Source organism: Solanum lycopersicum, chromosome 6 (assembly GCF_036512215.1).
Source record: "Solanum lycopersicum chromosome 6, SLM_r2.1".
Taxonomy (NCBI): Eukaryota; Viridiplantae; Streptophyta; class Magnoliopsida; order Solanales; family Solanaceae; genus Solanum; species Solanum lycopersicum.
In genome coordinates this window covers 40,002,024-40,063,914 of record NC_090805.1, presented here as the reverse complement: position 1 = coordinate 40,063,914, position 61,891 = coordinate 40,002,024, and the positions used below count along the sequence as shown (strand labels likewise).

General features: G+C 30.3%; 4 protein-coding genes and 1 pseudogene across 4 annotated transcripts; 2 read left to right on the top strand and 3 right to left on the bottom strand.

Moving 5' to 3' along the window:
• Nucleotides 1-5,366: 5,366 nt before the first annotated feature.
• LOC101245664 (stearoyl-[acyl-carrier-protein] 9-desaturase 6, chloroplastic-like) lies at nucleotides 5,367-8,433 on the bottom strand. Its single transcript, XM_004242013.5, has 2 exons — nucleotides 7,784-8,433; nucleotides 5,367-5,987 (listed from the first exon to the last, which is right to left on the bottom strand). Exons 1-2 carry the CDS (start codon nucleotides 8,387-8,389, stop codon nucleotides 5,430-5,432), a joined length of 1,164 nt encoding a protein of 387 aa, XP_004242061.1. The 5' UTR covers nucleotides 8,390-8,433; the 3' UTR covers nucleotides 5,367-5,429.
• Nucleotides 8,434-17,832: 9,399 nt separating this feature from the next.
• On the bottom strand, nucleotides 17,833-19,331 carry LOC101245958 (stearoyl-[acyl-carrier-protein] 9-desaturase 6, chloroplastic-like; annotated as a pseudogene).
• Nucleotides 19,332-23,821: 4,490 nt separating this feature from the next.
• LOC101257672 (agamous-like MADS-box protein AGL29) lies at nucleotides 23,822-24,298 on the top strand. Its single transcript, XM_004241112.4, has one exon. The coding sequence runs from the start codon at nucleotides 23,822-23,824 to the stop codon at nucleotides 24,296-24,298; it is 477 nt and encodes a 158-aa protein (XP_004241160.3).
• A 2,900-nt stretch (nucleotides 24,299-27,198) lies between these two features.
• On the bottom strand, nucleotides 27,199-28,713 carry LOC101257379 (stearoyl-[acyl-carrier-protein] 9-desaturase 6, chloroplastic-like). Its single transcript, XM_004241111.5, has 2 exons — nucleotides 28,009-28,713; nucleotides 27,199-27,864 (listed from the first exon to the last, which is right to left on the bottom strand). The coding sequence occupies exons 1-2, from the start codon at nucleotides 28,591-28,593 to the stop codon at nucleotides 27,310-27,312; spliced, it is 1,140 nt and encodes a 379-aa protein (XP_004241159.1). The 5' UTR covers nucleotides 28,594-28,713; the 3' UTR covers nucleotides 27,199-27,309.
• Nucleotides 28,714-41,751: 13,038 nt separating this feature from the next.
• Nucleotides 41,752-56,370, top strand: LOC101244294 (endoplasmic reticulum junction formation protein lunapark-like). The gene is made up of 6 exons (NM_001318150.1): nucleotides 41,752-42,033; nucleotides 43,356-43,631; nucleotides 50,366-50,510; nucleotides 54,733-54,842; nucleotides 55,147-55,564; nucleotides 55,708-56,370. The coding sequence occupies exons 2-6, from the start codon at nucleotides 43,359-43,361 to the stop codon at nucleotides 56,076-56,078; spliced, it is 1,317 nt and encodes a 438-aa protein (NP_001305079.1). The 5' UTR covers nucleotides 41,752-42,033; nucleotides 43,356-43,358; the 3' UTR covers nucleotides 56,079-56,370.
• The last annotated feature ends 5,521 nt before the right edge of the window (nucleotides 56,371-61,891 follow it).

Below are 61,891 nucleotides of genomic sequence, written 5' to 3'. Positions count from 1 at the left end.
TAAAAGAGCACATGGACATAACACTTCATAAAATCTTGAAAAAGGTTCAGGTACCTGAAATAATGAAAAATGAAGAGATCTCGATAAGTTATGTCTTGTTGGAGTCGATATCAAATAACCGTCGATGATATCTTTGATATGAGGTAGCGCTCAATGATTAAATTGTGACGAGGATCTTAAATCCAAATCTGTCATATAGTGTGAACAGATAAATGGTTGGCCACATAAAATGCACAATTCAAGTATATTTTGTTTCACTTAGAAAAGTGACATTTTGGACTGGTAGTCCATAAATCAAGGTATAATGTCAGTGGAATACAAATAAATTATTATGCAATAGTATAACCGTAAGATACCAAATAAGATTTGTGCCTTGGGGCATAAAGGTTTATCGCAAAAATTCTGACATTATTGGAGATGTTTTCTCCTTTGGTGGATGCAATGAGGTTTGTTTTGATCTGGCAACATATGAAAAATTTGAATGCATGTAATGAATAATTGTAATGTCTAGCTAGACAATGAAGGTTATATGAAAATCCTTGAAACAATCGAGGTGTCTGAAGCATATAAGAGTTTGAAAGAAAATTTTTCAATAAAACTTCAAGAATCCTTATATGGATTGAAATAGTCAAGAAAGAAAGGTATAAAAGAATGACCCTAATTGTCCTTGTATTTTTATGAAAAGGTTTTGGTAAGACAAAATTTTGTCTTGACCTACAGATTGATAATTTGATAAATGAAATATTTGTCTAACAGTGCACATACACTGAAAAGTTTTGATGCAATTTTTTTACATGGATAAATCGCATTCATTGAGTACCCCAATGATTATGAGATCACTTGACATAAATGATGATTCAGTTTGATCTCAAAAGAAGGATGATGAGTTTCTTGGTGATGAAACTCTATCTTGGTGCAATCAGGGCACTAGTGCATTTTACTAACAATATTTGACTAGATATTTATTTTGCAGTAAATTTACTGACAAGATTCAGTTTCTCCCCGATAAAAGAACATTGAAATGGTGTTGAGCACATGATTGAATATCCTCGAAGGACCATAGTTTTGGGTTTATTCTATTCCGAGGAATTCAAGACAAATTAATTGGTTACGCAGATGCAGAATATTTATCTGATCCGCATAAAGCTCTATCTCAAGCACGCTATGTGTTTGCATGTGGAGGCACAATAATATCCTAGCGATCAATGAAGCAAATGTTGCTATGCAGAAATAAAAGTCCTCCATGAAACAAGTCGAAAGTGCGTCTGGTTGAGATAAATGACACACCATATTCAAGAAACGTGTGGTTTTTCTTTAAAAAAGAATATACTAACCATAATGTACGAAGATTGGAGACATTATCACAAGAAATTAAGTGATGTTTTAATCAGGGGAGTATAATACGCGTTGCACTCTTTTTCCCTTGACCGAGGTTTTTTCCCACTGGGTTTTCCTGGCAAGGTTTTTAATGAGGCAACAAATAGTACGTATCAAAAGATATGTGCATTCTTTTTCTTTCACTAGAATTTTTTCACATAGGGTTTTTTCTAGTAAGGTTTTAACGAGGCATATTATTTATGGACATCCAAGGAGGAGTGTTATAAATCCATTGAATGAGTGGATAATCCATAAGGTAGGTACATGAACAACCATCCATATTCACTAAGTTCATGAACTTTTTTGAATAAGAATGTATCTAGTTATTATGATACTTAATATGGTGACTTTTGAGTGATTTCTCACTCTATAAATAGGATTGTTCATTCACCATTGTAGGATATACAGATGAGACTTACATACACTTGCATAAGAAGAATATTCCACTTCTTCTATCCACTTCTCTTGTCTTCTTCTCTTTATGATTATATTCTTATAAGCTTAGTTTTATAACAAAAATTATAAGAAAAAAAACTAGATATAGATGCAAAGTTGCAAACAAAAACAAATTAATAATGACCCCACTTTCTTGAAACACGACATTTTGAAATTTATTAAAAATTAAAATAATAAATCACTATTAAAATTTTAAAATAGATTTTACAATTCGTAAATATTTTGAAAATAGTACTAAAAAAATAGGCTGATGCAATTTGTATGACACAACTTTCTTACTTTCTTGAAATAAATAAAATAAAAAATGCGGACCCCACTTTCTTGAAAACACTACATTTTAAAATATTGAAATTTATTAAAATTTAAAATAATAAATAATTTTACAGTTTTATCTCAAAACTGTGAACTGATATGAATTTTCTTCTTTTTTTAAAAAAAAAAATTCATAATTCAAATTATTTAATTTATAAATTTAAATTTAAACAAAAAAGTTCACGTGTTAGCACCATAAAAAATCTATCCATATATCTAAAAATATTGCAATCAATAAGAAAAACATAAAAAAAACTTAAATCATCAAAAGTTGAAAATAAAAAATAATACGTGTTGGACTCTTTTTTTAAAAAAATAGAAATTTTTGTTTTTCACTCTTCAGTTGCTTTTTAAAATGAAAAGTGTAAAAAGAAAATACGAAAGGTGAGATTTTAACATTTTTTTGGACTATTTTAAAAATAGAAAGGATCATATATGTCCTTATATTCACAAAATATAGTTATATTTTTCTTTTATCGTACTTTTTGATATATTTGTATTGTCATTCAATTTAAGGTACATATTTATAGGGGCGGATCTATATGTATGTGTTGGGGTGTCACGATACCCAACGATCTCGATTAAAATTTCATATATATATCTATATATACGCTTACACTCTGTGAATGAAGTGTCGATGGGTGTTGTTGGCAGAAGTAACAAATTTCTAGATCCGCAATATGGGTTTGATTCTCATTGTCAACATCAAATTTTTTGGATGGCTCTCGTATGAACAGGCTTCTCGGCTTTTTTTCTGTAATTAACTTTTAATTTTTTTTAATTTTCTCTTTCACTAATTATTGATCTCAAAGTATTATATTTCTATTCTTTATTAATTAATGACTATAGTCTTATGAGAGTCACATAAATATTACTATGAGTATATTTAAATTGTTTTTATGAAAAAAAAAACACAAATTTTTAAAAAAATGATGAATATTATTATGTTAGAGGTCATTGAATTTTATGGTTCTTCCGATCTTCACAGTCATGGTAAGTAAGAAAGTTGGATTGAAACAAATTTTGATTCTTTCTCTAGTATACATATATGTATGCAACAATACATAAATACAATGAAATATGAATATACTAAGTTTAACACTATTAGATGATTTATCCAAATTTGATTTGTCAATATGGAAAATTTATTTTTCCGAAAAGTTTTACAGAATAAGGCCTCTAAATTCAAAAATAAAAATTGAATTGTTTAGTTATTTCTAGATAAAATAAAATAAAAAATGCGGACCCACTTTCTTGAAAACATTACATTTTAAAATATTGAAATTTATTAAACTTTAAAATAATAAATAATTTTACAGTTTTATTTCAAAATTGTGAACTGATATGAATTTTATTCTGCTTTTTTAAAAAATTCGTAATTCAAATTATTTACTTATAAATTTAAATTTAAATAAAAAAGTACACGTGTTAGCACCATAAAAAATCTATCCATATATCTAAAAATATTGCAATCAATAAGAAAAACGTAAAAAAAAAACTTAAATCATCAAAAGTTGAAAATAAAAAATAATACGTGTTGGACTCTTTTCTTTAAAAAAAATAGAAATTTTTGTTTTTCACTCTTTAGTTACTTTTTAAAATGAAAAGTGTAAAAAGAAAATACGAAAGGTGAGATTTTAACGTTTTTTGGGCTATTTTTATAATAGCAAACTAATAACCTAAATTAAATGGAATAGTTAGGGTTTGATTTAATTGTGCTCCATAGCAAACATTAGCTAAAATTTGCCAGCGTCTCTCTCCCAAAAATCTCGCTCGCCACTCTCCATTCTCGCTCGCCTCTCTCGCTTTATACACAGAAGTGTATAATTTTGTTTTTGTTTTGTATAAAGCGAGAGAAAATTGTATATACACATGCAAAAATGTATATCTTCGTGTTATACACTTAATTATACAAATTACAAACATTTTTCTTCAAATATTGCGAGAAAAAGGCTAACGAATTATACAATTGTGAATTATACAATTGCAGTGAAATACAATTTTCTCTAGCTTTATACAACAGAAGTGTATATATTGTGTTTCTGTTTTTGGATAAAGCGAGAAAAACATATATCTTCTTGCTATACACTTATAATTATGCAATATACATACATTTTAATTCGATTCAACTGTATGCAAAACAAATTATACAATTGCAGCGAAATAGGCCAGCGATTTATACAATTTAGGCCAGCGAATTATACAATTGTATATGTATAGCAAATTATACAGTTTTATGTTTGCTATGGAGCGCAATTATGCAAAGTTTGCTATAACATACAAATATGAATTTTTTGTTTGCTATATGTGAAAGTTGCCCTAAAAAGTATAGCTACTCTGTAGTTTCCATGATTGTTATGCAATTTAATTTGGGCAGAAAACTTTAAAATCGGGTGCAATGAATTCTACTTAAAGAAAGGAGAATTGTTCAAATCTTATAATGAGATCGGATGCAATAAATCTTACTCAAAAAAAAGAAAGAATTATTCAAATCTTATAGTGAGACCGCTTTGTTCTTAATAAATTTATTAAAAATTAAATTTAACTGCAAGCAAAAATAAAAAAATATATAATTTTTATCGATAAATCTGGTGAGTACAATTTTGTTATTCTCTTTAATTCTTCTTTCAGAATGGATAACTTATATATGAGTATTAATTTTGATAAAAAAAATTAAGGTTTTCTTTGGGATTGGGTGTCCGTGTGTGTGTGTGGGGTTAAAAAAGACTTATTTATTTATTTTTTATTCTTTGGGGGTGGGGGGGAGGAGGTGGGTGGTAAAAAAAATTATTTAATATTTTTACATTTTGATTGGAATTGGATTGGGGTAGGGAGGGTGCTGGGGGGTAGGGGAAGGGGAATGAGTGAAATAATTTTTAAAAAATAAACTTTTTTAATGAAAAAACAAACTAATTTTTTTGAACGGGGCTAGGGAGGGTGGACTGATTAAAAAAAATAAATTTAAAAGATTTTATTTTCAAGTTTTTAATAAAATCTCTATTATAACATGGATATCTATATTTATCTATATTATTCATTGGATAACTAATTTTTACCTCTTTAAAATGTGAGTCGAGTTGAGTATTTTATCTTTTTTATTTTAATTCCTTTTCGATCGATTCATATTTGACTTGATTCGCTTGTTTGCCACTATGATTAAAAAGTAGTCTCTTTGCCTCTTCCGTCGCAAGCATATTCGCTTTATGTTCGGCTGGTGGTAGTTAAATTAACTACGAACAAGTTTTAATTTTACATAAGTATTTATTACAAATTAATATATACATTTAAACACAAACCTGCTTATTAAAAATCCAACTAAGCTTCACCGGATGTGAGTCTAATATATTATTTCGATTTTCAAACCTCTTAATCTTACTTGGAAGTTTGCACACAAAATCCTGTGCACGTCTGGCCTCCCCCGTTGTCAAGCCTTCAAGTTTTTCCAATTTCCATCTTGTTATGAAAAATTCTAATATTTCAACATAATCACGAGATGTGTAAACCCCTTGCTTTTGGATAATTGCTGAAAAGTGCTTAAATATATTTGGATCTTGTCCATCATACATGAGGTGCAGTGGCATTGTGATTCTCTTCTTCATCATATAGGCAATGGCTATCATAGTTGTGTTTGGGTCTATTTCAAGTAATTTTTCAATAATTTTTGTGTAGGCATTCTCATGACGCTTCTCATCTGCTGCAATGGTTCCACATATACGCGCTAGCATGGGGTCTCCGCCCTCTATAGCTAGCTTAGCCATATTACCATGCGATAAAAATGTGGCTCGCTCTTGAAATGACGTGTACACAAAACCCATGTATGGATTATTCTCTACTCCGACGTCCTAAGATGCAAACGTGATTGACAACTTATATTTAGGGCTAAGATAATAAAAACACTTTTTATTTATAGAAAAATAAGTATAGGTAATTTACTAACTCTATCAAATGATTTGAGTAGATTGACATATCACATATCCATTAAGAAGATAATCAATGGTATAGGTATTTTACTAACTCTATCAAATGATGTGATGAAAAATTATTTGAAAAATAAGTATATAACGTTGAGGGTAAAATATTCAAAAAAAAAGAATTATTGTGTTTTTCTTTTATATATCAAAAGTGACAAAGTAAAAATAAAAATCTATTTTGAAAATAAATTACAAATAAAAGTGATCGAATTGAATATTGTTTTGGAACAAAAGGCTAGTAAATTGAACATTTAATTAATGTTATTTACTTCTTTTAGGAGTAGTGCAATATAAGGGTGTACAAACTCAATAGAAAATCAAATCAAATTGAAAAAAAAATTGACTAACGGTTTGGTTTGGTTTGACTTGATCTGGTATTAAAAAAAATTCAATTAGACTTGGGTTGATTTGGTTTCAACTAAAAAAAGTCAACTCAAAATCAAATCAATCCGACATTATACATATTATTTTTAAAATTTATTTTATACATAAAAGTATTTAGGCATAATACATATATTGGATCCTAACTTGACTTAAAATTTTATCTTTGACCTCTAACTTTCATAATGCACAAACAGACACTTTAACTATCCAACTTTTAAGTAAATAAACACATGAGTCCCACATGACACAATACACGTAGGACACCACGTAGGATAAAAAATGACATGTAGGACATTAGTGTCTATTTGTTCAACTTTATACAAGTTTAAGTGTCTATTTGTGCACATTCAAAGTTAAAGGACATAAATTAATTTGAAGCCAAGTTAAATGACATATTTATGTATTATGCCAAATATTTACTTTGATGTAATTTCTAAATATTACTTGTACATTTTCATAATTTTTATTTTTTAACATATTTTTTAAAGCTTTTAAAGAGACTTAAAATTTTGAATGGTCCAATAAATATTATGGTCCATAGATATTATAACTATGATAAGGCTCAATTCGAAATCAAATCAATGTTATGCTAACAAAATAAATTAATTCAATAGTAAAAATGACAATAATGTTGAATATTTGTTCTTAATTAGTTTTACATTGATTTAGACATTTAAATACATAATCTAATTTTATTTTTTCTTTTATGTTTAATCATCATGAAACTAATCATTATTAACTTATTTTAGCATAATTTAGTACTTTTAAATTATGATCATATTAATTATGACTTTACATTATTTGTTTTATTTGATGATTTCATTATTATTTTTATTGAAATATTTTAGTGTCATAACGCATTTTATATTTTGTGTTATTTTCTTAAAAAAACACCTTAGATAGTTATATTTTGGTTGGACCAAAGAAATATATGGAGCATAAGTTAATTACTACTTTACCGAAAAATTCAAAAACCTAAAAAATCGAGGTATATTTGTATGGTTTGATTTAAAAATACGACACAATGGTTTTGATTGGTATTGAAAAACTCGAACCAACCCGAGGTTGAAAAGTCCAAAAAAAATCTCAATTTTATTAGTTTGATTTGGTTTATAAATTTAAAATTTTACATGAATAATTTGATTTGATTTTGAAAAACTCAAACCAACCAGATCATGTGCGTCCCAGTGAAATATATTTATTGAATTGTTTAGGTTATATTATGTTATATATAGGTCATCTTAACAAAATAATTTTGTACAAATGTTGAGGGCAAAACTTACAATTCCAGCTCCAATTGAGTATTGTAGTGTTTTCTCGACCATCAACATATCCACTCTCCCTGAAAGATAAAGATAAGTTCGTAGCAGATCACCATGTCGATTTTCCTCAGCGGACCATGCCCGAGTCCAAATTGCCCATGGACATGGGCTCGATCCAGTCTCGTCGCGTACTCCATCAAATGTATTAATTGCGGTCTGATAAGTAGGCAAAGCATCCTCAGTTAGCATATTACCCACAAGCATAACAAAGTACTCATCCGAAAGCCCTAAAACTCGTTGCCTTAGGGCCCGAACTTCTTCCTCGAAATGTTCGGGCCCTTGAGATGGGTCAGGGAGAAACTCAATGGGCTGCCAACATTTCTCTATGGGCTTGCGGAAGGGGAGGATGTTTTCGAAAACCCAAGGTTCTAATGACTTAAAGATTTCCAATTTTTCTGGTGGCATTGAGTGAGTAACCTGGTGACGAGATGTGGTTGAAGCCACCGCGTTGGGCGGAGATAACCTCTGCGTTGAGGTAGTTTTGCCACGGAGCATGGTGGTTGTAGGGGGAGGTGAGTTCCATACAATCGATGGAATATTGAATTGGGAGAAATTTGTAGTCTGCATGACTAATACAAAGTTTATTAGATGAGTGGCCTAAATTTTTTACGAAGAAATCTTATTTATATAGTTTATTTAGCCACTAGCTAACCTAAGTCCTAATTCATAAATGACACAGAAAAAAAAGCTTAGCTACTTTATAGTTTCTATGATTTTTTTTTTATATTTTGAGGATGTGATTTTCTAGTGCTTTTGTATTAAGCTTCCTTAAAATTCAAGATAGGAAGGGAATCTACTCTAGATTTTATCTTTTAGGGATGTGTAAAATGTGACTAAAAAATGGCCCAATAAGAAACTGTCAGATCGATAAAAAAAATTCACAAACAGCTAGTAGGCCTCCTTAATTATACTTTGACTATTTACATATTTTTTTAGCTATAATATAAATGATTTGTATGTTTCAACCTATTTATAATTAACTATTTAAAAAATATATTTAATTATGCCTAACTAATTGTGCATTAATTGGGGAATGTCTTAAATAAAGGTAATTTAGTATAATTACTTACTACGAGAAAATTGTGAGTTATATGTGAATCTTTTTTGAGAATTTATATGAAAATTTACAGAAAAATACGTTTCATGCATAATTTCATACTAATCCCTATATAATTTATAATTTCTGTATAGTGAATTAATTAAGATACAGTACCACAATAAGACTTCTTCCTTATGAGGACTATTCACGGTTTTTCTTTAATCAAAGCTTATTTTATATCAGAACAGAAACAATCAATTTATTTAGAGTTTGTAGCTTGAACAACGATAAGTAAATATAAGAATCTATTCATTACGTGTATGAAATTGAGTGTTTTTCTATTATTGTATCATTTTGTATATGTTACTATTTGTGTTGTTTATTAAATAGTTTTGTTTATTAAATAGTTCTTATACAATCCGATATAAATTTTAATCAACTAAGTGTATGAAATTGAGTAATTTGACTTGTATCAATTTGTATATATTACTATGTGATTTGTATATTAGATAGATTTTATAAAAGTCTTTATATTTAAGTCAAAAAGTTAGAATAATTTAATAATTTTCCATTACTTCTAACAATTTTTATATATTCAGTTTGTTTTGTATATTAGATAGTTTTTATACAAGTCGTTATATATATTGAGTCAACAAGTGGTATATTCTCTACAATCATTAATTTATGCTTATGTTATTAATTTCTATTTTTGAATACATGTTTTAATCTTTGTTGTTTGTATTTATACTTTTTTCCATTATGTTGAAATATGTTAGTCAAGAGTTTTATGTAATCATTAAACTATTGGTGTCATGTAGATTATAATTCTTTAACTTTTAAAATAAATGATTTTAATGTTTTCAATGGCTAAAAGACAATGGGGTGTCCAAGAATAGACTTTTGAGTGTTCAAAGTTATGGTGATTCCACACTACCTTAGAGTTTTAGTTATTCAACTTTCTATCTTATCAAGACATTCAATCGATTAGTGACACTTAATAAATAAAGGAATGTAGTGGGATGGTAAGTATTGACTCAACCTTAATCAAAAGTTTGCTTTCAAATGGTTGATTAGAGTCAATGAATTACTCCTTAAAGAAGGATGAATCCATAATAATGAATATTAAGTAAATAATTATATCCTTATAGATATTAGATTAAAGTCGCAAAGATTAAAGTTTTAACCAAATTGATTGAAACATAAACAACAAAATATGTCTTTTGGATATCAAAGTTGTGTTATCGACTGCGAATGATTTTGAATAAGGGACTTGCCTAGACATCATTTAATCCAAATTATGAGTGAAATACATTGTTTCCTTGAACTCCAAGAGATGTTCTTAAAAATATTAATTAACTTATCAAGTACATAACTAATTATACAAGATTTATGATATTTATATTTTATATGTAGAGGTCTATAATAGGAGAAAAACTATCACAATTGATGAATAAAATGTTTGTACCAATTTTTTTAAAATACAAATATAGTATAGACGATGAAAAAATTATATATTTTTTCTAAAGACTTTGGTGATGAGTAACTACAATAAAATGATAAATTAATAACAAAATACATAAAAATTTAGAATCAAATCTTTTTGGTTTTAAGATTAAAAAAATTCATTTCATCTTTGGATAAAACATTCTTGACAATTTATTGTAGGGCTGTACTCACTCAAAAACACTTAAATTATCAAAAGTTCATAAATACATTATTGACATAGTTCACCACTGCGCGAAGCGCAATCAATTTTCTTAGTAATATATAATTAAGTAGTAAAAGTTAGCTTAGTTACATAATTTTTTCAAATTAAAATTTCACTCTTTCTAGTTTCTAATTAATGCAACAATTTTGGAAAGTCACTTAACTATGAAATATTTTCCTCAAATGTCATTCAACTAAGGGTTTTTCTCACAGAAAATCACTCAACTTTCATTTCAACTTTAATTCACTCAATTATGAATATTTTCACATACAAAGTCATTCAAGTATTGATTCTTAGAAATTCACACAACCAATTTAAATTATATTTTAATTAAATTTTGTTAAAATAAAATATATTTTATAAAACTATTTTTTTAAAAAAAAAATAACGTGGTGGCACAGTTGTTTACTTGCGTCGTTCTTGTATGAATTGGTGGCACCGATGCCGGAACGAGACTTTTATGTATGAAAATGGAAGCATTTCGTAGTTTATTTCTTAAGTTGGATTTATTTCCTTATACTCAATCGGTCAAACCTACAAGTACATGTGGAATTAACTCACCCCCAACTTATGTTATCCTCTTGATGAAAATCCTAGTTAGGGTGTCCCTCGTGATGGTTGATCGGATATAGCCGATGATTCCATTCAGAGTTGTGGTAAGATCATGTTTTCAGATCGTCATTGGTCTCAATCTTCCATTTATAGTCTCTGATTTTTCTTTGAAGACTTAACATATACTTCAATAACTAGAAGTGCATAATTAGATGTGAGAACATCTTTGTTGTATTTCTTTTCTCTTCAGTTCTGTTCTGACATTCCTTTGGGAGTCTCGTATGTGTTATATCGTTCGGCTTACACACAAATTGAATTTCCAAGATGTGTACTATCATGACCTCAAATTTTAGATCGTGACAATAGTAGAGGAATCTTAAAAAATGGATGAAGTATTTAAGATGTTTTATCAACTTATGACCATTTTTATCAATGTGAGTTGTGGTACACTGGTGAGAATGCTTCACCCTTAACCAGAGGCCTTGAGTTCGAGCCCTGGGCATGAAGAATATTCTGTTGGGAGTGTCACCCCCGAATGAGCCCTGCAGTGCGCGATTCGAATTTAGTTAGAGCTCCAGTATGGGATCCAGACACCGGGTGAGAAACCAAAAAAAACGGAGACCATTTTAAGCTGATTTGAAAATAAAACATTTGTTTGCGATGTGAGGCCGAAAAGGATCAACATTTTGTTCTTTGATTTTACATTTGGATATGTTGAAATTGGTTTAGGGTTCTGCTTTTAATTATTAATGTTTGGATAGCTTGTATGAATTATGCGGTCATTTTATAATATCATATCATGCACCAACAATTTAAAATATAAGCTTACAATTTTATAAAGAAAAAATCAATACGAAGTAGAATTACTATTAAAACGATAATGAAGTGTAAAATAATATTATTAGCTAATAAATATAAATAAGGTAACATAAGAAACAAATAAATCAACAACAAAGCGATCAAATTAAATCATTTGTTATATAAAAATAAGAAAAAGATACAAAACGAACATATAGTAAGAATAATTCAAACAAGTTGTAAGGGGGAATCACATAAAAGAATGCAACCAAGGCATGGGTTTAAGGAAATTAAATTTGAAGTAAGAGTTAAAAGGGTCAAAAATATACCTAAATTATTTTAATTTTTTGAGTTTTACGTATGAATTATTGAGAGTATTAGTTTCCTACTTGATCTATCAGTCAATATAGCGAAACACATTTGAGACCTCACTAACTTCACCAACGTATGTAAAATAATCTCTATTTTGTTAAAAATCCATCCACATGACACTTAACGTGAAGAAATAATTTCATCATATCAAATCTAAATAAATTAATATTAGGTTAAAGGTTAAAATTATCACCATATTCTTCACCTATTTAGACGTAGTCGATCTTGTCTTTGTCGTGAACTCGTGGTATTGATACCTCGGCTTGAAAAGGGAAAAATTTAGAATTTAAAATAAATCAATTAAAAATATATTTTTAAAAATAATTTATCAAAAAATAAAGAGATTATATATATGACTGGTGGACGAAGATTTTATGGTCAAATGTGCCTAGAAGCATTTCTAGACAAACATTTGGTCTAGTCAATGTCTAGGTGTGTTTCGCTAATTTGATAAGTTTAGGTGTTTACCTATCAAAACCACTCGTTAACTCTCCTTAAATAAATATCTCAACCTACTAACTATGATTGATTTAGAGCCTGTTTGGCTCAACTTAAAAGCTGATCAAACTGACTTAAAAGCTGATTTTTGACTTAGAGCCTGTTTGGCTCAGCTTAAAAGCTGGTCAAACTGACTTAAAAACTGGTTTTTGACTTATTTAGCTGTTTGGCAGTCCTCAAAATAACTTATTTTAAGTTAAAAAAAAACTTATTTTAAGCCAAAAGTTAAAAGCTGGGGTAGGGGTGCTTTTTTTCCCTAGCTTATAAGCTGTTTTAAGTTGACCACATTTTTACCTTTTTATCCTTAATATTTTTATACAATCTCCAAATTACCCACATAACCCTAACCCTAATATTTTCACGTGTGGATTATAGACAATTACTATTACTATTACTGATGAATGAAAATAACATAAATCTTAAATTTTTCAAGTGATCTATTCAAATTATATATTATTAAAATGTAAAATAAGTTGCACATATAATTTAAATAAAAATTTATATTTCTCTTATAAATAATTTGTGATAGTAAAGAAATATATGAATGATAGACTATTATTATTACTTATGGATGAAACTAAAATAAAATCTTAAATCGTTCTTTGATCTATTCAAATTATATATCTTTAAAATTTATAATAAGTTTATATTTCTCTTATAAATAATTTGTGATGAGAAAGAAATATGTGAATGATAGCAAAATATAATTATTTATGGCTGTAAAATATAAATTTATTAACTTTTATTACGTTAACAACTTTTAAGGGTATTTCAGACATTTGATTTAAAAAGCTATTTATCAGCACTTATTTGACAAACACATCAACAACTTTTTTTTAACTTCAGCACTTTTATCCAAACGCATAACAGAAGCATTTCTAGACAAACATTTGGTCTAGTGAACGTCTAGGTGTGTTTCGCTAATCTGATAAGTTTGGGTGTTTGCCTATCAACACCTCTCGATTTGGCAACATTTTTTATAAAAAGAAAATGCTTCTTTCAAGATTAAAAGGCATCCAATCCATGGACTCTATTCGCAAACACAACTTCCATTATAATCTAGAAAACCAACTTCTTACAGATCTTAACCTCATCCTCAAACAAGAGGAAGAATATTGGAAACTTAAATCTCGTGTCCAGTGGTTGGTTGATGGTGATGCCAATACTCGCTTTTTCCATTTATCTACTGTTAAATGCCACCGCCGCAATCGTATCCTAGGCATACAAAATTCAGTTGGGCAATGGACTTTCGACCATCACCAAATCAATCACACTATTGTTAACCACTTTACCCACATCTATACCATCCAACTCACTCACTCTACCCGTCCATCGCCCCCTCTTCTCTTTTGGGCCTCACTTGCAAACAACAGTCACATCTAATGAGACCCCTCTCTAACGTTGAGATAATTCGAGCAATTCAATCCTTTAAACCCCTCAAAGCTCCGAGACGTTTCCACCCCGTTTTATTATTAAAATATTGGCATTCCACACAAGACATTGTTATTCGTCTATGTAAAGACGTCTTCTCTACATCCACACTTCCAGCATACCTCAACGAGACTAATATTACAGTAATCCCTAAGGTTAAATCACCCAAACACATTACTCAATATCGCCCTATTGGACTTTGTAATACTGTTTATAAAACCATTACCAAAAATCATTGCCCACCGTATTCGCCCTATCTCCCTTCCCTGATTAACCCTTCACAAAGCAGTTTCCTTCCTGGACGGAAAGCAGCTGACAATGTCATCATTGTCCAAGAAGCTCTTCATTCCTTTTCGGAAGAAAAGGGCAGCATAGAGGTTATGATGCTAACACTCGACTTGGATAAAACTTTTGATTGGCTTGAGTGGTCATTTATACACTCTTCCCTTCTCCATTTGAATTTTCCCCAGCCTCTTATCAAACTAATTATGGCCTACATTACTACTTCTTTTATTTCTATTCTTATTAATGGTACCTCCACCACTTTCTTCAAGCCTTCGTGCGGTATCTGTCAAGGAGATCCCTTGTCCCTGTATCTATTGATTATCTGTATGGAATCACTTTCATGTTCCATTAAGCATGCTGGCTGCATCAAATCTTGACAACCGGTTAAGTTAAGCCGTACCTCTCCCACTTACTCTTTGCCTATGACCTTGTATTATTTTCCCGAGCTACAACTGTGAATGCCACCACTATAGTTAACATTTTTAATCATCTCAAACACGTATCTGGCCAACATATTAATTTCTCTAAATCTAAAATTATTTTTTTTCGCAACATTGACCCTACCCAACGACATGCCCTTTCTTCATAATTAAATATCAAATCTTTGGATTATTTTGGGAAGTATTTGGGTTTTATCATGCCTAGCTTACATCCACGCTCATCCAATTACCAATCATCCTTGATCGCATGAACGCTCGCCTCCAAGGTTGGAATAGTACTACTCTTACACGAGCAGGACACACCACTCTTATTAAATCCACGCTCTCTGCTATCCCTGCATACGGTATGCAGCTTAATATCCTACCTACCCCAAAGCACTCGGTTGATCTTTGGATTCCTCAACTGCTTGCAAAAAGTTATGCCATCCTTAGTCAATTTCACTGGCAGCTGTTTCGTACACCCCACTCACTTTGATCCCCAATTTTGCACGGTAAATACGCCTCCTCTACCTGTCTTACTTCCACCCTCTCCCTCCCATTCCCTCAAAACCGCATCACTCTTACTTTTGGAGAAGTCTTACCAAAACCAACTTTTTAATTCGCTCGGGTACAACCTGGAACATTGCTAATGGTCATCACATACTCCTTTGGGGTGACAAATGGATACAACCTCACCTTTCCTTGCGCGAATTAATATTGGGACCTCTTTTACGCTATGAATTTGACCTACCCCTCTCTTCTATCCTCCCTAATAAGGTATGGTGCTTTGATTGCTGTTCTTTTGAGTTTCCCCCCCTCTATTACTTCTCTTATACTTGGCACTATATCCCACCCCACAGCCACTACCGACCATACTTACTTGCTCCTCTCTACCTCCGAAAATTTGACTGCAGCTACCGCTTACCAGCTCTATCTCAAACATTATACTCTTGTTTCTACCTTTCCGAATATCAATTGGATTTGGTCCCTTCCGATACTCCCTAGACTCAAAACCTTCCTCAGGCTCCTCCTTCATTCTCGACTTCCTACCCGATCCCTCCTTATTACCCGTCGACTACTCCCTAGCGCCTTATGCCCTTCTCTGTCGCACTACTGATGAAGACATTCTTCATATCTTCCTTCATTTCCCTCCGACAAAACATCTTTGGACTTACTTTAGAATACACCCGCCTACTGCAGATCACCTTTCCTGGTTCAAACAAGCATGCACTACGACAAATTCCTCCCTGATCACCCCTTCATTTGGCGTCCCGTTTGCTACCCTCATCCAGTATATTTTTTGGCATTTATGGCTCAATCGCAACCATAATGTCTTCCACAACCACCTTGACTTTGTATCCCCATCCAAACTCCTCTTCCAAGTCACTGAATTTACCGTCTTGGCCACTCCCGTCGCCCATACAGCCACCCATCCCTCCAGGTTGCCTACTAGCTGGTCACCTCCGCCGTTGCACTCATTTAAATTAAATATTGATGGCGCCGTGGACCTCGAAACTGCTGTTGGAGGCGCTGCAGGTGTCTTCCGCAATATTTCTGCTGATTGGATGCTTGGATACACCCAACTGTGAAATGAGGTCTTAGTCCTAAATCACACCCCAAAAGCTAGTTCAAAAGGAGGAGGATTGCCCAACCCTTATAAGGAGTCCGCCCATTTCATTAACCATCGATGTAGGACTTTTGTCATTCTTTACCACCTCACCTTACGCCCAGTGCTTAACATCTGGTGCGTGGTCAATTTTGATTTTGGGGGTCCTAACATAGGGTGAGACGGACCCTGCTCTGATACCATGTGAAATGGGGTCTTAAGCCTAACTCACACCCAAAAGCTAGCTCAAAGGGAGAAGGATTGGCCAACCCTTATAAGGAGTCCACCCATCTCATTAACCACCGATGTAGTTTTTTTGTCATTCTTCAACACCAACCACTTCATCTGACTGAGGTGGTACATGCGGAACTGCTTGGCCTATACCATGGACTACTCATTGCAAAATATCAGTGTAAGAACACAAGTAAAAAGACTACGAAACAACAAGTAAGACACATAATAATATTTACGTTTGAAACTTTCTTGTTCAAGGAAGAAAATATAACGTGTTGTCACATAGGATTTCTTCAACAATTTCACTAAATCACAGAATAAAATTTCCAGATAATAACCTCTTGCAACCTAAAAATTAAATTTTTAATCCCTTACCTAATAATATATCGGATTGATGCGTATCTGGTTCTTAATCACGATTGTAAAATTCAGAATAAACACACGAGTTAAAAGAAGTCTTAAAACAAAATGAACCAAGCCTTTCTCATTTTAGTGTTCTTGCGAAATTTTCTTGCACTTTGTAGCTAGTTTCAATTTTTTTGTAGTGATTATAGGTGAAAATGAGTGATTTCAGTGGTTGCAAAAATTGTTTTAAATTTCCATCTTTTAAGCAAAAACTGACAAAAGTATGTAGTTTCTAACAAATATATAGGTGCTTTTGATTTTTTAATGATAAGATTATTCAAATAGAAAATTCATATTTACTAAAATGATTTATTTTAATCAGTTACATATTATTGTTCTCCTCACTAAACTCTATTTAGTAAGAAGTATATATGTCTCAAAATAAGTTTATTTTACCGGCTTAGCCAAAAAGATTATAGTGAAAGGATAATTAAACTTTTTTTTTTTTTTTTACATTTTTATGACCAGAGGCAGACCCATTTGTATGGATAGAGATGCATGTGCGGTCGTTAATTTTGAGGAAAAAAATTTATTTTTAAGTGACAGTGCCCTATGGAAAGCATAGGATAACACTTGGTACTGCTAGTAAGGCCAGTGCATCCGCTCCCGGGACCTAGGTTACATTAATTAAATTGCTAGATAAGAGATTCAAACACATGATAATTCAGTAAAACAAACACACCTTGACCTTTGAATGTTCCGCTAATGCTTAAATTAAGATAATATTCATGCGTCTAGAATCTTCATATCTTGGGTTTACCGAAAGCAATTCATCTAATTAAGCGTTCACTTGTTTGTTAAAGATCCAACTAAACTTGACTTGACGTGGCTCTATTTTCTTGACTCTATTTTCCAACTTCCTAACCTTGAGTGGAAGTCGACACACATAATCCTGTGCACGCCTTGCCTCGCCACTCAACCCTTGAAGTTTTTCCAATTCTCATCGTGTTATAAAAAATTCTAATATTTCAACATAATGACGAGATGCGTAGATTCCTTGCCTTTCAACAATGGAAGAGAAGTGCTCAAATATATTTGGATCTTGCCCATCATACATGAGATGCATCGGCATTACGATCTTCTTCTTCATCATGTTTGCAATAGCCAGCATAGTCGCATTTGGATCCACTTCTAACAACTTGTCAACAATTCTTGTGTAGGCATGTTCGTGACGCTTCTCATCCGCGGCAATGGCTCCACACATACGTGCTAGCATGGGGTCTCCTCCTTGTGTAGCTAGCCTAGCCATATTTCCATGTGACGAATACGTGGCTCGCTCTTGAAATGATGTGTACACAAATCCCAAATACGGATTGTTCTCTAGTCTGATGTCCTAAACAAAAGAATACGTTGCATGCAACCGTTGATTACATAATTGAATATTTTGGAAAAATAAAAAAGGGAGATGAATATATCATGACTAAAAAAAACATATAATTCACAATTCCAGAATAAGCCTTACCATTCCAGCTCCAATTAAGTATTGTAGTGTCTTGTCAACCATCAACATGTCTACTCTCCCTGAAAGATAAAGATAGGTCCGCAGCAAATCGCCATGTCGATTCTCCTCAGCTGTCCACGCCCGTGTCCATATTGCCCATGGACATGGACTGCATCCAGTCTCATCACCTACCCCATCTAATGTATTAATCGCGTCTCATAAGTAGGCAAAGCATCCTCAGTTAACATATTACCCACAAGCATAACAAAGTACTCATCCGAAAGCCCTGAAGCTCTATGCCTTATGGCCCGAACCTCTTCCTCGAATTGTTCGGGCCCTTGAGATGGGTCAGGGAGAAACTCAATGGGCTGCCTACATTTCTCTACGGGCTTGAGGAAGGGGAGGACGTTTTCAGAAACCCAAGGTTCTAATGACTTAAAGATCTCCAATTTTTCTGGTGGCATTGAGTGAGTAACCTGGTGACGAGATGTGGATGAAGCCACCGCGTAGGGCGGAGATAACCTCTGCAACGAGGTGGTTTTGCCACGGAGCATGGTGGTTGTAGGGAGAGGTGAGGCCCATACAATCGATGGGATGTTGAATTGGGAGAAACTTGTAGTCTGCATGACTAATACAAAGTTTAATGATAGAGTGGGCAAAATTGTTTACAAGGAAATCTTATTTATATAGTTTATTTAGCCACTAGCTAACCTAAGTCCTAATTCATAAATGACACACAAAAAAAAAAGTTAAGCTACTTTATAGTTTCTATAATTTTTTTATTTTTATTTTGAGGATGTGATTCTCTAGTGCTTTTTTATTAAGCTTCAATTATCCTTTTTTTCATTTCTTTAGTTTTTCATGTACATGGTTTTCTCTCTTTTTTCTTTTGTTTCTTATCTTATAAATATTTGACATCATCATCTCTTCTTAAAATTCAAGATAGGAAGGGATCTTCTCTAGATTTTATCTTTTTTGTGTAATGTGACTAGAAATGGCCCAATAAGCAATTGTCAGATAGATCAAAATTTTACAAACAGCTAAGATAGAAAATATAATAGGCCTCCTTAACTATTGTTTTACTATTTATGAATTACAGCTATAATTTAAATATTTATTATGTTTATGATTCGTGTAATTCGGCCTATTTATAGTTAATTATACAAAAAAATCTGTTTAATTATATCTAAGAGCATTAATTGAGGGCTATTCATGGTTTGAGCAACTTTCACGTATATTAAACACAAAAATCATATCTCTATATTATATTTATAGTTTGTATAATTGCGCTACGTAGCAAACTTTAAATTTGTTATGACTCTTTCTATATATATATATATATATATACAAAAGAAACAATTGTATAATATGTTTTGATATACATATACAAAAAAATCAATTGTATAATTTGTGTTTGTGTAAAGCGAGAAAGAGAGAAAGATAAAAGAAATTAAACTGGATAGGGAAAGATCGTATTTGTATAATCATAAGGTATAAAACAAAAATATTTGTGTTTGTATTTGTATATACAAATTTCTTTCGCTTTATACAAACACAAACGCAATGTATATATTTGTGTTTGTATAAAGTGAGAGAGACGAGTGAGAGTAGCGAGCGAGATCAGGAAGAGTGGCAAGCGAAATCTGGAAGAGGAGAAAGAGGAAAATGAAATATATGTATATCTACAATTTTCTCCCGCTTTATACAAATACAATATGTGTAAAGCCACAACAAGGACGGGAGATAACCTCCGTGATGAGGTGGTTTTGCGACAGTGTACGGTGGTTGCAGGGGGAGGTGACGCCCGTACAATCGATGGAATGTTGAATTGGGAAAAACTTGTATTTGCATTAAAAAATGATGTAACTTTACTCTTCTATCTTTATTTAATTTTCTTGAAATTCAAGTTTTTAATCAATGAATGTGAATTAATTTATTTTGATTAATTAATTTAACCAAGAAACATGAATCATTTACTTAATTTTTTAAGTTTCAAATGAATGTTTTCAATGTTAATAACTACAAGGGTAAAAAAGAAATAATATTTTAATTTATGCATTGATTTTATGAAATGACAGCTATTATGGATCATTTATTGAATAGAATGACATATAAAGTGTAAGGGAGGGAGTATATAATTTGATGATTTTTTAAATGATTGCCCTAATTCATAATTAACGCAGAGAAAAAAAGGTGTAGCTACTCTATAGTTCCATGATTATCTGTAATTTAATTTGGGCCAGAAACTTTAAGATAGATACGATGGATCATACTTTAAGAAAAAAGAATTAATGTCAAAATTTTATAATAAGTCCACTAATCTCATAATAATTTAACGTGAAACTTTTTCAATATTTTAACAGATAAGCTTTAATCATGAGTCCGAAGTTTAAAGGGTAAAAAATGTTAACATAAATTCTAAAACGGTATATATGAAATTTCTTTTTAACCAAAAGGGCAAAATCGCTCGCGAAGTAGCGATTTTGTCCATTGAAAAAAGCAAAATCGCTGCTATAGCAGCGATTTTATTAAATTTGATTTTTTTTAAAAAATAAAATTAAAACAAAATCGCTCCCGAGGGAGCGATTTTCAATTTTCAAAATTTTTTTTTATACCTTTTTAAGTAAGTCGCTGCATAAGCAGCGACATTACCTTAATTTTTTTTTTTTGCTATTTTTATTTAAAAAAGTTTAAATGAAAAAAATACTTTTTATAAATTACATTGCTGCAATTTTTAATTATTTCTTTTTTAATTTTTAAAAATTAAATCACTAAAAAAAATTTGATTTAAAATAAAGCAGCGATTTATTTATTTTTTTTAAAAATAATAATTAAAAATCATTGCCTTGGCAGCTATTTGATTTAAAAAATTGATTTAAATTTTTTTTATTAAAAAAAACAAAAAATATTAATTAAAAAAAATTATACACAAGTCGCTGCCTAAGCAGCGACATATCAAAAAAATATTAAAAAAAGATTTTTATTTTGAAAATCGCTCCCGAGGGAGCGATTTTGTTATAATTTTTTTTTTTTAAAAAAAAAAAGCAAATTTAACAAATCGCTGCTATAGCAGCGATTTTGCTTTTTTCAGTGGACAAAATCGCTATTTCGCGAGCGATTTTGCCCTTTTGATTAAAAAGAAATTTCATATACCGTTTTGAAATTTTTGTTAACATTTTTTACCCTTTAGGCTCCGCCGTATCATTTCTTTAGTTTCTCATGTACACGGTTTTCTCTCTTTTTCTTTAGTTTTTTTATGTTTCCTATGGTTCTCTCTCTTTTTCTCTTATGTTACAAATGTTGACACTCCCCTTTTAAAATTAAGGACGAAATATAACAACTTTTTTCTAAATATTAATTTTGTCCACATCTTTCATGTGTAAAATAAAAAGGGGAAAATTATTATAATCATATTTTTAAAAAATTATATCATTTGAAAAAAAATTATAAAAATATCTATTTATATTCTCAAATATTTCACTTTATGTGATGTATCGAGAGTTTTTGGAATGATATCCAAAATCCATCAAATATTAAAAGAATTGTAATTTCAAAAAAAGATAAAGTAAAATATAGTTCATTCATAATATTACTAGATTTGTGTAAAATTTCTTACAAGCCCAATAAGCAACTCGGAGAGACAATTAAAAAGGAAATTTTTTTAAATAATAATATTTTAATATTTAATGGATCCTCATAGCAGAATTTTTAATATTTATTAAAGATGACAATATTTTAATTTGTTATATTGTTAATTTATGTATTCTTGTTATTTGTTTAATTTGAAAAAAATACAATTAGTGAATAACATAAGGAAGAAAATCAAGGAAAATAATATTTCAAATAAGGTAATTTTTAAATTTAAACCAACAAAGTTATCATAATTAATAATCATAATTTTGTATAACTTTAAGTCGATCTAGATTTTTTTTCACTACACTCATGCTCTTTTCATCTTTTATTTTTGAGATTAAAATTTACAAAATTCATTTCCTATTATATGTGTTTGGTTCCACAATTGATATGATTTCTGTCTCCCTTAAACCTAAAATTTTAGATATTAATTTTTAACTCTCCATTGAAAATAATCAATCTATGTCGAGTTGAAGTCTATTGATTTAAGATTTTTGCTGGCAGATTTTAGAATGAATATAGAATAAAAAATACAAATTTATTGGCATACAAATTGAGATTGAAATACAAAGTGATCACAAAAAATTGAAAACTTGTTAGCATATTTTAGAATTGGCTTAAGACATCAACATACACTTAAAGTTATTCGTATTATTCATTTACATAACTCAACTGAGACTTGTATTTATTAAACACCCTCCCAAATTAGATTGATACCACTTGAATACTTTTTTGCCTAGCTGGCACTTTGAATGTGAGTCACGGCTATTGAGCGCGTGAAAGCATTATTTTCTTACAATTTTTTAAAATAAAAAAAGTGTTTTGTAGTCTTCACTATGCCCGTTGCTCCTCAACGGCTATGTGATTTATTTTACAGCTAATTGTATTCATATTTGTTAACTTCAACATGATATTTCATTATATAATTTCCTTTTATATCATTGCATCATTAATTTATTTCCCATTTAAGTTAATCTTTGAATCTTATTCAAGTCAACGTCTATTTAATGTTGATGCATATAAATAAATTCAAGTTTACTTTAGATTTGAAATTACTTTAATTTGTAATTTATGTCATTTCTAATTAAAATTAAATATTTTTATTGTCTATTTGATAATTAATTTATGCAAAATATTAAGATATTTCCTATTATAGATCACTTTCTGATTTATTTTTGTTAATATATTGTTTGTTTATTATACAAAAACTTTTTTTAAAAAAACAAAATGGAGTCATTTTGTCTTTTTAAAATCATTTTCATATTTTCTAACTTTAACTTATTCAGTAATGTATTAAAATATTTGATTAAAAATTATATTTTAATGTGGTGAATATACAAAATATATTTACAGAATTTCCTTATTTTCTCTATGATGAAAATATTATTTTTATTTATGTTATTTCACTAAAAAAATCAATTAATATATCATTTAATAAGAAATTGTGTATATAAATAGGTGCAATGTCATCTTTTTATAAGCATCATTTGTTGAAAAACGTTTCATTTAGGCATGGAGAGAAAAAAAACTAAAGGACGTCAAAAGATACCAATGAAAAAAATTGAAAATAAGGATTCGATGTTTGCTTCATTTACAAAGCGTCGTGAGGGTTTGTATAAAAAATCTAGCAAACTCGCTACAGAATACAATGTTGACATTGGAATAATGATGATTTCTGCTACTGGTAAGCCTCATTCCTTTTTTCACCCAACATTTGATGCAGTTATTTCTCGTTTTCAGAATCATGATATGCAGTTTGGTGAAAGGACAAATCTAGAGGCAAATGATGCTAGAAATGAAGTGAATCAACTCAAAACTAGGCTTGAAGAACTTGATGTCAGAGAAGACATTGCGATTGCTAAGAAAAATTCTTATGAACAAATGGAAGAAACAAGACAAAAAGGTTGGTGGGAGTCGACTGAGCAGCTCAATGCAGATGAAGTGTTCATATTTGAAACTTGGTTGAATGAAACTAGTTCTAACTTACACCATCGTTTAAATCAATTAGAAATTGAAGCTTCATCCTCAATGAGACATGAATCTTTTGGAGTGTGAAATTTGAAATGTTCAAATTGCAAATGATTCACCCTAAATTATCACTTATGGATATATTTGGGAAGACTCTAGTAACTCTAAATCTATATTAATAATGTTGTGTTTTTTAAAATTTATTTCAATAATGCTACAAACATGTATCTGATATGTTTTTCATTAATAATATATTGATATGGTTAGTGTGGATTATTATTTATGAGAAAAAAATTTCATGTGTTGTTTAGAAATAATATATATATCGATAGAATTTATCTAACTGCATAAAATTGACATTAAATTTCAATTAAACATCTCAACTAAAATTTATTTATTTTAAGCACAACAAATAAGACTTGACAATGTCATTTCAACATGTTTTATTAAGTCGGCACATTTCAACATGTTTTACTAAATCGGCACATTTCAACACGTTTTACTAGGAATGACAATGGGGCAAGGCGAATGTAGAGCAGAGTGGGTGGGATGCGGTGCAAATTGATGTGGGCAATATATAAACTAATGCAGAATGGGGAAGATTGTGGAGACATATGATTTTATGATGGCTCAAATTTAAGTTTAATTGTTTACCTATTATAAGAGTGATACAACATTATTTATTAAGATAATTTTTATAAAGCTACTAAAATATTCAAGATAGTAAATCAAAATGGTTCAATAAAGAATATACAATTTCTTATATATTTTCTAGTGATCTCTAAAAATAAATTTATTTTCATTAATTTTATTTTAGAATCAAACTTATCTAGAAAAATAAAATATTTAAAAATTTATGCGGTACGGTTAGGAGTAGGGTGGGACGGATTGAAAATGAAAAAAATTGTTATGTGGGACATGGATATTAAAAAATATGTGGGTTAAGTTCAAAGAATATTTTTCCGATTAATAATAGAAATAAAATAAGGAGGGCCATAAAAGAATATTTATTTTTCTTCTTTACTTCAAAACAATTCTGTCTTTTCTTGAGTCCAGAACCTAAATAAGTCACAAAGAAATAAAAGTGACTAAAATAAGTCACTATTTTAAGAAGTAAATAAAATAGGCTTAGTGGAAGAAAAAATTCCACTTTATTCCATATTCTAAATGTTTTCCGTTAGTCCCATAATGTATATAGTTTAATATATAACGAAATTATTTATTACACTTTATAAAGTATAAGTTTTTCTTACACTTTAAAGTGGAAGAAAATTTTACACTTTATAAATTGGAAGAAAAAAATATGTTTTACAAAGAGAAATATATATTTAACAAAGCTTTTGACAGATAAAAGAGAATATTGTTGACAAGTTTTAGGCTCCTTTCCAACATAAATTTCAAGTGTTATTAACTTGATTTGATTTATGTAGTCATTTGAAACCCTCAAAAAGTATGTCAACAATTCATCATTCTAAATAATCTACTCTCCATAATGTACTTGTCCTTGTGATAAAAATGTAATAGAAAATTTTTCGACTATAATCAAATTATAGTCAATACTATTTATACGCACTCTTTTATAAATTGATGAAAGAAATTTATGATATCGAACATTAATTGAATATTTAGCAATGTGTTTGAGATGACAGTTATAATAAATAGTATTTTCACCATCCCATTAAATCAAAAACTCTAACTTTGGGGGTAAAAGTTACTTTTTTGTGATTGAAATGAAGAAAATAGAAAACTAAAGATGTTGAAGGTGCTATGTTTGAATGTCCTTAAATAGAGTTTAGAGGAGTTTTTTGAATAAAACATAAAAACACATAATGTAATATTTTTTTTCTTTTTTTATGATATGTCAAATCAATATAATTGTATGACAAACACGGCAGAAGGTTCATGAAGCTTCAAAACGTGAAACATAATTTTTTCTTACACTTTGCAAAATATAATAAATAGTTTCGTAATATATTAAAATATACACGTTATGAGACTAACGAAAAACGTCTAGAATATTATATAAAGTGGAGTTTTATCTTTCATTAAGTCTAATTTAGTTACTTCCCAAAATAATGACTTATTTTGATCACTTTTATCTTTTTGTGATTCCGAACTCTCTTTTCTCTCGACTGTTGTTCTCTTTATTTTTTTTTAACTCGTATTCTCTTTTTTCTCCCTCATCTCAGTAGTGATTACTATACAAAAGTTCTCCTTCTAATTTTATACCAACAAAACCGTAAAAAATTATATGGAACCAAAAAAAAAGGGCACAATTTTTTAATTTTATGCGAAAAGAACTGCATAACATTCTATTAGCAGTGGAGAGATGTTCTTATACTGAAAATATGTATGTTATATCTTCTATGATTTATTTATTTATTTATGAAAATAATTAATTTTTTTGAGTCGAAATTTAAATTGTTGTTATTAAAAACTTTCTTTTAATATTTTTACTAATTTTTTTACTCTATATTTTTTTTGTGTGTCTTGTATGATCCAAATCAAATGAACAACAACACTATTTATACTAGAAGAAATAGCAACGAATAGGAAGATAAATATTGTAGTAAATCAAAAAATTAATTGCCTTAAGAATTTACATAGGTTACGAGGTATAACGGATGATAATGGAAATTGAATAAAAAGAAATTAGTGGTCATGCATAGTTGACCACCTTCTGCCACTAACAGTAACTTCCAATGGATCAACATTTTGTAACCATAAATTAAAGGTAAGGGCATTGATTCACAAGTGAGTAATTAGGCAGTAATGCCATAGATTGCAGCAATCAAAATGGATACTAGTCCTCCAGTGGCAACAATTGTAATGTCATAACTCCCATTTACTCTAACGAATATTTACTATGACAATTTTAATAATAAACAAATATTAAAATGCTCAAAAAATCAACAAAAATATATAAGATAGGAGTCTGGCCAAATCCCCATACTATATAAAAAATGGCTTCCTTTGACAAATGGTTCACAACTAAAGATGCAAATATATAAAGGTTCTAATTAAGCTATCACAAATTAATATTAAAAATCTGTGTAAATTAAGGTTTTTATATATTTATTTCAAGTCAATTCATCTAACTAAGCGTTCACTTGTTTGTTAAAGATCCAACTAAACTTGACTTGACGTGGCTCTATTTTCTTGACTCTATTTTCCAACTTCCTAACCCTGAGTGGAAGTCGACACACATAATCCTGTGCACGCCTTGCCTCGCCACTCAACCCTTGAAGTTTTTCCAATTCCCATCGTGTTATAAAAAATTCTAATATTTCAGCATAATGACGAGATGTGTAGATTCCTTGCCTTTCAATAATGGAAGAGAAGTGCTCAAATATATTTGGATCTTGCCCATCATACATGAGATGCATCGGCATTACGATCTTCATCTTCATCATGTGTGCAATAGCTAGCATAGTCGCATTTGGATCCACTTCTAACAACTTGTCAACGATTCTTGTGTAGGCATGTTCGTGACGCTTCTCATCCGCGGCAATGGCTCCACACATACGTGCTAGCATGGGGTCTCCTCCTTGTGTAGCTAGCCTAGCCATATTTCCATGTGACGAACACGTGGCTCGCTCTTGAAATGACGTGTACACAAATCCCAAATACGGATTGTTCTCTAGTCTGATGTCCTAAACAAAAGAATACGTTGCATGCAACCGTTGATTACATAATTGAATATTTTGGAAAAACAAAAAAGGGAGATGAATATATCATGACTAAAAAAACCACATAATTCACAATTATATATATAAAGAGAAATTCAGAAGCCTTACTACTCCAGCTCCAATCAAGTATTGTAGTGTCTTGTCAACCATCAACATGTCCACTCTCCCTGAAAGATAAAGATAGGTCCTTAGCAAATCGCCATGTCGATTCTCCTCTGCTGTCCATGCCCGTGTCCATATTGCCCATGGACACGGGCTTGATCCAGTCTCATCGCGTACTCCATCTAACGTATTAATCATGGTTTGATAAGTAGGCAAAGCATCCTCAGTTAGCATATTACCCACAAGCATGACAAAGTACTCATCTGAAAGCCCTAAAACTCGTTGCCTTAGGGCCCGAACCTCTTCCTCGAATTGTTCGGGCCCTTGAGATGGGTCAGGGAGAAACTCAATGGGCTGCCAACATTTCTCTACGGGCTTGAGGAAGGGGAGGATGTTTTCGGAAACCCAAGGTTCTAATGACCTGAAGATTTCCAATTTCTCTGGTGGCATTGAGTGAGTAACCTGGTGGCGTGATGGAGAAGTTATGGTGGGTGAAGCCACCGCGAGGACCGGAGATAACCTCCGTGATGAGGTGGTTTTGCGACAGAGTATCGATGGAAGGTTGAATTGGGAGAAATTTGTAGTCTGCATGACTAAAAGAAAATTAAATAAAAAGGGTTATTAGATGAGTGACAAATATTGCTTTCAAGGATATCCTATTTATATGGATGGATATATAGTTTGTTGATTATTTTAATCGAAAGTTTAGTTTATAAGGTTTTTCAATTTTTTGTTTTTTTGCTTTGTTATTCTTTTATTTTTTTATGTTTTAAAAGTGAAGTATCAAAAGCACACTTAAATTATTTCCTATTTTTAATTTGAGAAAATTAAAAAAATCTCTTGAACTTGGCAGCACAATTTATTTTAGCATTTAAACGCGTTTTAATACCCTCTTTAACATTTTTAAAATGATCTTTTTTAAGCCTAATATCATAATACCGCAAGTGTATTACACACGCGTCATATTATTGCCACATCAATGTCATGTCAGCGTCACATTGAAAATTATTTAAATTTTGAGTATTTTAATTCTGTTTGTTTATTTTTGTTTATACAATTTTAGAAAGGAATAGAAAAAATGAGAACTAATCCAAGATTATAAAAATAAAATCAAACTCTAACGAATTCAAGACTAGGAAACATTCAATTTAAAACACATAGTCAAAATAAATAAACAGTGCAAATTAAATAACTAATTTGAGATAAAGAAATTGTAAATTTTTTATCAAAAAATGCTTCAAGTTCATCATAATCAACAAACTCTTCCATAAGTAAGATCTTGAAGCAACAATAAGTTGTAAGTTTTTTCATTTTTTCAGATTCATCACTTCTAAGGATAAGCAAGAATAATTTGAAATGAAGGAATAGGTGAAGGTGTTTCGAAGAAAAAGAAGAAAGAAGGTGGCAGAGAGGGAAACTTGAAGAAAGGGGTGAGCCAAGTTTGGTGGTGGCGGGGTTCGAAATAGGAGAAAGAGGGGTGCGGGTGGGGGTTCGAAGAATGAAAGGCTGGGGTTGTTGGTGGATAAAGGTGGTGGGTGGTGGGTGGTGGGTGGTGGGGTGTGAGTAACATAAAACCTTATTGGTTGGGGAAAACAGGGCCTATTTTTATTTTGTTTTATTTTCTTACATTTTCACTCGCTTTTTATTTTTCATTTATCACACTAGCTTTTGTGGTGGATTTTACTTCACTTGGAATGAAATTAGGAGGATAAATTATTATTTATAAAGAAAGTTAAAGTACTAACAGTAAATTTAGCGGCCAAATTCAGGGATTTTTTTATTTTCTCTTTTAAATATCATAATTAAACTATGAGTGTGTGTTATATTGCATTTCATTGATAAAAATTAAATTAACTATTAATATTTATTAAAATTTAAAAATATTAAAAATATTTTTTTTTACTCTACTCCACCACTTCTTCCCCCTCTAGTACCTCCGACACTCCCTCCCCCCTCCAATTTTCAGAAAATCTTACTTCAACCCTTCAATAATTTAAATGTAACTTTTTACGCTTCACTTTTTTTCTTTTTTATCAATATGTAAAACCATTTCTTTTTTTGGTTAAAAGGGATGGTTAATATATGTGTAAACAATACGGCACAAGTTAAGTTTGATTCGTGAGCCCCTTGTCGTAGGGTCCACCAATATTAAGTTTTGGGCCACATTTCGACGCTTTTTCGTCCGGAATTGTTTGTCATATTCCGTTTATCAAAAGTTAATACTATATTAATTAATATTATAAACAAAAAAAATATTCTAAAATTATATGAAAAACACTATAAATTACAATTTTTTGCATGTTAGTTAAAGTTTTTATAATTTGACTCTAAAAATAGAAATCATGACAAACAATACCGACGGAGGGAGTAGTAATGTTAACAAAAGAAACCTTCCTAAAATATACAGTCCCTTGGTTGTCAGACACCCATTCCTAATAGGTATACTCCACTGGGATTGTGAAAAAGCATAATATATAATTATGCCTTTTAATTTGGTTTCGAATTATATTTATGTCCTTTAATTTAGGATGTGCACAAGTAGACACTTAAATTTATATAAAGTTAAATAAATAAACACACGTGTCTTACATGTCATTTTTTGTCCTACGTGGTAACCTACGTTTATTGTGCCGTGTAGGACTCATGTGTTTATTTATTTAAAAGTTGGATAATTAAAGTGTCTGGTTGTGCATTATGAAAGTTGGAGGTCAAAGTTAAAATTTAAAGCCAAGTTTAGGGTTCAAAACTTCCCTTCGCAGTCCCTTTCACAGTTCATATAATACATAAACATGATCCGTGATTTGAAATTAACGAATAATTATGACCTTCAACTTTAAATGTGCACGAGTAGGCACTTGAATTATTATAAAATTGAATAAGTAGATACAAGTGTATTACATGACCTAATAGACCTAGGATGTCATGTAGGATACAAAATATTCATGCAGCATGTCATGTAGGGTTGTTTATGGTTATGATTAAAAAATCAAACCGATTAAAAAAAACTGATATTTGGTTTGATTTGATTAGGTTTGATTTTAATTTTGAAAATCGATAGTAGTTGGTTTTGATTTTACTAAAAAAATAACTGCAAAAATAACCAAATCGAATCGATAAATTATATATATAAATCTTACAATTATTTACATAATATTCATAAATAAAATATAAATAATTTTTAAAATTTTAACTTAAGTTTTTAACTTTACTATTTTCTCAAGTTTAAAACTTAAATTTTAGTCTATATATAACAATCATAAGTCCAAGTCCATCAAAATTAATTATTTCCATATCTTTCCTAATATAGTTACATCTTCTCTTAATTGAATAACTTTTTTCGTATAATGATAACTTTAATATTGTTTAATGCTTAATTGAACTAACAAAGTTATTCAATGGATTGCGCATGTACTAGGTGTTTGTGTCTATCAAGATACATATGTCCTCAAAAATTGTTACTTTAAAACTGAAATAACCAAAAAAACTGAATCAAAATGAACTTAACTGTCAACAACTAAATTGACGGTTATTTTTTTCGTTTGGTTTGGTTCGATTTAAGATATTTTAAAAATCGACTAGATTGGTTTGGTTTTGATTTTAATTAATAATTGATTCAAATCGAATCACGAACACCCCTATTGTCATGCCGGACGAATGTATTCATTTGCTTAATTTTATATAAATTTAAGTGTTTATTTATGCATATCCAAAATTAAAAATTATAATTGTCATTTGTCAGTTGATATCAAATTAAAGATCGTATTTATGTATTATACCTTACCGGTCTAACTGACACTCTCTATTCTCCTGAGTCGGTTGGTGTTCTGTTAGAAAAACTGTCAGCAAATATTTATTTTACAATAACATGCCCACCTATATTACATTACAATTTACAATATAGAATAAATGCCAATTAATCACCCAAACTACCATACTCAATCCTCCGCCCCAACCAAGCCCAAATATTTATTTTACAATAAGATGCCCACCTACCAATTGAAAGAACTAAAAATTACATTAGGAGGCCTATACGTGTGTCATACCAATTATAAAGAGCTATAAGTTACATAATAATTAGTAGACATGTATTTATGTCATATTTATTGATTCTTATACGAATTTTTATTTTAGATTTCAATATAGGTATTTCTAAGTACATAATTAGTAGACATGTATTTATGTCATATTTATTGATTCTTATACGAATTTTTATTTTAGATTTCAATATAAGTATATCTAAGTACATGTACTTTTTATACAAGATACTTTGAAATAGGGATAGAGACGAGCAAGAAACGATATAGTTTATGTATTCCAAACACATATGAATTACTAGATTCTCCAGAGACACTTTGAAATAGGGATACATAAGGAGATAGGAGAAAGACGAGATAGAGAGTCATATATAAATATATATGAATCAACTTTGATATTGTATATTTGAAATAAATTACACCTAATTTGATCCTATGTATATGAGATACATGTCGTAGACAGTGAAGTTTTATTGATGAATTCATATTAAATTTGGAATTAAATCTTAAATTTATGATACGTTGATTAAGTTAAATTGTTGGTTAATAAAATCGAAATATTTAAGTTAAAATTATATGACTTAATCAAAGTCCAAATTACATTAGGGACAATCCGTTAAGTTGACAAGACGAGTCATTGCTCTTCAATGATAATCAACAAATTAAGTCTTCCGCATAAGTATTCATCTCCAAATGTTGAGTTGCAAGTCATGTTTCATTAATTCAAAAACAAAGTAAGCTCTTGAGTTGACAATCATAAATCGAAAAATCATGAAATTACATCTTTTTTAATAAATTTCATAAAGATTATAACATTCACATAAATTATTGAAATATATATAGATATTATGGTTTGTTATTGTTTTCTTTTCTTGATTATAATATTTAAAGAACGAAACTTAGTCGCTTGCATACCAAAAGCTTAAACTATGATAAGTTTTTAAATATTAAAAACTTATAAAAAGAAAAATAATTTGCTTCTAGATTAATGAAATTTGTATTGTTTATCTATTTTTTTAATTATTATTTTTTACAATATACCTTTAATGCCAATTAATAACCCAAACTTTAATAGACCATCCTCCAACCCAAACCACCTTAAAGTCCAACAAGAAAATTTCTCAACGGTCAAACAAAAACCACCAACAAAGTCATAAAAGGCATAAGCTGAACCTAATAGTTGGTCTAAAAATATATGTATCTAATACAATCCAAAAGGTGTTTGCCACCTTATCTAAATCTTCACTTCTAGAAGGCTCAACCACAAGACATCAGACAGGGCGATAATGTGTAGGTCAAAGGCTGAGAGATAGGGTCATATGAGTGGATTTGATTTAAATTCGAGATATTAAATTGTGTTGAAATAGAAATTATATTGGGTCATGACGAATTATATTAATTTTTGATTCAAATGGACTAAAATAGGGTCGGATCATGATCCATTCAATTTGACTCACTTGATCTCAATAATTATAACATATTATTTATTTTTATAACTTTAATTTGAATTTCAACTCAAGACAATAAGAAAAAAGTTATAAATAGGGGATAAATTCTAATAGATATAAAATAGATTGTAATTCATACCGTTAATATGGGAACATACATTATACCTATATAAATAAAAAATATTAAAATCGAGTGAAATTGAAGATCAAATTGACTCAACTGAGAATTTTTCTAAAATAGGTTAAAACTTAAATATATTAAAATGATCCAATTCAAATTATCTCAACTCCAATCCATAAAACTTTAAACTGATTAAAAAAATAACAAATCGAAAATGTCTCTCAAGCAAGTAACGAATCTATTGAGCCTTAAGGCCCTTCATACTGAAATTTGCTAGTAACCTTATTTAGATCAGTATTTACTCTCTTCCTTCCGTATAATTAGTTGATCATCTTATTAAAATTAGTTATCTCATATTATATGTTAAGTTTACTTAAATTAAGAAAATATTAATTATTATTTTTTATATTATTCTTGTAATTAATTTTTTTTTTGAAAGTGTTCACATTAATTTGCATGATTCTCAAAAAAAATTTACTAAGGGTAAATTGATGAAATTATTTTTTTATTTATAATTTTATAAGCATTATAAAATATAAAAAATAAAAAATAATCAACAAATAAAAGAAATATTTAATATTCTACGAATTTCTTAAATGCCAGGAAAGAGAAAAATAATATTATTGCTATACGTTATGCTAAAATTGCAATATCCTATAAAGTTACTATATATAGACATCAACTACTACCTCCATCCACATTCAATTCGCATAATTTCCCTTCTTACACATTCAATTCGCATAATTTCCTTTGTTAGAGTTAAATAATTAATAATAATTTTGATTAATAATTTTAAATATTATATTAATATATAAAATTATTTTTTAATTTTTAATACATTTTGTATAGTTTTAAATATTTACATTTTAAAAAAAAATATCGAATAAATTAATCAAGTTTAACTTAAAAAATTAATTAAATTAACTTTCGAAAAGCGTAACATGACAATTAAAAGTGTACAGAGAAATTACTTTTACAAGATCTCGCAAAATTATAATTCATCTATTAAGGCAATTTTGTATCCTATGTAATAGTAATATTATTTTTCTCGCATAATGCGTCCCTAATTATACTTTACTAAAAAGGAATCACATTTTTATAATTAGGAGCGATTTAATTTCAATTTGAATTTTTTTTATTTTTAATAAAATAATTTGTGGTCATATAACATTTAAAAATAATTTTAAATCATAATTTTAATTTTCTTTTAAAAGAATAAAAAAAACTTTCTTTTATATAACCAAATGATTCTTTTTATATATTCAAATGATATTAATTAAAATGAAACAAAAGTAATTGATAGCTCGGAGGGTAAAGGCCATAAAGCATCGGAAGTTTTAGGCCCCTAGCTTTTCAGGGTCAACATTACTTATCTTACATTCATTACTAATAAGTAATACCCATACTTATTTCATTTTTATTTTAAATAATTATATATATTATCATTTTTTAATATTTTATGTTATACATTATCATTTTTAATATTTTATGTCACATATTATAAAAGATATAATCAATATACATATTTCTTACAATAAGAATCGATTAATTATTTTTATATTAAAATTCTAAAATTAGTACTTTAATTAAAAACAAATATATTTCCCTCATAAACTATGAGGTAGGATAAAACTCAAACACTAACTTTTCCTCTTCCTCTTCCTCTTCCTTTCCTTTGAAGAGTCAAATTTATTGAGAAGAAACACTAGTTAAATATGGATGCTCTATGGCTTGTCAATACACATATCAAATTCTTAGTCCTTGATTTTCTTACTCTTAAATCAATTTCTCACAAATTCACCTTTTTTTTTTTTGTCACAAGGAGAGATACCTCTCGCGCACATAGATTCTGTATATTGTTGTAAGCAGAGATTTTGAATTCGATATATTTATCAAATTCGACATCGGTAATAATATTAGTTGCATAACTTGTATACCGTAGATCCACCAAGAAACTTTGCATTACTTCTCCTGTCGGATTTAGGCACAGTGAACAAAAACATCGCTGCGATGAGATGTCTTGACCAACCATGAATGTAATCAGAAAGTTTCAATAAGCGGAGATTTACACATGTTATTATTGATGCATATGATACATTATTGAGATATGATTATATATATCTAGTTTTTATCAGTGTATCTTATTATATGTGTATGTATTATTAAAAATTCTACACGTGTATTTAACATAATATTTTTTGTCATGTATACAAGTTCTTATCATATGTATATGCTCTTCTATTGTGTATCTTAATATTATCATATATATATATATATATATATATATATATTTATCATATATATATATATATATATATATATATATGTTGTAATTACAATCATATTTATATGAGATATATATTTTAGATATAACGTATGAAGTTGATTCTTGATACATCAAATATACATATAAAAGATACATCAAATAAAATTAGACCATATAAATTGATACTTCTATGATACATATGAATGTACTGATATCCAAGTGTTTAAATGGTTGGATACATTATATATTGACAATAAATACATCAAACTATTGAATTTATTATTTTAAGAGTAACAAAGTGAAACTAATCAAACTACATGACCACGATATACACTTTTTTATTAATAACATAATAAAATGAAATTAATCAAACATAAATATAATCCTTGATTTTCGCTCATGCTAAGAGATACAATTAAGGGAAAATTGTATATGATAACAAACTATTAGTTCCAATTAAATTACATAATCACAGTTTGATTTAATTATAACCCCTAGCAAACTGTTGTCACTCGCCTCTCTCCCTAGGTTTCTCGTTTACCAGTCTCTCCCTCGCCTCTCTTGCGTTTATACAAACACAAATGTATAAAATGCGTTTGTGTTTGTATAAAGCGAGAGAAAACTGTATATACAAGTACGACTACATACACTATAGTCCTATAAACTTATAGGTATACAAATACAGATCTTATCCTACCCAGTTCTCTTTCGTCTTTGTCTTTTTCTCGCTTTATACAAACACATATAATACAAATTACAATGCATAATTTATTTTGTATAAAGCGCGATCGAGAGATTTGATATACAAATGTTTTATTTGGATTCAATTCATACAAATTCAAATTTTATGCAGATATGCAAACACATAAAATTAAATTGAGAGGCTGTCAACTATTTATACAAACGACAAGCTATTATCAATTTATACAAGTAGCCTACTGGCGAAATTATACAAATCTGAAGCATTGCCAGCGAGTTATACAATCTGATGCTCCATAGCAAAAATAAAGTTTGTTATGGAACACAATTATACAAACTATAACTATAACATACAAATATGATTTTTATGTTGTTATATGTAAAAATTGCTCAGATCTCAATAACTCCTCTAATTGAGGAATTCTGTTAAAAAAATCAATTTAAATAAATAAAATTTGTATCTTAATTTTAAAATTTGACAGATACATACATCTCGCGACTATATGTGTTTTTAATAAATATAAAGGAAAATAAAAAAATAAGACATTTTTTATATTAGACGGAAAGATAACCGTTTGATGAAAAAAAAGAGAAGAAGAATGACATTGGCTGAAAAAAGATAAATGCGATTACATGATTGTGTGCGTATGTAATATATGATATCGTATAAATAGTGTATAATAGTGAATAAAAGATGTATATTGAGTTAGATTTTTTTTTCTCAATTTCAACAGCTCAACCTTTTTTCTTTTTTTTTTTTGTTTTTTTTTTTTGGTTTTTTGAAATGTTCAATGTAAGTGAGTTACTCTCAACCTTTTGGGTTTTTTTGTTTTTTGAAATCTTCGTGTTTGTGGTATGTGAAGTTTTAAAATTTAAGCCCTCTATGATAAATTTCAATAGACATTGGTCAAATCTCCCTCTAAACAATTCAAATTTTAAAAATTATTTCCTAAAATTAGTTTAACAAAAGAGAAAGACGTGTTTCTCAAACTAATGAATGATCGTTCAGGTTGAAACTCACACTCCGAATAATCTAAGTATTAAACTTGTTTAAAAATTATATATATATATATATGTGTATGTAATGCTACTTAGTGTTCCCTCCGTCCACTATTGTTTTCAGGTATACTAAAAATACTTGTCCAAAATTAATTATCAATTAAACAATCAAAAAACAATATATCACCTTTTTCCAATTCTGTCCTTAATAATTACATAACTACTTATCTCAAAAAGAAGTTATTTTAAAGTTACAAGACTACTTTAATATGAAAAAAATTATTTTTACCGTTTCTAAATAGTACAAACTATTTTAATAATGATTAGTAGTAGAGTTATATTAATTAATTTGCGCCTTATATTAATTTTTTTTTAAAGGCTGTGCCATGATAAATCATCATTGATGTAGATGTTATTCATATACAAGGAACAAATTGAATAGGAAAGCAAAGAAAATCAAACATTTGAAGGTTATAAATTTATCACATTCTTTTTCTTTATTTTAAACAGAATCATGATTTGATGATCTTCAACATGGCTAGTTGTGACCATAAACTAGAAAAAGTTAATAAGAATGTCCAGCTTCAAGATCAGAAGGAGTTGTTTCTGCTGAAATTTTAGCTTTTAACTCTTTCCTTTTCGTGACAATGTCATCATCTACATGACAATCTCCCTCCACTGATACCTCCGCTTCTCCATGAGACCCTTTAACTATATTTTCCTTAACTCTCATATTTTTATCAACATGTTTGACTTCTATTTCTTCAACCATTGTCGTCTTCTTCTTTAAGTAGCAGCGTAGCGCTAGCAAAGCCATGCATAACAAAATAAAACAGAATATTGGGAACACAATAATCATGATGATGTAATGTGTGAAATTGGAAGCCATTGATTGATTAGTTATGAAATTTAATGTGTTGGAGTTGATATTTTGTGAGAATTTGGATGAAGGTATTGAAATGAGGAGGATAGAGATTTTAGCTAGTTACTTATAGGTATATGTGGGATTAATTAATTAACACAAAGTGTACTCTTCTTGTGTGTAATATATAATTGCTTCCAAGATACCAAAGACTTGACCCTCATGTCAAGGGTTGGTGACTTAATATTGAGATTTTGATTGCAGTGGAAAACACTACTGCTTTGCTTTGTTATGTATAAGAAACTAGATATTAAAAAAGTGTACCATAGATAATATACCTTTAATTTTCATCTTCAACAACAACAACGATGAATGGGATAATTATTTTTTTCTTTATTTTGTTGAATTTGTACCAAATAATGTGATGAATTTTTCAAGAATACACCGATGATCTTCATCAAAGTGAAAATCATATCGTGGTATCATATTTTCTGTGTCTTCTTTTATGATTACTTAACGCATGATTGATGAAGAAAAAGATGAAGAAAATAAAATTAAAAGATTATACTACTAAAAAGAAAGACTGAAAAAATGGAAATGAACATGCAACATCTCGATAGATGATTGATATTTATAGATAAATAAGTCATAAAAATAGTTAAAAGAGAATTGAAAAGACATGTTATTTAAGTAGAAAATGTCAAGAGATGGGTATTTTGTAACTCATTTCATACGATTACAATATTAAATATGATTGAATTTTATAGTGAAAAGAACAAAAAAAAAGACAAAAAAAACAAAACAAATGAAGACCATATAGAGATGCCACATCAACGGTTTTGGACTCAAATTTATATATATATATATATATATATTGATTTGAGAAAATGACTGAAATAATAATATATGAGTAATGTTTTATTTCGATTCTTAGAATATTTCACTTGATTAAAATGATTCTTAATGTATAAAAAAAAGTGTTATCTTTTATTCTAAACCACAAATTTATTAAAAAAATTGTTAAATTTAACAATGAACCCCACGCTATTAACAAAATCCACAATTGTTATCTTTTTAAGGTATCCTCAAAGAAAAAACTTCATAAAATATAACATCTATTTTCTCTAATTTCTCCAACAAAATTTTTCTAGTTTCTCTTTTCTAAAATATTATTTCACTTATCTAATATCCATTTATGTTTTAAGCAATAAAAAAAAGTACAATTTGTTAAGTAGCGAAAGTGGAGTTAATAATGTTATATTTTATGGAGTTTTTTATCTGGAGTTTACAAGGAAGATAATAATAGTAAGTTTTGTTTGTTAGGTAGAGTCCACAGTTAAATAATTTTAACACTTTTTTTTTTTTAATTTTGATAAATCTATTTAGTTTAGGGTAAAAGAACCAAAATGAACACCTTGTCTTTTTGTTATTCATTAAGGACCATTTCAGTATAGTTAAATATATTAAGGAAAAAAATAAATACCTTAGACATTAGAAACTATTTCAATTAAGTAAATAAAAAAATTAAAGACCAAAATAAGAATACTAAAATAGTAACCATACATTAAGGACTACTTTGGTACTTTTCTCTAAGAAGTTTTGTCTAAACCAAGTTTGTTAATCGATGGTCAATATCACATGATAATGAGATTAAATAATCATAAACTCTTCTTTAAACCATTGATCAATGTTAATGCATTTTTCCTAGGTAGCCAATGTATTTTAATACGAGCAAGTGAGGTTAGGTCTAGATATTCTTCACTACAAAAGGAACAAAACTAGAACAATCATAAGAAAAATAAAAGGTTATTAATTTTGACCAAAAAATAGCTAGAAACAGGTTAACACATGACATTATTTCTATAGACTTGACCTTGTTTAATTTGAAATAATAGATTTTGAAAAAATTATAATACATAATGAAAGTTTGAATTTTATCTATTTCGCTTTATATTAATTTACTATGACACTTTAATTTACTTGAACAAACGTACAAATAAATTTGATCATCTAAACATTTGTATTTATTCAATTGCAATTAATATCAATTTAAACTGTATCACTTTGAGACACTTTAAATAATTGAAAACGTTAATTTCATATAATGAGTCTAGACAAACTAGTGAGTGAAGCATGTATTTTTTTTAGAAAAAAAAAATTTAAAAACATTTTTTAACAATTTGATTTTCTTAAAATGGGATTGAGGAAGTAAATAACTTGATTTTGTAAATATCTACCCACGATATTTAAACCATCTTTTCACAGTAAATTTTCTGCTGGTATTCTTTTGCAAGGGAAAAATGTCAAATCTACCTTCCATTGAATTCAAACAACAACTTTTTTTAAATTTAAATAAATACTCTTCTTTTGCAATGTCCTTTATGATTTTTCGAAACTTACTTTCTATTTTTTTTTTTGGAAATTCTTAGTTTATTAGTAATTGTCTAATTGTATGTTCTGTCCTCCAACACTAATTATATAGTAAGAGTTATATACCGTCATTGAAACTAAAAAGGGACGTATAAAAAATTGAAACAAATTATAAATGAATTATTAACCAATGATTGAGAAACTTCTAAGAGCTTTTTTATACTTTATTAAATTAGTTATATCGGATTTAACATGTAAGCAAAAAGATATTATATCATTAATTTACATTTCATTTTAGTGATCGATTTATATTTTTATTTTATATCTTAAATAATTTTTAAATTCGACTTCTTAAAATGAAGTATACCTATATTACATGTATTCAAAATTTAATGTAACTAATAAACTGAAAAATCATCTCAACCGATCTAATCAGAACATGTGATAAGAGTTTAATTTACTCCTATACATGTTAATAAAAAAGCTTTATTATTTTTATTTACACTGTATTTTTAATTTCATTCGTATTTTTATCATTAACAAATTGCCTTATACTTGTCTTTTGACATTAATGGAGCATTAATTTTATCAACTTTGATCCAAAATTACGTTCAGTATTTTGTTTGGAATTAAAGTGTAAATCCTTTTATCAAATATAATGATGCAAATCAAATTTTATATATTATATCAAGTAATTTTTCTTTTTGGTTCAGAAAAATATTTTGATGAAATCGGATTGAAATGATAAGCAGCTCTAAATTAGAAGACTCTTTCGATTTTTTATTAAGTGACGATAATTTAAATTTAAAAACTAATTGATGGTGAAATCATTCAATATATCAATAATACTAGAGTAATTTTATCCTCTTTTTTTTCATTATAATAAAATAAAAAAATAAAAATACTAGGCCTATGAAATAGATCTATTAAAAAAATTAAGAAAGAAATAGGTTGAAAAGTATTGGCAAGGCATAGAGGCGTCCTTTCGACCGGTGTAATGCGTTGTAGAATGAAAAATAGAGGCCGACTCAGCCATCGTGCTCATCACTTATTCTGTAATTCATTCATTTTCTCTTAGAAGAAAAGGTCGGGATCTACGATTAATTGCTGGGCAGTTGGCACCGAAAACGCATATCAGTGCAGACGCCTCCTCCTTCTCTTGTCGAATTTAACATTTACACAGTACAGTTCTACAATTATTAATCTGTTTTGGCGATCGACTCTGGAACCAGGTAATATACCCTTTCCGATGCGTTTCACTCTTTTGATTTAATTTGCTTGTTTACGTTTGTTTCAATGAGTTCCTCTTTTGAATTTTGGAAGTGCTAGTTGATCTCTGGTAGTTGTTGTAGTGGATTAATTTAGAAGAGATATTTTACGATTAGAGTAGATTAATAGTGGTTTAATTAAGACGTTTTATGTGAAGTTAAGTTATGATTTGGGATTATGCATCATTTGGAATGAATAATTGTCATGAAGCAGTGCGCAAATGATAGACGCATTATCAATAGTAGTACTTTTAAATGGTAAAGCTAATTTAATGGTGTGCATAGACAAACAAGGAGTAGGCATAATCTAACTTTTGTTTGTACTGTCCAAGGATGGATGCGCGTTTTGTGATTAAATCAATGTTATATATGATCTGCAAAAAATCTATATATAATATCAGATGATACTATCTTCACAAGAAGGCACTAATATCAGGTATTCATACTTTTATGACAGGATGGCTGAACTTTTTTAACCAAAATGAAATTCGCATAGCATTTGCCACTAGGCTATCTCGCTCTTTTGTGTCAAGAATGTTCAACAATCAATATATATTCAAAAATATACAGAAAAATTTTCAAAAGGGTGTTAATTTGGCCACCCTTCGGTGTTGTAGCTCTGCCCCTAATGGAGCTCTTACATTCAAACCTCCTATGCACATTCTGTAAGCTACTATTTTTTTCTTAAAACAAATGAATCTTAAAACGATACATTTTCTTAAGGCTCATTTGGTAAAAGAAAATAAAAAGATCTAGAGTTGCACATTAATAGGTCCGAACATGCAACGTCACTTTGGTAACACACATGGCTAACTGCTTGACTAAGACAGATCTGTTGTTATCTAGTATTATCGTTAGTTGAACTTTTAATAGTGGTATTAAAACTACTGGATTAGTAGATTGGAGAGACAATTGGTTACCTTAATTAGAAAAAGACACTATTCAGTCTTCTCCAGCGGTTGTAAGGCTTGCAATGACTTTGTAGTTTGTAGGGTGAAAGACATAAATTCGGTCTTTTTTATTTTGCCTTTTTTTTTGAATCTTGTTGAGGAAATTATGTTTATGAATGTGAATTGAACTTTTTAATAAATGTTTTGTTCATTTGTTCACATCTTTAAATGTTGACACCTCTTCTGATAATTTTTTGTACCTTCTTTTATAATATGAATTTTGTGTGCACTATTAAGTCATTATATCACTAAACTAAAGGATCATTTGGCCTATCTTCTCCCACTCGTTGCGTCTCTCCTCCCTTCATGGTCATGGTTTTCATTTTTAACTTGTAGGAAATGGCTACAGAGTCTGAAAAAGATCTTGGTGATACTGCTGGCGCTGCACCTGTCACATCTACAGATAATGAAGCAAAGACAAAAAAGAAAAAGAAAAAGGGACTATTGTCAAGAATGTGGAACAGTCTATTTGGTTCACACAAAGATGACTTTGAGAAGAGATTGCAACATATTTCCAAGGAGGAGGCTGCTGTTATTGCCAGAACAGTTAAGCGATCTCATAGTTGGAAAAGGATGAGTAGGCATCTCATTATACTTTCTGTACTTTTCGAGGTAATGCTACTATTTTTGTATTCTACTGTTGTAGTGCGTCCTGATTAAAAGAAACAAGAGCCTGAAACCCTGTATATGAAAATCTCTTATCTTTCCAAAGACTGTAAATTGCTTTTTCTATCACCTATCTTTCCATTACTGATCAATCGACTTTTGACATATCCAGTTTGTCTTCTTTTACAAAGAAAAATTGTTTCCTTTATATTCAGGTTTTGTTGCCACAACATGTCAGATGTGGTATGATTATTCAATTAAATATGCTAGATGTTTTACTGTTACGTCTTTTTCTCTCTATTCCCAATTTAGTAATGCTTCCATTTTTATTGAGGGGAAACTTTACCTATTTTGGTGTGATCAAATATGGATTTGTTGGTCTTTCAGAATACTATTTAGTAACTTAGAAATCACATGAGAAGTATTGAACTTCTAAAAGAAGGGCAGCCCAGTGCAATAAGCTCTCGCTATGCGTGGATCTAGGGAAGGACCGGACTACAAGGGTCTATTGTACACAAAGGTTGTGAACTTCTCTCTATCAATATTTAAAAAGATTATAGTCAGTAGATTAAGTCGTCGACAAATTTGTCTTAACACTTGGAAGAAAAATGTTAGCTGGTTTGGGACAGGGGAAAGTGATAAAATAGTTCAAGATACAAGATATTACTATGATAAGATGCAATAACTCTTCTAGATTCAGTAGAGGGAATGAGATTTTATGGCTGATTTGGAGGTTTTCTTGTTGCTGATATAATGGTGAAAAATAGTCCTTTGTGGGTTGAGAATAGCAGAAAGCTCAGTAGCCAAATTGAGACTGTTCTGATCTGTGAGAAGTAACTAGAACATAAATCCTTTGTTCTAAGGATGGAAGTTGATTTTTGATATTAAGTATTGGGTAAGGTGAAGGGACTCTTAAATGGCAGAATGTGATGGGATGAAATATGCTAAGTGCACAAAGCAAGTAGAAAAGAATGAGGGAAGATACAATCTCCTAATCTCTGAACTAATATTTCCTCTAATGAACCCTAGGGTGAGGTTGCGAGAGCATCAAATGCAATTGCATCTTTCTGTTTACCAAACCATAGAAATCATCTTATATTTCTCAACTACTCAATTACTGTTTTATAACTTATGGAGGTAGATCGGAGCAGCTCACTTTCCTACACTTCAACAATGATGAATTAGAATTAAGAAACATACGCATGAGTCATAATTTGACTTCTAAGAGCCTGTTTGCCCAAGCTGCAAAACTGTGCCTCTTTTTAGAAGTTCTTTTAATAATATTTTAAAAAACAGGTTTTCATATAAGTGCTTTTGAAGAGAAGCAATTTATGTCAGGTAACTCATTTGGAAAGGGTTTTCTTTAACAATTTGTGTTTGACAAATCTTTTTAGAAAGCGTTTTTGAGTGTCAAATTACATAAATGGACAAGTGTAATAGGAGAATGGGTTTAATTAATGAGAAATAGTTTTGTAAATACAAATTTTGTAGAGATACTTTTGTCATTTCTCTCCTCAAGCGCAATTTCTAGAAGCAGCAGTTTAGTTTCTCTCCATAACCGGTTTTCTCTTCTCAAGCACATTTTCTAGAAGCAGCATTTTAGCTTCTCTCCAAAAGCAGAAAAACTGCTTCTGCTTCTCCCCAGAAGCAGTTTGGTCATTTGGCCAACCACTCAATAGTTTTAAGAAAGTGCTTTTAATGGGGCAAAAAAGCACCTTTTCTATAAGCTAAAACAAATGGCTTAAAACTGATTTGTAACTGAGAGAACTTAAAGTAACACCAAAAGCTGAAATAGAAAGATTGCTCACTGAATGATGAAAATTAGGGAACTCATCCTCATGTAGCATAATACTAACTGGTATTTATCACCATGTCTCTACCTTACTGGGGAGCACCTTGGCCGCACACCTTTTCCTTTTTCTCTGCTACTTTTGGGGTACTTGTGTAGGCTGATAGAAGTATTTGTTACGAAAATACCACCTCAGCCTTTTAGATGAATTTCTGAATAATGTTCCTGAATGGTTGTGCATATCATGTTAACTTTTCTGAAATTATTTGCAGCAATATACAAACTTTGAGATATTCCAAGAAGTGTATGAAGGAAGTATGTGCAGAAGTCTATGACCTTGTTTGGTTGTCAGGCACATCCTTTTTTTCAACTGCTTAAAAGATTATATTCCTTTTTTCCTTATTTGCGCTATTAGATTCCATCGAAGTAAAATTTGGCCTTCAACGTAGAACAACTTCTGAAAGTCATTGGAGTATTCAAGAATGGAGAGCAAAACTACTTCAATTTTTGTCTACATAGACACATTGCTAGAAGACTAGAAAGCAAAGATGGTTTACCTGTTGCCAGTGAGCGGTGGAGGCCAATATAAGGAGAACAACAAAATTATTAGTGGAAGTTCCTAATAAAAAATACACATATTTCAGTACAAAATGTTCAATGATGTTTGTTTCGTTTCTTCCTATATTAACTTTATTAGGCACCCCAATCATGCAACACTTGAAAGCTGTGAGAAATTTAGGGAAAAATATTATTGAATTGTGTATCTACATTATTACACTAAGCCCTATCTATAGACACAACATTACAATCATATGAAAATAGGATTTTATATGGTATTTTTATTTCTATTCTAATTCTAACACTCCCCCTCAAATTGGTGGATACAAGTCATATGTATCGAACTTGTTACAGATGTAACTAATATGAGGACTAGTGAGGGACTTGGTGAAGATATGTGTAAGTTGATCACTCGACTTCACAAATTTTATAACAATATCTCTCGAGGGTACCTTTCCTCTAACAAAGTGTCAGTCAATCTCAATGTGCTTGGTTCTCTCATGAAATACCGAATTCGATGTGATATGAAGGGTCACTTGGTTATCACACACGTTCCATTTGATCAATTCTCCAAATTTTGATTCTCTCAACAATTGTTTAAAATACATACTAGCTTACAGGTTGCTACAATTATTACTCGATATTCCGATTCTGCACTAGATTGAGCAACTACACTTTTCTTACTCACACCAAATTACCTCCTACTGAAACACAATATACAAATGTCAAATGTCTGTCAGAGGGTGATTTTACCCAATCAACGTATGTATATTCAATGATATTCTTATGGCCTCGATCTCGAAGAGTAGTGTTTTATGTGGAGCTATATATCATAGAATTCGAACATTTTCTTCCCAATGACTAATACAGAGGTAAGTCATAACACTCATTGTAAAAGAGATTTTAGGTCTAGTCATTGTGAGATAATGCAACTTTCCTATTAGTTGTCTATAACTTCTAGGACCTCCGTCTATCCTAGTAGGAGTTTAAGACTCGAATTCATATGGGTGTCAATGGTTCTACATCCTCATTCTTGTCTCCTCAGAATGTCTAAGGCATACTTGTGTTGCGGAATAACAATACTTGATCTGTATTGAGCAACCTCAATACCAAGAAAATACTTCTGTTTGAAATATTGAAAGAGATTGTTTCAACTTAATGATACCATCTTGACCATTGCTGTGAGAACAATATTGTCAACATAAACCATCAAATAAACGTACAGATTTGGTGCAAAATGTCAATAAAACATAGAGTGATCAAGTCCACTATAAGTCATGTTAAATCTCCTGAATTATTATGGTGAACTTCACAACCAAGCTCGAGAAGGTTGTTTTAGACCACAGAGTAACCGGCGTAATCGACATACAAAATAATTAGACTTTCCTTGAGCAACAAAATTAGGTGTTTGCTCCATATAGACTCCATCCTCAAGTTCACCAGGGAGAAAAATATTCTTAATGTCCAACCGATGAAGAGGTCAATAACGAATGACAAACGTGGGTAGAAAAATGCAGACTAATGCTACTTTAGCCATTGGAGAGAAAGTATCATTGTAATCCAGTCAAAATATTTGTGTATCCCTTTGGCAAAAGTGAATTTGAAACAGAGAGAATACACTGGGGAAAGTCAAATCTATCAGTGTATCAGTCTTTGGAAAGTGCTCGAAATATCGTACATAGTATATGTATCATCTCTAAATAAAGAGATGAGATGATATGGAACATGCCTATGCACCACTGCATGGTATTTTTTGGTCATTGGAACCCTAGATCTAGCTGCGCATGAGGGCACATGAGGGATCTGCAACCGGCGACACTGGTTGCGAATTAGTTGCTGGAGGTTGCTGAACCTTGTGGTGGTGTTGCATTTTTCAATATACGTAGTCATCGAAATTTTGCACAATGATTGCAGATTTTGCTAGAATGATGCTCAACGATACTTTTCAAAAAAGTGGCCGAAAAGAGGCTGTTATGAATCTTTAGGGAAGGACCGATTCACAGGGCGATATATAAATCAGCTCATAATAGGGAGGCTGAAATCTTAAAATTCATTAGAAGAGAGAACTCTGATCTCTTGATTTTTGTTGAATTATGTCTTACTGATTTATTCATCAAAAGCTCCTTTAAATTGGAGTCTTATTACATAAATAGGAAATCTAATTCTTATGAAAGTATGAGACCTAAATCCTATTCCAAACTAATAACTATAACATAACCTAATCCTTATAAAACTATGTAATATAAACCTATTCTAGAATAATAAATAAAGTTACTAAATAAATAATTAAATACTTAAATTAATGACTTTCGACGCATCCCTAACATTACCCCCTCTTACGTTGAAAGAGCTTGTCCTCAAGCTCAATTATCCATTTCCAGCCCTAGCTTGAAGTTGACATTGATAAATTTCACCTCTATTAATTTTATGAAGCTTGACTAATTCACCCATCAAGTTGCCATTTTCATGTGGTCCAAATCACTCAAGAAATTGTTTACAACGATGTGCCCAAATTAATGGGTTGTTGATACCATTAAAAGTAGGAAAATTCATCTTTGCATAACTTGGTATTATCGAATGTGAATTACCACTTGTTGGATGATTCTTATCGGCTAGTTGAATAAGTGGTGTATTGCATGTAGTAGAAGAATTTGTTGATCTATGGGTTGCTGGTTTTGTGGAACCAACTCCGAATCTTGACAACTGTTCTTGGATGACTTGGAAAATTATTTCACTGAGGCGTTGTTCCATTGCTGCAATTTTAGAGTCCATTATGGTTCTCATAATGGTACATTCTTCTCGAAATCTGAAAATGATCTCATCGTGTAATCTAGAACTGATCTCATCGCCCATTGTGTTAGGCTCTGATACCAAAGTGTTATGAATCTTTAGGGAAGGACCGATTCACAGGGCGATATATAAATCAGCTCGTTAAAGGGAGACTGAAACCTTAGAATTCATTAGAAGAGAACTCTGATCTCTTGATTTTTGTTGAATTATGACTTACTGATTTATTCATCAAACCCCCCCCCCCCCCCCCTTAAATAGGAGTCTTATTACATCAATAGGAAATCTAATTCTTATGAAAGTAGGAGACCTAAATCCTATTCCAAACTAATAACTATAACATTATCTAATCCTTGTAAAACTATGAAATACAAACCCTATTCTAAAATAATAAATAAAACTACTAAATAAATAATTAAATACTTAAATTAATAACTTTCAACGCATTTGTAACAGAGGCTCACGTGGCTGAGGTGTGGTGTAGATCTCGCCAGAGAGGCTGCTTTTTGACGGCGTATGAGGTCATATGGAAGGTTATCTAGTGGTGGAATTTTGTGGTTATGGTTGCGAGAGGTTAGGGACCTGTACACCACCGAAAGAAGAAGATGACGTACAACAGTCCTTAGAAAATTGAGGCACGGTGACTGTGACTTTGTTATCTTTCCCCCAATATTTCTAACCGAAGTGTTGATACTATGTGAGAAATATAAAGAAATATTATTAAATTTTTATATCTACATTATTACATTGAGTCCTATTTATAAGCACTACATTACAATCCTTGCCCAAATAGGATTCTATTACTATTTTATTCTTATTCTTATTCTAATTCTATCAAAGCAAAAAGCGTCATGGTCAACTAGAACATTTGATGGAAGTGCAATTAAAAGTTAATCTTCAACGATGAAAGGCACAAATGAAGGAAAAATAAAATATATGTATGCAAGGAAAATTGAAAAATAATAATAAGTACAAATAACAATTTAAAGGCGCAAATGAAGGAAAATAAAGTATATGTATGCAAGAAAAAATAATCGTAAATACAAATAACAATTTTATGGACAATGAGTTAGAGAAAACTACAATTAAGTGGCATACATGAAATAAATAACATCCTACTCATGTGGAGAAGTCGATTAAAATTTAGCACGTTTAAATTTCTTATTCGGATTTGATTATTCATTTCCAATATAATATTTATAAATTTGTATTCCTAGTTTCTAGCATATGAGTTTGTTATGTTGCTTTTACAATTAATATTATTTTGTTAAGTGTTTTTACTGAATACTGAAGCCCTCCTCAAAACAGAGCTTATGAGCTATGAGGTGCACACTGTAGTGCCTTGTTGCACGCAGTAGCCTTCGTGCACACATTTAAGCGACACCTGAGTATGCAGGTTGTGCTGTTAACCATGCCTGAGTCTATAACAATACTTTAAGTATGTAAAGTATATTGAAATTGCAGATGTCACATATAAACACATTTATCATGTTGCGATCAATGTGTTAATGTTATATGTATGTCATCCTTCTCGAATTTTCTTATCCCTTTTCTGTATGTTATAGTGCATATTACTTATGTGTGTATTGAGTTTATTTCAATTCAGGTTATTGCAATGGCTTATGCTATTATGACAACAAGATCACTTGAGCTAAACTGGAAAATGAGAGCATTGCGGGTTTTACCGATGTTTCTTTTGCCCGGATTATCCTTTTTTACATATTCGACGCTTAGAAGCTTCACGAGAATGAGTAAGTTGTTCATGGTTCTCTGCTACTAAAGTTCTCAAACGTAACAATATTTCAAATTCTATGGCAGTTCCTCCCATTTCTGCTTTTTCTTTTTCAGTGCGACAAACCTTCATCAAATTAGAAGATATAAATTGTTCCTTTCTCATTTCTTTCTGATGCTGATAGTGAACCAGGATTGGATTTTAGTGGGAAAAGTTAGTAGGTAACTGAGAAGTAATGTGAGTAGTGGTGTTCTTCAGTTCACAGCTTATTTCTCAATCTCTGTCGATCTCTTTTCAAGTTGACTTTAGAATTTTTGGGTGCTTTAACCTAGGGAAGAGCATCTTTTTGTTATTTATGCCAGTATGAGTTGATGTAATAAATGATAAAACTAAATAAATGATAAAACTAAGGTCGATTGACTGCTTAGATACATGACAGTGGATTTCACCAAGTAGAGTGACAAAGAAGGCTGGTGAGTTTTTGAAATCATATTTTGTAAAGTCAACTGCCTAAGCAGAAACATATATGTTCAGTCGTAGGTGGTTGAACTCTTCATTAGGTAGCTTCTAGTAAGCTTTAGATAGTTGGCGAAAAGACGTTTTTATGTTTTGCTGCTCTTTTGAATAAGATAATGTTGCTCAGTTTGTTTGATGGATTGAGATTACTCACTGTCACCTTTTAAATCTTTCTGTCTGTCTCTCTCTCTCTCAGCTGTTGCTTGTACCAGAAAGATTGATGAAATATGTCTATCAAGCTGTGTATTGTTTTAACTTATCAAGAAACCCTTGATTGGTTTCACCTACTGAAGGTGTTTGATTAATACTGTTGGGAGTGATTATTTGTAGTAGAAAATATATATTAGCAAATAAGTAAAAAAAGAAATAATTAATTCATAAAGACAATAGTTTACTTTGTTAAATGCATTAAAATTTCTATTTTGGCATTTCCTAAAATTTATAAGCTCATGTTGTATATTAAAGATAAAGTAAAACATTTCTTCATGATTTTGCATTTAAGAAGTTCGAAGGTCGAGAATCATTGAAGTTATATGTTAAAGGGTGTCTCAATTCGCAATTACTCAAAAGTTTCCTATTATAGAGTATAAACATGGAAAAGTAGAGCTTGCGTGCTGTAACAAGTTCGAATGGGGTGCATTTTTTTGATAAGTAATTTAGGATCTGGTGTATTTGGTTCAAAGGATATTACTTGGTTGAGAGGATCCGTAATAAATTTAGATTGGATCTTCATGTTCACCTTCTCCTTTGGAGCACAGAGAAGATACTCTCATTTTATTCTAGTTTGTAAATTTTGGTAAGCTCTGTGTAGCTCATGGACGTTTTTTGCTGTGTATTAAGTATGTCATCTTTTGATAGTACAAGGGTGGAGAGCCTCTGAAGAACTTCACTTTACCTCCTATTTTGGCAAATTTATACAACTAGACAGCATCTAGCGGCCTTCTATTAGGGTGGTGCGAGCTGTTACCTTACCAATCCTAATAAGGTAATGAATCAAAACGATTGGCCTAATGGAAAAAGTGTTCGATTGGATGTCCATTTGATCAAATAGACCCTATGGCTAATTTATGGTGGGAAGACCATAAAAGCTTGATGCGACTTATTTGGAAGTGGTGGTCAGAGGGCATGAGAAGATAGAAAGGTGACCATGGACTTTTTACTAAAAGTTAGTGACAATGGAAGATGATAAGTCTAATTTGCATTTTCTTCTCAGGAAACTTAGAAGTGAAAAGGTTGTAGATCATTTGGACAAACCTTGCTTATAGTAAAATTCCAATAACATATTAAGTCCTCAACATTGAGATTTTCTCCTTTCTGTTTTTTTCTTGAGGAGGTGTAGATCGAAATGTTAAGAGTATTTTTGTTTTGGCAATCAGGTGAATATGTAAAGACTTCAGAGCATATGAAGGTCAAAGGTCTTTAAAATAGTTCTTTTGATCACCTCAAATGATATTCATTGAAAACATTGTTTCTGTAATTTGTGAATATTAAGACCGTTGAAGTGTGGTGATTTCCTTCTTAGCTTGGTCATGCATAACTATGCATCTCTTGTAAACACCTAGTAGAAATACAAAACTCAGAGATGGCATCTTCCCTAGCTGCCTAATATCCATTGTTCTGTAATCAAGACTATTACACACTTCCAGGCTGTTTGGTCCTAGCAATTTTTCCGGGTTGCTGTCCAGCAATTTCTTTTCTTTTTCTTGATTCATTTGTCTATTCATTCTCCTGTGTACTTGACAGGTGATTTCTTATGAAACGATTTACTAATTAGTTTCTCCATTCCTTTTCATCTTCTTTCTGTATGTACTATAGAGTTTTGGCATTTGGAATTTGAGGTATTGAAATGGAAAATTGAAGGCAGAAGGGAGAAGAGAGTGGTTCATGATTTTTTAACATAGAAGTGAAGTTGCTGGCTCCACTATCCACCAAAGTTTGGTCATACGAGAAGAAGTCATAGTGTTCTTTTCTTTGTTAGGATTTGAACCTGAGACCTCATTACACTTACACTTCACTGACCGCATAGAATTAGGTTTTGCTTATGAAAAGTAAAATGATACATATAATTAGGTCTGATGAACATAAATAAAATATCCATCATATATCATTAAAATGACAACAATACATAAAAAGATGAACAACAAGAAACAAATTCTTAACTAGGGAAATGTTATTAAAAGACAAGAAGACAAAATAAAGATAGAAAAATTAAAAAGTGTCGCATGCTCAACAAAAATCCTAAAGATATCAAACATTCTCTTCTCCTTCATTGTTGTCATCAGAACCAACTCTGTGTTTCCAGCAGTTTCCTTCAGTTGTTTTTTTCTTCCTCTTCACAGCAAATAGTTTTGACAAACCTTTAGTTTCTCTAAGATCAAGTTCATCAACTCTTAGTCTTCCTTTAACAAGTTGGTTAAAGAGGAACTCCATTTCCTTCTCCTCAGCCATTTGCTCTGCTTTGTTAACAAACTTAATTAGCCTTCAATTTTTAGAGCAAGACAAATAGTCCTTAACTCTATCGTTAGCCTGAATTAGTGAGGGCCAAGCAAACACAATGTTTTCTCTGTGAGTAGAAAACATTAGACCAGTTTCTATATCAAATAGAATAGACATCCCTTTTGCTTTCTTACACTATGATTCTAATCTTTTATCGAGAATGGCCTTTTTCATTTTCGGATTGAGATTTCTAGTGCTCCTAAGCCCCCCTTTTGTCATATTTAAGTACACCAAAATGAAGAGTATATGAATGATTAGTTCTCTCTGGATATAAAATATGAGTATTTGACTAATATATTTATATATAGGTGACAGATAGAACCATATAATTAAATAGTCAGAAGTTTATTTCACGTGATTTGAATAAATTTATTAACAAACTAATTGCATAATCTGATTTCTTCTGTAATATTTATTTACTTACCTAAATCGATGTAGTTAAAATCCTAAAATTCAATTTTAAAGTTGGAAACTAAAAAAGTTTATTTCCATAATAATTTTATTCTGAGCTGGCAAATGCAAATGGTCAACTTTTCAACATCTTGGGTGTGCCCATCAAGTATTTGAATTGGTATAAAATTATACTTCATCCACCTATTAGCCCTATAATACCCCTGGACATCCACCTTTCGGCTAAAAAATAGAATATAAACATGGAAAACTTGGAGCTTGTGTGCTGTAACAAGTTCGAATCTGGTGCATTTTTACTGATAAGTAATTTTGGATCTGGTGTATTTGGTTCGAAGTATATTTCCTGGTTGAGAGGATCCGTGATAAATTTAGATGGATCTTCATGTTCAACTTCTCCTCTGGAGCATGGAGGGGATGCTCTCATTTTATTCTAGTCTCATGAACATTTTTTGCTGTGTATTAAATTATGTATTTTTTATAGCACAAGAGTAAAGCCTCTGAAAAGCTTCACTTACCTCCTATTTTGGCAAATTTATATATCACTAGACAGTGTGCCCAGTGGCCTTTCTCCTTTCCGTGTTTCTCTTGAGGATGTGTAGATTGAAATGTTAAAGAGTAACTTCGTTTTGGCTATCAGATGAATATGTAAAGACTCCATAGCATGTGAAGGTCAATGGTCTTCAACATAGTTCTTTTGATCATCTCAAATGATATCCATTAACAATATTGTTTCTGAAATTTTTTAATAATCACACTGTTGATAGTTTTGCCTTACAACAAACAATCTTTTCTTTGATTTTCAATTTTGAATCCTGTAGAAGAACAAAGGGATCAGAAAACTTTGGAAAGGCTTCGAGCTGAAAGGCAAGCCAAGATTGATGAACTCAAAGAGAAGACAAATTTCTATATAACGCAGCAGCTCATTCAGGTGATAGCAATATGCGAGTTTTAGGGGTTCTGCTGTGCTCTTAACAGATAATTTGTCACTTCACAGATATTTTGTCATTCTGTTGAATTAGGCAGCTCATTCAGCTGATAGAAATACGTGAGTTTTTGGGCTTATGCTAAGCTCTTTACAGATAAGTTAACCATGCAAGTGCAAGAAACATTTGGGGACACGTGCTTACAATTATTTTTCACTCTTTAGTGTTCACCACTTTTATAAAAAGCACCTTCATTTCCGAGTGGTGGGATGAGATGGATGATGTTTTATTGTTCTATCATTTATGCAGAGATATGACCCTGACCCAGCATCTAAGGCAGCTGCAGCCACTGTGCTTGCATCCAAGCTCGGTGCAGATACTGGCTTAAAAGTTTATCTGGGAGATGAATCTAAGTTTAATGTCCCTGCCGGAACGAGCAATGATGTAGCAATTCAGCAGTCTGCTGGACTGAGAAATAGGAAGCAAGCTAGATCTGGAAGCGCAGGGAGTGCTGTTTTGGATCATCGCGAAGGAGAAATGCTTCATGATCTCCAGCTTGAAGGTTCTATTATGAACCAACATCAGCAAATGATTGTTGAGCATTACAATCCTACCTCTGTGAGTACACAAGATGGGGGATGGCTTGCACGAATTGCAGCATTGCTTGTGGGAGAGGATCCAACCCAATCTTATGCTCTTATCTGCAGCAACTGTCATATGCACAATGGTAAGACTCGAGAATATGATCATTGGCCCATAATTAGCAGCATAGGATTCACCTAATAGATAGTGAATAACTAACTAATCATCAATATAAGAGAACAGAAAAATAAAGAAAGTGAACTTATTAACTTCTTCCATTGTTTGCAGGACTTGCTAGGAAAGAAGAACTCCCCTATATAACCTACTATTGCCCTCACTGCAATGCCCTGAATGGGCCTAAGCCACTAGCTGATGGCACCTCTAGTTTACTGAATATGGCATCCACAACCATTGTGGCCGATGCTGATTTGGTCAAGCAGGACAGTGGATCCATTGCAGAGAGAGACTCTGCAAGTAGCAGCCCTGCAGGGGAAACAACAGAAGGTAACAGTATAGTCTCGGAAAGTAGCAGCCCTGCAGTTGTTGCTACAGCAACAACAGAAGATGAAAATATAGTCTCCGCAAGTAGCAGCCCTGCAGTTGCTGCCCTGGAAACACCAGAAGGTGACCATATAGGCTCCAGTATTTCTAGCAGTTAAATATGTAATAGCTTGAATGGAATTGTGCAGGCAAAGTGTATTTAAGTGTGGTGATTTTCCTCTTAGCTTGGTCATGCGCAACTATGCATCTCTTGTAAACACCTAGTAGAAATACAAAACTCAGAGATGACAGCTGCCTAATATCCATCGTTTTGTAATCAAGACTATTACACATTTTCAGGCTGTTAGGTCATAGCAATTTTTTTAGCTTGTTGAGTGCGGCAGTTTCTTTTCTTTTTCTTGATTCATTTTTCTATTCATATTCCTATGTATTTAGACAGAGAAATTCTCTATGAAACGATTTACTACTAATTAGTTTCTCCACTCCTTTTCATCTTCTTTCTGTATCTACTATTGAGTTTTGGCATTTGGAATTTGAGGTATTAAATGGAAAACTGAAGGCAGAGGGGAGCAGAGAGTGGTTCATATTATTTTTTTTAACATGGAAGAAATCTGACTTTTTTAGTAAGAAACTAATTGACTAATCTGATTCTTTTATGTATTATTTACCTATTTTCTTAAATCGGAATCCTTATCCAGTTTCAACGATGAGAAACTACTCTACTACCCGAAGAAATGGCCCTTGGGCTTCGATATTGATGATGACGACGATGAGTCGGTCAATATTAAAAAAAATAGAGATTTTACATTTTTTACTATTGTAACTTTATGACGTGGCAAAAAATCACTTTCTCACGCGTCTAGTAGAGTGTGATTTCAATTTCTATGCCAGGTGGAATGAAAAGGTGCACGCGTTGGATGAATAAACAAATCCGAGGGTAATTCAAATAAAATAAAATTTAAGTGTACACCGAATAAAAAGCTTCAAATTCAGGGGGTAATGAATATTTTTGCCTATAATTGATGGTGAGTTGATCATTATATTAATGTCAGAGAAGGGTAAAAATTAGTTACAATATTTTGTTGATGAATACCTCGTATCTAAGGTGCGGTGCGATTCCTAACGAGAAATAATATATATTCAGAGAGTCGAATTGATGCATGTCATTATTGTTAGACAAACAAAAGGCATTTTAGTGTGCGCACGCAAACGAGAGACTATAATACAAAGGTGAGATGAGATGTATGATGTGTTTATACAAACTTTTGTCTGTGTCCTGAGATGATATGTGGAAGTGTTTCTTAACATTAATTTAAAGGGTCGAAGGGAATGAGGGTGTTAGTAATTGTATAGGTTTTCATGTGATTTTTATGCTATATCGTGTGATGTAGTCCTTGTTAATTGATGATGTTTACTAATATGTATGGTAAATTAATACTACTCTTTTGATATATCTTTATGAGATTGATGTAGAGAAAAGTCCCCACCACACCATCCTCTCCAAAGAAAATTTTTTAAAGTTTATTTTTAAAAAATATTTTTAATTTCAATTCAAAAATCTCTAGTAAAAATAAAAGTTAGTTTCTCAAAAATATTTATCATTCATAAATCAAACACTAAAAATAGTTTTTAGTCACCAACTAAACATGAAAAAATAAGTAAATCACACCCTTAGATTATAAATAATATTGAACTTTCCTTTGAACATATAATAATTAACTAATATCTGGCAGTTTTTGGGTAAAATAAAAAATTCTTCAAGCAAAATTTGGGCTACTAACAATAGCTATTCTGTGTAATGATCACTCTACAGAAAATTCAACTTCTCCATAAAAAGTTAAGCAGATCAGAAAGGCCAGGATAAGTAATCACACTTTATTTCATTTAAGTATTTGGAAAATGATGAACATTGCCTGGATTAAATAAAGATGCTACTCTGTTACTTTAAATTTGTTTTAATTCATTTTTTTTCAAAAAAAAATAAAATTGTTTTAACAATTATTTAATCCAGAATTTCCGTAAAACATACAAATTATTTTTTTAAAATTGATACTTTCTACCTAAATGTTTGTGATTTGATTTGAATCGGTTATTAGTTTAAAACAAAATTTTAATTAATTCAGTTGATTTTTAAATTACTGAAACAAAGCAAATCAAATGAAAAAAAACAAATATTGATTTGATTATTGTTAATTTGGTTCGGTTTGATTAGATATTTTTTGGTTTGAAATTAATAATTTTTTAAGGACGTACGTTCTCAATAGGCATTGGCACCTACTATATGAACAATGCACATGAAAACTATTGTGGTTTCAATTAAACAATACTAAAGTTATTATTACACGAACAAAGTGATTCAATTAAGCAAAAGTGTGACTACCTTATGTGAGATAGGGCAGGTGAAGACTAAAATAATTGATTTTGATAGAGTTAGACTTGGGATTGTTATAGCTAGGTTAAAATCTAACGGCTTGAGAAATTGGTAAAATTAAAAACTAAAGTTAATTAAAGTTAAACAAAATATTTTCATTTCATTACGAATAAAACCAAATAACATGGATTTACAAAATTTAAAATCAAATCTAATCTAACCAAACCAAATATCTGTTTTTAAATCGCTTTGATCCGAATTACGATTCAATTTGACTTTTAACCATAATCAGGAACAATTTATTTCTACCTATTTTTAATTTAAGACTTTTTTATATATAAAAAAAAATTGTTCTAGCTTAGGGCTCGTTTGACCATGCGATATGGTATCATAATGTGGAATCATGATAAGTACGATATGAAATTTTGGTGTTGTATATTTTCTCATAAACATAAAAATCTCATAAGTTATAAAACAATTAAAATAGCCCAATTGTTTATTCAATATTATCAAATAAAGAAAAAATCATAAACTCATATAACAAATTATTATAAAGTTATTTGTACTCCACTTAAGTAATTGTTTCATTAATATATTTGAGTAAAAATGAAACACCTTTCACGGGATTTTATTGCTCAACAGTCGTGAAGAGTGAGTTAAAGCAATTATATGTTTGTGAGAATAATAAATTTTATGTTGGTGGGAATAATAAATTTTAAGAAATAATGATGTGATTATAAATTTTATTTACATGTGAAATAAATGGTTAGTAGATATAAATATGAGGTTGTTTTAATAAAATATAAATTTGAGGATCAATTTTTCTATTAAAATAACTCAAATCATTATATGGCATTCCCATATGATTCCATATCGTGGTTTTGGAGAATATGGTGTCACATCTCACGATACCATATCATGAGATGGAATCAGCGTAAAATCACATGTCCAAACACTAATTCCATCTCACGATATCATATCGTGATATGATGTCACACGACCAAACACTTACTTAACATAAGACAAATAAATTAAAACAAAATGTGTGATATATACTCTGTCTTCTCAATTTATGTGATATATTTCATTTCTCAATACTCAAAGATCATAAGTTTGATAAAAAATTTACACAAAAGATCTTTAAATTTACTTTGAAATATAATTTATATATTTATCAATTATATAAAAATTTATAATTAAAAATATATTTATTTGAATCATCTCGAAAAAGTGACTATATAATAAGTGTTACTGCAAGAAGGTGTGTCTAGTGACAGGGAGCGGAAAGCACTAGGAAGAAAGGTTTAATTTCAGAATCATCATCATCATTATACTCTGCAGCTTACCCATTAGTACTTGTAATTAAGAAGCAAAAAAAAAAAAAAAGATTAGAAAATAAACCATTTATTGCAAAGACTTATATTTTCCATTTAAAGGCAAGAAAATATTTTTGACTGTTACTGCTATTGCTAGCTGCAAATAGGACAGGATACACCAACATCCAAAGCAATCACTTCTCTATTTGTTATGTTAAAAAGAAAAGAATATATTTTATCTGAAACTTGGATTGAGGAAAGAAGCAGATCTTCTAGTGACAGAGACAAGTATAGCTTCTCCAACTCTACTTTTGTTAATCATCATGACGATTGATGAGATCTTTTAGGCTACGTGCTAGTATTATCGAGATTGTGATGGAGTGTTAAGTAATTTTTTGTTTTAATCAATAATTATGTATGTTTGAATTTATACTAATATGAAATTACAATGGTCAAAAAAATATTTTACATTTCGTTATGGAACTTTTCGATAAAATAAAAATATATAATGTGTAATGAGGAAAAAAAAAAGTAATGCAACTTCTTCTTTTAATAGTTAAAGTTTTTTTATTCAAATTTACATTTCATGATACCTGCAATTATGAAATAACATGTTCTTATAAAAAAGATTTAATCATTTTCAACAAGTGTATGACTATCTAATTTTAACGTTATCATTTAACTTGGGTCCTGCGTTATAAAAATTTTGCACCTCTATCAATCTCAAGATATCATGTATTGATGTCAAAAGCTAATCTGAATAAAGTTTAATGTGATTGAAGTTAAGTAATTTTGTACTGTATAAAAAAAATAATTTAATTTTAACTATGTTGATAAAAGCGATCCAACTTCATTCATATAATTTTTGTCTGAAGTTGATTTTATTCAGAGATTATATATCTTAACTAAATATATAAAAAAAAATATAATCTAGATGGTGATGTAATTTAAAATTTTTAATTGAAAGTCTACTGTCAATCAAATTGACTCTATAAGGGTTTATAAGTTATTAAAGACTGTTATCTGAAATTCACATCTAATAACCATTTGTTAAAAAAAAGGACTAGAAATTAGAATAAGGATTACATAATTATGTCGAAACGCTATTCTCATCTCCTTTCTCTGCTCTCATATCTTATTGAATCTTTTGTTAAATGGTTAGTGTGCTAGAAGTGACTTTACAGCGGGTAGGTATTTTAATTATAATTAGTATTCAATGATTAATTTATATAACAATATTTGTGTTGGAATCGAATATGTTTAAAAATCTTTAGTTAAAAACTTATAAGATCTTCTTGTTCGTTCCATCTGCAATCCCTAGATGGTATCAGACTACCACTTAGATTTGGTAACTCTAGCTCTGTAGCTGAAATGATTGTCTTGTCATATCTATAGATGAAACAGTCGTTTCGATTTTAAATTTAATCTTATATAACTTTAAAATATCAAAAGTTGAAATTAAAAATTATTTTAATTTTTTTCTTTTTTTAAAAAAAAGTACACTTTAAAAATTAAGACAGAATATAAATTCTTAAAAAAAAGAACTAATACTTACCAGCAATATCAATATACCAGTAAGAAAAACAATACTACCACATAAATTAAATAGGAGAAAATATTTTTTTATCAATATGTAGACAAAGAAGATTTGAAAAGGATAAGTTATTAGGATCGAATTCACACACGTACACTTAATAAATAAAAAACACAAGAACTTTAGAGAGAAAGAGATGAGAGATCTAGAGAGAGAAAAAGAGAAATTAATATTTCGTGGTAATATCTCATGAGTAAACTTCTACGGCGATGGGGTATATATATTAATAAATCAAAATATTTTTTATTACAGAGTATAAATGGAAAATAAATAGGGCTCCACACCTAACATCAGTTACCTGATAATAATAATAATAATAAATAATAATAATAATAATATATAGAAAATGATGATTTCTATTTTCTACATATCCTGTCCATTTTTTGTAAGGAAATTATTCAATTTCAGCTTGAAGAGGTGAGATTTGACCATCAACGACCTTAAGAAGAAAAAATAATCGTTAGGATAAAAAGATCATTAGTCCCTTTCTTTTTGGTTTAAATTCTTGGCCCTCTTTAATCTCATTTTAATCAAAAATCTTTTATGCAGTGTTGGAGTTATAATTCTCATAATAAAATTGTCATTCACTATTTGTTTTAACAATTTTACTACATTTATCTTATTCCACGTGATAATATTTTAATAGATTTTGTTTTTAGTGTTAAAATTAATTACATTCTATCTTTATTT

What these genes read in the sequence shown, in the direction of transcription:
- LOC101245664 (XM_004242013.5), bottom strand. Translation starts at nt 8,389, where the DNA reads ATGCAGACTACAAATTTCTCCCAATTCAATATTCCATCGATTGTATGG. An exon ending in ACTCAATTGGAGCTGGAATT is followed by an intron (nt 5,988 to 7,783) that starts GTAAGTTTTGCC and finishes TTTGCATCTTAG; the next exon opens with GACGTCGGAGTAGAGAATAA.
- LOC101257672 (XM_004241112.4), top strand. Translation starts at nt 23,822, where the DNA reads ATGTTTGCTTCATTTACAAAGCGTCGTGAGGGTTTGTATAAAAAATCT.
- LOC101257379 (XM_004241111.5), bottom strand. Translation starts at nt 28,593, where the DNA reads ATGCAGACTACAAATTTCTCCCAATTCAACCTTCCATCGATACTCTGT. An exon ending in ACTTGATTGGAGCTGGAGTA is followed by an intron (nt 27,865 to 28,008) that starts GTAAGGCTTCTG and finishes TCTTTTGTTTAG; the next exon opens with GACATCAGACTAGAGAACAA.
- LOC101244294 (NM_001318150.1), top strand. Translation starts at nt 43,359, where the DNA reads ATGGCTACAGAGTCTGAAAAAGATCTTGGTGATACTGCTGGCGCTGCA. An exon ending in TACTTTCTGTACTTTTCGAG is followed by an intron (nt 43,632 to 50,365) that starts GTAATGCTACTA and finishes ATTTCAATTCAG; the next exon opens with GTTATTGCAATGGCTTATGC. An exon ending in TAGAAGCTTCACGAGAATGA is followed by an intron (nt 50,511 to 54,732) that starts GTAAGTTGTTCA and finishes TGAATCCTGTAG; the next exon opens with AAGAACAAAGGGATCAGAAA.